This window comes from Topomyia yanbarensis, chromosome 2 (assembly GCF_030247195.1).
Source record: "Topomyia yanbarensis strain Yona2022 chromosome 2, ASM3024719v1, whole genome shotgun sequence".
Taxonomy (NCBI): Eukaryota; Metazoa; Arthropoda; class Insecta; order Diptera; family Culicidae; genus Topomyia; species Topomyia yanbarensis.
The window spans coordinates 262,821,436-262,893,524 of NC_080671.1; the positions used below are offsets into that span (position 1 = coordinate 262,821,436).

Consider the following 72,089-nt stretch of genomic DNA (forward strand, 5'->3'; position numbering starts at 1 on the left):
AGGCATAGCCGTATCGCCCCAGACGTTTTCCGAATCGGGACAATGTTGAGCGACCAGTCCGAGTTTGCTTCTTCAATTATTCCCCGGTCCAGCAGTCTGTCCAGTTCAGTGAACAATCCTTCCTGAATTTTTGGGGAAATCGGGTACGGATACTGTCGTATCGGCTTAGCAGTTTTAAATGCACCGTCGAGAATAATTTGGTGCTCACAAAGCGCTGTGGTATCTAACCGATCTACCCGAGCACATTTGAAGTTAGTTTTTATTCGGTTCAAGATTTTTATTTGCTCCTCAGATAAAACTGGTCCAATCGAATCTGGTATAGTATTTAAGCTTCTTGAAGTGGCACAGATAGAAGCAATTGACGGGTACACTCCAAGGGCATTCCAGAAGTCCATGCCACATATACATTCCTTTGTGAGACTAGGCGCCACTAAGGTGGGAATCACTCTCGTTTTGCCGTGGAATGTATATGGGATGAGAACCTCTCCAAGGATTTCCATTGGCGATCCGTCTGCTGTCTGCAGCTCTACCAGTTCCGACGGAGTTCGAATGGTTACTCGGTGCAACTGACGGTAAATTTTGGAATTTATGAACGACAAATTACTTTCACAATCTAATAAGGCATTAACTCGTATATCAAAAATTTTAATCTGAACATAAGGTCTATCATCTAGCGTATTATGAAAGGTAATTTTGTGAATTTGGGCTGGAGAGGGTGGTTGGTAATCTCCTTCTTCGTTCAATGCTAATTCGTAAAATTGACTGACCTCAGACCACCATAAAGGGGACCACTCCTCCTCCCGCGCTATAGGAAACACCTGCGCCTTTAGGCCTTCCTGATCGAGTTTTTTAAGCAATAGGGGCAGTTTTCGTTCGTGAAGCCTTTGAAGGCGCACACGCTACAAAAAACTCTTCTCGGAATTGGACAGTCCTTGAGATTATGGTTTTCCCCACAGTTGAAACACTCGTCGTTAGAAGGGGGAACGTACTTTGAGACCAGTCTCAACAAACGACTTTGTTGGCTAGGACCCGATTCTGGAGATTGCGTATTCCTTCTATCTGTTTTATTATTATTAGATGCATGCTTGTGGTCTGTTTGTGGGGGGTACTTTTGGCATTCTTCCTTCTGACCCTTCCACGTTTTATTTCCTTTTAATGTTTGGGCATTATTGTCATCCGAACGGTTTTTGTTAAAGAAAGTTCGGACAGAATGACCGGAATTATTACCTGAGTTGATAGCACAGGTCTCGCTTTTACCCAGCCCAAACACCTTTGTAAAAGCTGAAAAGTCGGTGGCGTCTAAATCCTTCCCAATGGCTATCAATTCCTTCAGAGTTCGTACGTTCTTACCAACGAGAGCTTTTTTGCCATCATATCGTAAGTTCATCTTCAACACTTCAACCTTTTCTGCATCAGCCATGCCATGATTCATAGCTGAGAACAGTTTTTCCATCTGCAAATAGTATTGCTGGAAGGACTCGCCTTTCTGTTGCCGGGTTTGATAAATTTTGGTACAAAGAACAGGGTCTAGGTCTGGATGCTTAAAATCGCTTTTAAGCTCTTGTACCAAATGTGCCCATCCGAGAAGGGAACTTTGATTACGCTGAGACGTATACCAACTTAGCGCCGCTCCCTCGAACAAGTGAACCGCCGAATCGAAGAGATCGGACTCATTGACGTGTTCTGAAATTGCTAACTGTTGGACGTGATTGAGGAACTCATTGAGGGCCAGCCCTTGATCATTTCCCGAGTACTTCTTAATTTTCCACTGTGAAACTGGAATCATTTTTCGTTGCGAAATTTCTTGGGAAATCTGCGAAGGGTGTCTGAAATTATCGTATGCACGGGGAGTTGCTTGTTGATGCACATAACCAGGATCAAATGGACTAAATTGTATTTCATCAATTCTACGATTGAACGAATGATTTTGATTATTGGTGCCAGAAAATGGATTTGGGGTGCTGGTTGGGATAAAATGTGAAGTCGCCGTAGTGGTGGGTGCTGGATATGGTATACCCCTACTAATGGCAGTAGTGGTTATGGTTGAAGATCGAGACACCTTCCGGAAATCATAGCTCGGGGGTACTGGGTTATGTTCCACTATACTTACACACGATTCCACAATTTCCCACATTCGTTGGCTAAATTAAGTGCACTAGACAAACAAAATACAAGCGAGAACACGCCAATTGTTTAAAAAACATTTGTAAAAATTAAACCAAACATGAACCGCCATGTTTGAAAAGCGCAAAAAACAACCAAGTCCATTTCAACCGCCAGAAAATTTGTCTAAGTGTTGAAATTGCCTTTAAAATGCATTCGCAAATTGCATTTGTTCCTAGGGGCTATTAGCACAGGCGAGTTGAGTCAAACGTCAAACTGTTTAAATCGCCTGACCATACTCGTCCGCATTTTTTTTGACCGGGATGCTGCGATCTGTCAAAACTATACACGCTCATTCAGAACTACTCAAAATTTGAGTTCGGAGCACTCAATTTCAAAAGTCATAGCAATATGTCAAAAAATGAGCATTAATTTGAGTAGAACTAACTCATCTCTTGAGTAATCATTAAATTTTCAAAATTCTGAGTGAAAAAACTACTTGTTCTCAAAAAAGTGCAGAGTCAGGCGTCGACTTAAACTTAAACAAGAGCTGATCGTTCATAAAACTAGAAGGTAGGTTTCATTGAATTCTCTTGTTTCTAAATCTAACTTCCAGTTGTGTTTTTGCAGTTTCTGCAATTTCTTCAAGATGCCGATCGGCATGAAGTAGATGTAGAGAAAGACCCTCGGATTATATTTACTGTCATCGTAAACGCATGGACAACGGCCTGGAGGATCAGGTAAATGACATTTGAAATAACAATGAATATATTTATAGTTTTATTAAAATGCGGAATGATTATTTTTCGTTTTTGCCTTTTGAGTAAAATGTACTCAAGTTTGACATTTTTATCCCAAACTCAAAACTGAGTAAAAGAGAAAAACTCAATTTTTGACTACGTGCACTTTTAATGAAATTGGCTGGTAACTCAAATTTGAGTTTTATGAATGAGCGTGTAGATACTATATTCATCAGGCAACTGGCGTCCCTATCTCTACATACAGAGTTTGACAATAGGCAACATCGTTTTTCCACCGATCAATGGGGGGTCAGTTTGACAAAGTCAAAATCGCTTGAAATGTCATCAACAAACAGCAGTAGCAGTAAACAATAGAAAACAATGCACACTTTCTCTAATTTGATGCAAACACACTTCCGGTGAAAATTTCAACGTGTCGACATGTTGGTGTTCACCGAGTGCTAGATAATTCGCTTTTTTCACCTTGATTGGGCGAATTACTCGTGCTGTGGTGGACCAATTTTGTGGCGCTGCGAGTTTATCGTCGGTTAGTCACAGAAAGTAAAGTCCATTGGACTATAAACGAAGATTAACTGGCAATATAGCGTTATATGCTGTGCCATTTTGGGCTTTGTTTCACAAACAAGCCAAACAGAAGTGAAGAAGAAGAAGAAGATGCAAACAAAAGTGCTCCTCGTTTGTAATTACACATTTCGTTAATTTTGTTACAAACAGTTTTTTATGTTGATTACGCCAATATGACGTCATGTTATCCCCTTGATATTCATACCCAGACAATTTTTTGTCGTGCGAATCAACCGCATAAAGCTCGAAAATTTTATTTACTCCATAAGAGCGAAAGAGAGTATGATGTGTATCTCTTCCATCTAATGACGTTTTCGTTTTTGAATTGCACTACACCGGTGTAGCGGTGTTTGCACTGAAACCGTTCGTTTTTGCAAATTCCACTACACCGGTGCTACACTTTTTCTACACCGATACCGATGGTGTAGCACCTATAAAAAGTAGAGTGTAGCACTACTGCATTGCTTGGGTTGCCATGGGCTACTGTTTACTTGTATCCCATTGTCAATATTGGACTGTTATTACGAAAATGGAAGACCTGTTGAATTTATTCGAGAGTTCAAGTTCAGATTCTGATGATCTGATTTTGTGTTTTCTGCAGCAGCAGAATCGACAGAAGAAGAAAAAAGTCAACGACTTTTTAACGGAAGTAGTGCAAAGCTATACCGAAGAACAAGTGAGCATACAAATATACTCTACTTACATTCCGCTATCATTTTTTTAATTTGCAGTTTCGGGCTAATTTTCGACTTACCAGAGGCACTGCGCAGTTTACAATAGACCTTTCTCGTCAAAAAATTTTACATGATAGGATGCTTCCTTTTTTATCCCCAATTCGTTACTGCCGATTGCCGCGATGATTTGGTACCCCTAACTATTGAAAAAAACAAAAATAGTGCAAGCTACTCATTTAACTCCATATTCTGAATACCTATCTTGCCTTGTTTCCACGTATTTTTAAACCATTTGGATCAATTTCCTGTGGGAAATACTAAAAGGATGCCAGATCTGCATATATATTAGTAAATCTACAGATTTTGCATTTTCACTGCAGATGTTTTGCAGATTACAAATATTTAGCAAAACAAAGCCTATGCCAGCCAATTTATATACAAGCCTTCAAAATATTTGATCATTTAAAATATATACATACTACATTTCTATGTCAAATTTATTGAAGATTTTTGTAGAAATCTGCAGACTTTTATATTTTCACTGCAGGCTATTGTTTCAATAGACCTGGCATCACTGATGCTGAAATGATTCATTCATATTGAGTTCTACAAGATGACGACACGAATGAACTCATGGTGAATAAAGTTCATGTTTGACAATTCTCGGTGGTTTGTTTACCTTGTCAGTTGCGTGAGTGCGAGTGCAACGGGTGCTCATCTATTACATTCGAACTCACGTAACTTTCATGTAAACAAACCACCGAGAATTGTCAAACGAAGTTCATCCGGCTCATTTTGTGGGGTTACGTCGGTTGGTGTAAAACCTAATACCTGTCAAAAACATAGAGCATTGCATGAAAATGTATAACCTCACTTTTCTGACAGTTCAGTGTGCTTGTTTACCTAAGACTTGTTTACATGGACTTTTAAAATTTACATTACTTGAATACTTTCGATGCTCTTTGAAAGACTATCAACTCAAGAAGGATGAGGATTGGAACAATGGGAACCTGGTGCCACATTATGCAACCAATTCGAATCGACCTTTTCACACAAGCTTGAATACAATAAACCTTTCGTTTCGAGATGATTAATGTCACCCCTGGTTCATACATTGACCAATCGGCGCTGGATGCAAAACCCGGTGGCATATGCTGAATCGTAAGATCAAGCATTGGGGCTATAAAACGATTGCTTTCTGGATGATGGATAAGGATTTGTACACATTTGTTTGTTTGCTCGTGGGTTAAGTCCTAACAAGATGATCCGATTTATTACTCATTTTTAGGTGGTGAAGTTGTAACCCGTCAGGGTAACAATTTAGCACTGGGTGGAAATATACCTATTTGTGCGTACTCTCTCCGTAGAGTGTATTGTTATTGCAACATAACTCACCGCTGCTCATTATGCTCGTTCATGTTTTTGATGTAAATTTCGTTTAAATAATAGTCCATGAACGTTGCTTTAGTCCAGATAGGTGTAGTAATTTTTGTTGTGTATTTGTAAATAAATAGCATAGGGTTTAGTTAGGTTACCGCTCTCCTTTCGCTGCAAAAGTGGTCTGACTATGCTGTGCTACAGCGATGACAGCTATGCGGCGGTGCGTTTTTTTGGTGCTTGTTTGTTGTGGTCGAGTGCGGAAGGCGGCCATCGCAAAAGAGTTAGAAAGTGACGGACCACGGCAACGAAAAGACGTCCAGAAAATTATTGTTTTTATTTCGGGACAGTTTCCCGCCACCGTAACGAACGTTCAGTGCGCGTGTGCGACGGTCGATTTCCGTCGAAAGTGCCGGTCCGTGGTCCGGGTGCTCATTTGTTTAGTGGTGCTGGATCGCCGTCGGGGGAAGCTAATTCCCAAGGAGCTTTCGCTTCCCCGGCTAACCGTTAAGGATCCGACGCACCCGCCCCTCTCGCTGCAGAGGATAAGTCGAACGAGCCTTGCTCTCCTCTGCAGCTAACAGCCAAGGAGAGGGAAGCAGGTAGGACAACGGTTCCAACTGGGAAGAACACTGCGGTGTCTTCTGGGATTCCTTGCGGGGAGCCAGTGAATCCGGTGATTAGTCACCAACGTCGCTAGGGAGGTTCCAACAAAGGAGCCAAGCTCACCTCCCTAGCTAATTGTCAAGGACCGCTGCCGGAGCAGCCAACGTTCAAAGGAGAAAGCGGCCGTTGTTGTCCCGGCCGGTCGGAGGAAACCGCCCGCCTTTCCGCCAGCAGTAGCAGATCACCAGCAGCAGCAGCAGTTGAGAGAGTAGCGGAGAATAAAAGTCGGTAAATTTAATAATTTATTTTGTTTGTTTACTTTTTTTCTTGTGAAACGAAAATCCGAAATTCTGTAGAAGCACCTAGGCCGCCCTGAAACGAAGGGTACACCGGGCAAATAAGAACCCGAGTAGCGGGCAAACCCCTACTTACATTTGGCGCACAGCGCAAAACACACTGAAAAAAATATTTTCCTATTTTGGAAAATATTTTTTTTCTTCCGGAGTGTGGGGTGCTTTTACTAAAATCGAGGATTTTCGTAGAACAGTGGTGAGGTTTCTTCCGCAATATTGTTCCGCGGTCGTCATATTTATTCACATTTTTTGGTATATTTGATTTTTTGTATTTTCCTTTTTGTCCGAATTTGTGGATTGTGTTGTTTGTCTATGGTCTGCCGGACGAGTTGTTTGAAAGTTATCGTCATTCATTTGGTCGTGGTGGATAATTGCTTTGAATTCTCAATTCGATTTGATACATTTTTGGTACAATTTGATTTCCTGAAATTTTAAGGGAATCGTTAGTGGGCGAAAAATCAGAAATTTTACCGTACCAGTACTTACATGCTTTGTGTCTTGGTGATTTCTTCTAATATAGCGCGAGTTATGATGGCGTTGGAGAAATTCAACCAAGCGTGTGTGTTCATGCGCGTCGATCATTTACATTTCGATGAGCTGGATTTTGAGTTGCTATCTCGAAGCATTTTTATCTCTCCTGATTCGGATCTTTCGGGTGTCCAGCGGCAGCGGCGTCTTCGGGGAATTTTGTCGCATGAGCGGTCGTCTCGGAGGGAATTAGTTCGCAATTTCCGGGGTGACGTGGGTGAAGAAAAGGAGATCTGCCTTGGTAAATTACTAACAATCAAGGAAGATCTCCAGTACCGGTGCCCAAACAAGGAGATTTACCGAACACGGTTGCTTCATTTGGGGTCTAGGCTCCAGGTTATCCGAAATTATGCGGCAGGGGAGGTCAACCAAGAAATTTCGGGGTTGCTGGAGGAAGTTCTAGCAGTTTATTCCAGTCATTTCAGTGACGAACAGGCAGCACTTCCTTCCGACAACCAAGAAGGGGTGGATGGAGAGATTTTGGGAGATTTGCTGAGTACAGACGTACCTGCAATTCCACAGGGATCCAATCCTTCCGATAACGATGGATCTCTTTCCAAACAGCTCGTAGGAGACGATCTGTTGCGTGTCTTGTGCGAGATGAGGGACGAGATTCGACAATTGCGACAGCAATCCGACGATAATAGAGCCCTAGCGTCTCAGGGGTCTGATGCTTTTTCAAAAGCTACTGAAACGCTAATGGGTGGGATTGCTTCACTGACAACCATTTCGTCAGTTTTAAGAAAGACGGTTCAAGAAGTTGTCTCACTTCGTGAATCCGTCAGTGAACTTCGGGCACTAGTACATCAGAAGGAAAGTGCTCCTGAGATGGATCTGCAGACCGATCTGGAAGATTTGCGTTTGATGGACGTACCCGATTCAATTGATACACCAGAGATTCCTCGCCCAACACTGGCGCCCAGTCCCGATCAATTTGTGTTGAAGCGAGGATTCTCGGGTCAACAAAATCTATGTCCATCACTTCCTATCGAGAAACCGAAACAGAATACTGGATTCACAGCCCCGTACCAAACTCAGAACCAGCCTTACGTTCCTGAATTGACCGAACAACTGGCGGGACCATCATATCCGAACTTTTCGATATCCACCCATGCGGGAAACGGATCGATGGTGGCCCCCAGGAATTACTCGCGAAACCCGCAACGCGTCGCTGATTGGAAGATTCGGAAGTATGCTGGAACTGATGAAGGAACTGGACTTAATGAGTTTTTGGACACCGTAGCAAATTACGCTGCGTGTGAACAAATGTGCGAAGAAGAACTTTTCAATTCTGCGATGCATCTGTTCACTGGCAATGCTTTGACCTGGTATCAGGCTATGCGTGCGCAAAACCGGTTGTTTAACTGGAACCATCTTGTTTGCGAGCTCAAGGTAAATTTCGTACATCCTGAACTTGATGCTACGCTCAAAATGAAGGCTCTCCAGCGCCGGCAGATGCGTAACGAATCTTTCCAGGAATACTTCCTGGAAATGGAAAAAATATTTCGTGCTATGACGGTTCCAATGGCACCGAGCGAAAAACTCGACGTGCTCAAGCGGAACCTGAAAGCCGATTATAAACAAATGCTGATTCTCAGGCCAGTGAACACGCTTTCAGAATTGATGAGTCTTGGTAAATCGATCGACGCCTCCAAGACGCCGATTTATCAGAAAGTTTTCGGTTCTTCTCGGGAAGTTGCTGCTTATTCTGATAATCCACCACAAAACAAACAAAAACAAAATAATCAAAATCAAAAGGGAGGTGGACAGAATAACGGCAACGCAAAATCCAAAACGTTTTGGAACAAGAATGCCAAACCGGCAGGTCTTGATTCAAGCAAGCCTCCTGACAACCAGAAAAAGAAACAGCAAGGGAATCAGGACGGCAAGAATCTCGAAGGAAACAATCAAAAACCGATCGAACCACCGCAGAAACCTATAATGTGTCTGGAGTATTTGGTGGAAAAGCATCGTCCTCCCGTGCTCGGCGTCTGCTACAATTGTGGAGACAAAGGACATGAATTTGAGGAATGCCGGAAACCGAATCGGGTCTTCTGCATCGTGTGTGGTTTTAAAGGATTTGATGTTTCTCGTTACCCTTACTGCCTAAAAAACGGGATCAGAACCAATTGAAGTCGCAGTTGGCAGTAAAGCAGCGCTCCAAAGAACAACTAACAATCCATCCCCAGATTTACGACAGTTTTCGACCGGCTCATGATGAGGACTATGATAATTCGTTGTCTGTCGAAACCATCGTCCTTGACGACCCGTTCGATAACCGTCCATTTGCAATAGTCGCTGTGTACGGCAAATCCTTCAAAGCCTTGCTCGACAGTGGTAGCAAAATTTGACAAAGGTCCTATGCACTCTTGTAGTAGAGCATCTGACCGTCAACTCCATTCTAGGTATGGACTTTTGGCGCGCCTTTGGGATTTCTCCTGAGATACAAAACTGTGCTCTGTTGAACTCAGGTCAGGAATCAGAAGACGATGAAGAAGATGAAGTACCGCGTGAGTCGATACTCACTTCGGAACAGTTAGCGCGCGTAGAAGAAGTAAAGAAGTGTTTCCAGGCAGTAGAGCCCGGAAAGCTAAGCCCAACCTCATTCACAGAGCACAGGATTGTCATCAAAGATGAATTCCAAGGTGCGGCACCCGTTTGCCGATATCCTTATCACATGAGCCCAAAGAAACTGTCAAAGGTCTGGGAAGAGGTTGACCGATGGCGGTCTATGGGAATTATCGAGGAGTCTGATTCGGATTGGTCGCTTAATATTGTGGCGGTCACGAAACCAGACGACTCAATCCGCCTTTGTCTAGACGCTAGGCCTCTCAATGAGCGTACTGTACGGGATGCATACCCTCTGCCCCACCCTGGGCGAATATTGGGCGGCTTACCCAAGGCGAAGTACCTGTCTACCATAGACTTGAAGGAGGCCTTTCTCCAGGTACTCCAGGTACTATCCTTAGCCAGGGTAGTCGCAAATATACCGCTTTCAGTGTTCCCGGCAGGGGTATGTTCCAATTTACCCGTCTACCATTTGGTCTCGTCAACAGCCCCGCTACTCTGGCGCGACTGATGGACCAGGTTCTAGGACGAGGTAAATGGGAACCTTACGTTTTCGTCTACCTAGATGACATCATCGTGGTAAGCGAAACGTTCGAGCATCACATACAGTTGCTCAAAGCAGTGGCCGATTGTCTAGCAAGAGCCAACCTAACCATCAATTTGGAAAAATCCCGTTTTGGAGTCCCCGAACTAAAGTTTCTTGGTTATTTGTTGAATCGGGACGGACTCAAGGTCAATCCTGACAAAATTCAGCCGATTCTCGACTACGAGAGACCGGTTACCGTGACGAAACTTCGTCGTTTCCTCGGGATGTGCGGTTATTACCGCCGTTTCATTGATCGGTTCAGTGAGGTCACTGCTCCCTTGACCGATCTGCTCAAAACGAAAGCCAAGAGCTTAGTTTGGAACTCCGAGGCAGAACTCGCGTTCCTTAAAATTAAGGAACTTCTAGTCACTCCTCCAGTTTTAGTCCCACCAGACTTCTCCAAAGAATTCATTCTTCAGACAGACGCTAGTGACGTAGCAGTCGCTGCTGTTCTGGTGCAGGAGTATCCCGAGGGTGAGAAAGTAGTTGCTTACTTTTCGCACAAACTGACCACTCCCCAAAGGAACTATCATGCAACTGAAAAGGAAGGTCTGGCGGTGATAATGGCGGTTGAACACTTTCGAGGTTACTTGGAAGGTTATCATTTTCGACTGGTCACTGATTCGTCAGCGATTACATGGATACTGAAGACTAAATGGAAAACCAGTTCACGTTTGAGTCGTTGGAGTTTAGAATTGCAACTCTACGACATGTCTATTGAGCACCGGAAAGGCAAGGACAATGTCGTTCCAGATGCGTTATCCCGGGCCGTAGCAGCCGTTTCCGCTTTGTCCACCTCAAACTGGTACTGTTCCATGAAGTCCAAAGTTATCCAAAATCCTGACGACTATGCCGACTTCAAAGTAGAAAATGATCAACTTTTCAAGTATGTAAACTCGAAAGTTGTTCCGTGCGACTCGCGGTTCAGTTGGAAACTCGTCCCAGCACCCGAGTTCCGTCAAGATTTGATTCAACGTACCCACGAAAATTTGCTTCACGTGGGATACGATAAAACGATCCACGAAGTGCAGTTACGATATTACTGGCCTCGTATGGGATCTGAAGTACGAAAGTTTATTCGAGAATGTGGAACGTGCAAGGAAATCAAAGCTCCTTTCGTCCCAGTCCAGCCCGAAATGGGTAAGTCGCGTGCGACTAATGCACCATGGCGAATGGTTTCTGTGGACTATGTTGGTCCTCTTCCAAAAAGCAAACGTGGCAATCAACACTTGCTTGTCGTCCTCGACGTCTTCAGTAAGTACGTCATGTTAACCCCCGTTCGCAAAATCGCTAGTACGTCACTCTGTACGATACTGCGCGAACAGTGGTTCAATCGCCATGGCAGCTCGGAAAATCTGCTAAGCGACAATGCCTCCACTTTCACCTCGAAGGAGTTCAGTCAATTCATAAAAGAAACCAACGTCAAACATTGGCTGAACTCCCGCTATCATTCGCAGGCTAACCCAGTGGAGCGAACAAATCGCTCGATAAACACCGCAATCCGGGCATATGCTCGAACCGAGCAGCGCAACTGGGATGTCCACATCACCGATGTGGAGCGCATCCTAAATACTACCGTTCATTCCTCCACTGGGTTTAGTCCACATTTCATTATACACGGGTGGGAAATGGCATCTGCCGATGACTTCAGCAGGATTTCCGGTGAGGGTGACCTAGAAACAAGACACCAACAGATGGACAAAATCCGGGAGATTGTGGTCAAAAATTTGGCAAAGGCAAGCGAGGGCATTCGACATCAGTACAACTTGCGTCATCAAAAGTTCTCCAAACCTTTTGAAACGGGACAAATGGTGTACCGTCGAAACATGAAGTTGTCGAATGCACTCGAGTCTTACAATGCTAAACTTGGACCACAATACTTACCGGCAAAAATTATCACCAAAAGGGGTGTATTCTCCTACGACCTGGAGGATTTAGCAGGTAAAAACCTCGGAGTTTGGCCAGCAAGTCTCCTTAAACCAGCATAAAAACTTTTCCGTGCCGTCTGTGGACTGACGGTATGCTTTTATATGGATTACTCACTTGGGAGTTTTCCAAAAGCAGCCGTCAGTTCCCGACGGTAACAACACGGACTTTAGTCCGCCGTAGAGTGTATTGTTATTGCAACATAACTCACCGCTGCTCATTATGCTCGTTCATGTTTTTGATGTAAATTTCGTTTAAATAATAGTCCATGAACGTTGCTTTAGTCCAGATAGGTGTAGTAATTTTTGTTGTGTATTTGTAAATAAATAGCATAGGGTTTAGTTAGGTTACCGCTCTCCTTTCGCTGCAAAAGTGGTCTGACTATGCTGTGCTACAGCGATGACAGCTATGCGGCGGTGCGTTTTTTTGGTGCTTGTTTGTTGTGGTCGAGTGCGGAAGGCGGCCATCGCAAAAGAGTTAGAAAGTGACGGACCACGGCAACGAAAAGACGTCCAGAAAATTATTGTTTTTATTTCGGGACAGTTTCCCGCCACCGTAACGAACGTTCAGTGCGCGTGTGCGACGGTCGATTTCCGTCGAAAGTGCCGGTCCGTGGTCCGGGTGCTCATTTGTTTAGTGGTGCTGGATCGCCGTCGGGGGAAGCTAATTCCCAAGGAGCTTTCGCTTCCCCGGCTAACCGTTAAGGATCCGACGCACCCGCCCCTCTCGCTGCAGAGGATAAGTCGAACGAGCCTTGCTCTCCTCTGCAGCTAACAGCCAAGGAGAGGGAAGCAGGTAGGACAACGGCTCCACCTGGGAAGAACACTGCGGTGTCTTCTGGGATTCCTTGCGGGGAGCAAGTGAATCCGGTGATTAGTCACCAACGTCGCTAGGGAGGTTCCAACAAAGGAGCCAAGCTCACCTCCCTAGCTAATTGTCAAGGACCGCTGCCGGAGCAGCCAACGTTCAAAGGAGAAAGCGGCCGTTGTTGTCCCGGCCGGTCGGAGGAAACCGCCCGCCTTTCCGCCAGCAGTAGCAGATCACCAGCAGCAGCAGCAGTTGAGAGAGTAGCGGAGAATAAAAGTCGGTAAATTTAATAATTTATTTTGTTTGTTTACTTTTTTTCTTGTGAAACGAAAATCCGAAATTCTGTAGAAGCACCTAGACCGCCCTGAAACGAAGGGTACGCCGGGCAAATAAGAACCCGAGTAGCGGGCAAACCCCTACTTACAAAGTTTACCTGAACTTTATAGGTAACGAATTCGGTCGATGATAAGTTGTTGAAATGATCGTTCAATGCCCATACCGAAAAACGTTTCCATTGGTCAGAATGCCTACCAGCGTATGATAGCTGCAAACATGAGGACAACAAGGTTATCGCTTTCGAATGGAACAATTATTTATTATTCGCGTTCAAGTTCCATTACAGCAAAAGTTTCGTCGATTGACGATTATCGCATTGTCGTTGATTTAGCCGGCAAATGCAAAACAGTGCTCGGCACTGACGATAAGGAGTAAGAAGGATTTGATAGGAGTGATAAGAATGCAGAGCATTATACATTCTGGAAGAATATCAGGGAGGAGAAATTATATGTAAATTTATATTATATCCCGAGTTGCCATCATTTTTGCACCGCAATAAAGCTTTCTGCAACTGCTGTTGTGTTCAAATTGGCAGGAAATAACTAGGCAGCGAATGATAAATTGCATAATCAATTTATTTACTTTTTCGGAAGGATAAGTAATTAGTATGTTGTGAATATATATGTGTCGCCGGTGCCGTGTGTTATTGTGGTACCGGACGGAACCGTTGGTCAGCAGACCGTCCTTGTCGTACTGGTCATAGATGCGACGTTTTTTCTCATCTGATAGCACTTGACATGTTTCGGAGATCTGTCTTAACGCTCTCTACTTAGCGCAGGATACGCGAAACCGCTGCTAGCTTTCGAAAGAAAATTCCTAGCTGCTGCTACTCTATCAGTCTCTCTCTCTCTCTCTCTCTCGACTGAGGACTACAATTTCGGTCGACTAAATTGTGCTATGAAAATTGTACTTCCTGGAATTTCACCTAACGAGATCAATTCATTGTGAGGAATTTCGCTGCGTTCCAATATTGCTTGCCTCTGTAGGTGATGATGTGTGTGGATTCACTTCGGCAGCCAGGTCTTATGTTTTGGGTAATTTTGCTATCTTATTCTGCTGAATAAATCATCTGGCTAAAGCCTCTACATTATACTATGGTCACTTTAAAAACGCATTGCTATTTAATCTTGTAGCTCTTGGTAAGTCAGTCCTGGCACTGTTCTCGACTAATTCTGGCACTATACCGCTGACGTCGCACTTATTACGGTGATCTAACTTGGCGAGAGCGGCAGTGGTTTCGTCGGAATTGTTCACTCGACAAGCAGGAAGTGCAAGGGCTCTGCTACTTATGCCTGAGCCCCTCGTTGAAACCTTCGTCGTGTCGGAGTGTTAGCTTCGTCCGATACCGGAGCGTATTGCTGAACCGAAGCAGTCTGCTACTGGCGCTGCTTCCTTCGAATTGGAATCGCTGAAGATTCCCGTTAGCCGAATGTCCAACGTGGCCGAAGGCAAACCGATTGCAGCAACACCACCAACCGTAGCTGAAATTTTGGCCTTTAATCTAAGTCCCTGCCATTGAAATAGCGACAGACGAGTGCGGCGCAGGTTGGACCATCAGTTGACTCGGTGCTGGACAGGGCGAAACAGCTGCAACAGGAGCGGACCTAGTATGGGGTGTAAAGGTCATCAATTGCCATAGATCACCAAAATGCTCTGCGACTAACATTGTGAACAATACAAACCAAACGAAATTGATCGCAACAACGATAAAATAATCTAAATGCTACCCAAACATTTGAAAATGAGAAAAAGGCAAAAGAAATTTTGGTCGAATTCATTATAATTCTATTTAAAAATTGAATACTGTTTTATTTAGTTTGATTGCGCATATTGTTTACATCAGACACACCCCTTAATTCATTGAGTACGTATTTCACTGCCTTTATAATCCTTTTGGAATCAGTTACAATAATCCTTTATAATCATTTTATAATAAGTGTATTGCTAGTTAGGACTTTTATATCAGCCGTGCTCCTTTATAATTTGTTATAAAATCATTATCAAAATTCTTCATAATCCATTGTTTCGTTATGTTTATGTACATGGCCTGATAGATAGTTTTTAACTGGGACGGAACGTGTGGATACGAAAAAACCTAATGTCAATTATAGTCAGGGGGAGCTGTCAATAGCAGCCAAAGGGAAATGCAGTCAGGGGGGACTGTCAAATGTAGCCAGTCCATTTAAAGGATGTGAGGAAGAAAGAGTGGCTATGCAAGACAAGAGATAAAATGAACAGAAAAAGAAAAAGAAAACATCTATCCACTGGTTCTGTCCCAGGATTTTAATAGAGAACATCAAAATTCGATTTGTTTGCATTTGGCAGTAGGCCTTTTTCAAATGTTTGGCTAGAAATTCCTTGCTTCTTCAATGAATCATGTACAAGAAAAGTAAAAATATTAAATTTAACGGAACAATGTATGATGCCGACATCAATTAAAAAATACAGCTGAGCGACCTTGTTGGGAAAGTGTTAACATTTGGCAGCGAACCAAACCAAGTTTCTCATACTATGATCGAATCTTCTTCTTCTTCTTCGCTTCTGTTTGGCTTGTTTGTGAAACAAAGCCCAAAATGGCACAGCATATAAAGCTATATTGCCAGTTAATTTTCGTTTATAGTCCAATGGACTTTACTTTTTGTGACTAACCGACGATAAACTCGCAGCGCCACAAAATTGGTCCACCACAGCACGAGTAATTCGCCCAAACAAGGTGAAAAACGCGAATTATCTAGCACTCGGTGAAAACCAACATGTCGACACGTTGAAATTTTCACCGGAAGTGTATGATCGAATCAACAAAAATTTCAAGATCATGTAAACAATCTCTTTGAACTGTCAAAAAAAGTGAGGTTAAACATTACCATGCAACGTTCTCCACCGCGAGGTTCACTTTAGTTTGTTTACATAAAGGCCTATTTACACCCTCGGTGAAAATGAACGTAAACTCGATGCGAACCAAATTGTTTTTTCCAATATCTCACTTATTAGTGCATAGAAATCGATGAAAATGGAACTAAACGATAGTTGATTAATATACTTAGAGAATCCATGCACAATTATTCGATATAATTGAACCAATGTAATAATATTCATATTCCCCGATCATTTTAAATATTCCACGGTGAAATATGTGTTACGAACGCTGGTCGTTGTCAATAATTGTTATTTTACCTTAAAACTAATTTGCTCTTAACTAAATTCGACACAGATCTTTCAATAGGGCCAAAGTCGCAATGTACTCAAATGGAGAAAAATCAGTTTCAATATACGGCGATGCCTTTCTAAATGTAGTTTTTATTGTAGGTATAAATTACTTTATGACCATGTTTTTCCGGAAGCATCTTTGGTTAAACCTTATGACAATATAAAAAAGAATTTAATTCCTATGTGCTTTTAGTGGGTAGAAACTAAAAAAATGCTTACGCCCAATTTGCATCCCAGTCGTGATTTCGCCCTTCAGCAACCACCATTTACGGAAGGGCTAAATGGTGTACATAATTTTCAGAAGGGCGCGGTAAAAGGGCTAAACTGACTCTGTCTTGCTGGGTAGGGCTGGGTAAATGGGCGAGCTTGACAGTATACTTTTTAATAGGGCTCAGCAAATGGGCGCATAGAAACCCAATGTAAATGATAGGGCGCGTGCATCTTTTCTTCGAATTTCATGAAAATATCGAAATATTCGAATGTTTATGTGCAACAACTATCGAGTAGACATGATCCTAGTAGATATTGCTTATCATTTATATAATAGAACCACCGTTTAAAGAATAATTTTGTGAATAATAACCGTACGCCCGGTTCTGTCAAAATATGTAAGTTTAGCCTTTATATTCCATATGAGAAGAAGGGCCTAAGTCGAAATCTCGAAGAAAATGCATGTATCGCCGTTTTGTTTTCTTTAATTATAAATCGAACTAAAAACCATTTTAACTAATTTTCACCTCAATCTTGTAGTATTTTTGTCGCATAATGTCATAATAGCGAAAACGCAGTTTGTTTACATTTGCGATTTAAGCCCTAATGAAAGATCTATGTCGAATTGTAACCCTAAAACTACACTCAAAATAATCCACACGTTAAAGCTACATGAAACATCACTTAAATTCAAGAAAATGCTATTTAATTTCAGTTTATCTGACAACGGTAACAATCACCGTACAACTAATAAATATGAAATGAAACGCTCGTAACTTTCATTGAATTGCCGCATAACTCTTACGTGAAAATCACATACTCCCTTAAATTCATTTAGACAGAAACGTATTGCGTTCATTCTGTAATGCAGGTAATGCATGAAAGCAAAATGGCGCTTGTTGAAGTACGAAGCTGTTTCGCTTACTTACTTGCCGAACAACCAAAAGGAAAATTATTAAGAAAAAAGTGAATCAAAGGAGCAGATAATACAGCAGAAATCGCTGAAATAGGAAAACAACGTTACTCTGATTTTAAAGGTAAGATTCAATCGGTTTCATTTCGTTAATGATATAGTTAATATTACTTGTCTGTGTATATCGTGTATCAAAGAATCAGAATCACTAAATTCGACTTCGTATCTCCATCCTTAGGTTATAGTTGCCGAGTATTGGTCGTCGGATCTCACCAACGGTGCATCGATTCAAGCCCTTGATGACGGGCTGTACCCGCTGCACAACGCCTACTCTTTCGGGCTCACCGACGGCGTACGTCTGTTGCTGGAAGCCGATGCCAAACCGAACATTAGAGACAATTGGAATTACATTCAAAGGATAGCTAGATATTTGCATTGCAGCTCCGTACTGAGTACAGAAAGTAGGAACTGTTGGAAGTGGATCGGAAGAGCGTGTGTTGGAACTATTGACACCGCTGCATGTAAGTTGTCATGCAAGTGACTAGCGCAAAACCACCCACTTGATCTGGATGCCGGTTACAATCGTATACGGGTCGTGCAGATTTTGCTGCAGCATGAGGACAAGCGGTTCCCTTGCACACTGCCTATGTCTATTGTCTTTTAAATGACCGAACTGTTGATCAAAAATCGTGGCAACGTTAATGCCAATGATCTCTGTGCTTTCACTCCGTTTCACGACGCGGCATCCAAAAGCAGTGTCGGAGTATGCAGTCTGCTGCATGTCGGGGGAGCTGATCCGACGCTACTAAACTGCCATAACAGATTCGGCCCCGACGCGGGAACTGGAGGACAAAATTACACGCGAGTAGTTTAAACTATAAGATATTGCAACATATTGAATGCAAACTTTCAAATTCAGCGACTGAATGGCCCTCATAACCAATAATGTTTACGTTGTACACCTGTACAGTGATGACACCATTATACGCAGTAGCTCACTCGGTGTACCCGACGCGAAAACAAGTTCTCAAAATTTTAATTCGTGAAGGTGCTTAGTTGAACGAGAAAAATAGATTTTTAATACCGCTGCACATTACAACTGATAATTCAGATTACGAGATATGGACGTGCTTCTGCGTCACGGTGCCAAGGTAGATGCGCTCGCTGGATGCTGTAAAACAACGCTACAGAGATGCGCTAGAGGATAACATTCAAGCCTGTCGAATGTTTCTGTCGTACAACATCGATACCAGCATTGTATCCCTGCAGGGTTACACTGTAGCCCAGTTAGCTACGTGTGAATCCGCCGTCAGACCCAGTCGATCTAGAGTGCCAACTCTTGAAAACGGCCAAAGTACACTGTAGCCCAGTTAGCTACGTGTGAATCCGCCGTCAGACCCAGTCGATCTAGAGTGCCAACTCTTGAAAACGGCTAAAGTCGGTGATCTGAGTACGGTTCGACAGATTGTGCTCTCTCATCCGATGACCATCAATTGTCGTGATCTAGATGGGAGACATTCCACTCCTATTCACTTTGCTGCTGGCTATAATCGTGTTCCAGTAGTGGAGTTTCTTTTGGAGCACAGTGCAGCTCACACTTCCGACAAAGGTGGGCTTGTTTCGCTGCACAATGCCTGTTCCTATGGGCACTACGAATTGACCGAACTGCTAGTAAAACATGGAGCAAACGCAAATGTAGCCGATTGATGGAAATTTACTCCGTTACACGAAGCGGCCGCCAATGGAAAATATGAGATTATAAAATTGTTTACACCGAGACAAAATGACTATTGAATTCCATAAGAATCGCTTATGATTTTGCGCCACAAGTATCCCATATGAAAATCATAAGTTTGACTTATGACTCGGAGGAGAAAATGGCCATCGAGTCACTTAGGGTTTTCATAAGTAATGCTAATGAAATTTTTAAGCCGTTCTTGTACCTTTCATAGGAATGTGCTTATGGAAATCATCAAATTAGTTCGAGAAAATATTAATTCAGCATCACGTTTTTTTTTCATTTTATGGCATATCTTTATTATTTAATTGAATTAATTTTACATGAATAAAAAGTGCTTAACCTAAATTTGATGTTTGGATGCGTGTGTGATGTACCTCATTATAGTTCCAAAAAGCTGTAAAATGAATGGAAATGAAATCTTGAAAGTTGGTGTCAATTCCATACTTTTTTTGTGAAAGTCATGTTAAATATGGAACAATGAGAAAGAAAAGAATATTTACTTACATTTCATTGCCACAAAATTGCAAAGAAACCTCAGTTTCAATGCACTTTTAAAAATGCCTGTTTCTCTAATTTCACAGATTTCGTATGGTGAAATTATGACATTTGCACAATAATACGGTTATGAACATCATTACATGCGCCTATTAATTCCATAGGACGAACTTATGAAATTCATAAGCGCTCAATGGAATCAAAATTGTGCACCTTCATAAGTTGCGACTTATGAAATTCTTAAGTAGGTTTGCCTCAGTGTATTAAGGTGAGATATTACGCTGGCTATGTATCTAGCCAAACATGTCAAAAGGTTTTAAATGAAAATGACAGTTTATCTTTTACTTTCTCTTCGGTTAATAACTCGGCTGCTTATATGATTGTTGCTTAATGCTTAGTACAATATGCTAGTCGAAATCAGTCTTTTGATATATACTGAAACAATATTAGAAAGTTTTATAATGACACTGTAATAATCGAAAGAGAACGTAAACAATGAGAGGCTCTCGTTTGCTTTTAGGACCATTCGACATGTTTGTCTAGAATATGATTTTATAAACGAATGAAGCAAAATACGCTGTGTTACTTTCTGAGGCCCAGCTCGACCGAAATGACATACGTTGCGCTCTTTGTCTACTTAGCTGTTCACAGGTTTTCTAAAGAACAACTGATCAGCCAAGTAAACAAAGAACGCAGCAAACCAAATGTTATTCCAGTTGAGCTGCGCCTCGGAACGGAACGCTACGTAACTTCGTATTTTGTTTCTTAATAAAAAAAATTAGTAGTAACTTGTATGATGCATAGCTCCCGGTTATCTAGATGTCTTAGATCTAGATGAACTCGAGTTAAGCATCATACAAGTTTCTATCATGTGTAAGCACTGCAAATTTAAGTTTAATGGAAATTATTATTTTATACAGCATTTAGATTTAGTGCGTGAAGGTAACCAAGATGTAGCGCAGGGATGCCAGATTTGCAGACAAGTCTGCAAATTCGCAGACTTTTAATTTAAGCAGCAGATTTTTTCGATGACGCAGATATTTGCAGATTTTCTAGTTTGGTTGCAGATATTTGCAGATTTTTTAGTTTTGTTGCAGATATTTGCAGATTTTTGAATATAAAGGCTTTTGGTTACACTAGCTTTCCTGACATTTTTTGTTCTTCCCAGACTTTTAAAATTATTATTGCAGACATTTGAAAAAAGTACCTGGCATCTCTGGTAGCGGATCTACTACGTGATACGACAGTGGTTTTAGATGCAGTGAAGAAGAGCAACCTGGCTCGTGTTCAACTGTCGGGATGCTTAAGGCAGAAATTCGACTCCACTCCATTTAGCTGGTTAGTTTCTTGATTTTAGAGATTATTCAATTCGATTTGCTAAATTCATTATTTACAGCTGGTTACAATAATCTAAAAGTGGTCGAGTATCTCCTACAACATTGCGCTGATGTTAACGCACGACAAGGGAGGTTTGATTCTTCATATGGATATTTGGATATAGCTGCTTTGCTTATCAAACACTGCGGTTAATGCTATAGACAAATGGGGCTAGACCCCATTGCACGAAGCGACCCGCAAAGGTCGAACTCAGCTGTACATTACTCGTAAGAATACCATTGCTCACCAATTCATCAAAAACATTCTAAACGTTTGATACTGTTCGCTTACGGTACCGATCTGTTCATGAAAAACCAGGAAGGCAAAACTAGTTTGGATTTGGCAACTGCGGAAAGCGTCAAGTATCTATCGTCTAAAATGTGGTATCAATCGAATCATCCGAGTCCGCTTGCCTTATTAGACTACAGCTGAAACATTTAATTGCACTGGTAGAGCGAGAACGGATTAAAATTGGCCACGAAGATCTGAAACAGGTTGGTGTCTCGGCGTACGGTTTTTGTCATATGATACTGAAAGGAATTGCTACTTTGCGTACGACATAACATGAATCATCAAACAAATAATTGTCTGGGATTAACTCGAAATCCGAGTACTGTTCTGGTTGATCTGCTTACCGATGAGTAAGAGTTTTTTGCCGTCAAAAAAGAAATGCAAACCACTATAAGAGCACCAAGATAACGGTCACGCTGGCGCTATTTTCACCCGATACTACATTGTCAGAGTAGATGAAGAAATTAAGTACTGGTCTACAGTACATAATGCATATGATTGTAGGTGCAAAAAGTACAGAATCTAAAACTATGGGAGCGATACGTCCACCCTCGCAAGGAAATCTCGAAAGAAAACGGTCGCCAAGCGAGCGAATGAATTCTGTTTCATGGGTCATCCTTTATCAATGCCATCGTGCAGAAAGTGCAGAACCAGTATGTTTTCGGAATCGGTGGCGCATAAGGATAATCGTGCTATCAGTGTCATAGGTAACTAGCGTTGCATTAATAATTGGTCCAAGTGAGTTCATTTCCAATAACGCTGCTTATTTATCATCAGAAAATTGCTGCTCTGCCGAGTGGCACTAGGCAAATCGTTCCTGAAGTTCAGTGTAATGAAGATGGCGCATGCGCTACCTGGGGACAACTCCGTCATCGGACGACCCTCGGCTGGTGAGTCGCACTTTCCTGAATACGTTGTATACCGTGGTGAACAGGTTAGTAAAACTGGTAGTACCACAAATTCAGCATTATTTTTCAAAAGGTCTTTTGTGCGAATGAGAGCTTTTGTTATATACTTTCCTTTTATTTATATTATAACGACCGTTTTCTTTTCTTTCCGATTGCTTCCTTAAACCTTGTATAATATGTGAATCGAGATCATAATATTTCGATATGTGCTGGCAAAATTGTATGATGGAACTGTAATAAGCGAAATCTAAGGTAAACAAGGAGAGGCTCTCATTAATACATAGTGTTATTTGAATAATAATTATTTAGCATAAAATGAACATTTTGAAGCGCAAGGGTGGTAATAATCGATTTGGCTTCCCCTGTAAGCGGAAAACATGTTTTTCTTTTAGAAATATGCTATGCTTTAGAAATATGTACTACTGTAACTAAACGAAACTTTGTCATTGCCATATACCATTCATATACCATTCGACTCAGTTCGTCGAGGTCGGCAAATGTTTGTATGTGTGTATGTACGTATATATTTTCTAATCTCACTCATTTTCTCAGTGCTCAGAACCAAATTGCTCAAACTTAGTTTCTAATGAAAGGTGGCTCCCATAAACCGCTATTGAATGTTTTGTTGATCGCACTTCCGGTTCCGGAGTTTTTGTAAGTGCTATCGACTTAAACTTGCCATAGCCCCTATGCCTGAGTATAATGGACAAACGAGTGGATCACAGGTTTGTTTGCGTTTCCGATGGCAAGTACGCGACCACCTCGTCCGGCGAATTCTTGGACCTTAGATCCTTGGACGCGGCTATGTGGCATTATGCTAACTTCGCACACAACCTCACTTTCGGGAGCACAAGAACACTGTGAGCAAAGTTAGAAAACACAACTTATTTTTTAAGTTTATTAATGAATTGTAATTTTCGCTTTCCGTCCCTTTTTCATGAATCTACAACAAACTAGCATATTTCTAAAAGAAAAACATGTTTCCGCTCACAGACGAGGAAAGTATCTAAAGTAAACAATTACCATCGAATTTTTTATAATCAAAAATCAGGATCACTAATGGTCACTTCAGAACCCTCACAGAGTGGTTAAATATATCTTAACTATAGATAATAGAAACATCGTTTACTCATTACTCAGTCAAACAATCAGCAGATGGGTCCAAAGCGAGAGAATGATGTTATATAAAATGTGATTTTTGCCTTTCTCAATAGAAAGTGTTGAGGACAACCCTATCGCAGTGTATTAATTAGTACCCCGTTCAGCGCTAGGCTCTAACTCGGCAGCATAGCTGTCAATGTGTGATGCCTGATAAGCGCATCAATGAAATGTTTTTGTGGTTGTCAGTTTCAGTTTGTTTACGTCCTGTATAAAGTTGTACCGTGCTTTTAATGTGTTCGATAAAATATAGTTTGTTTTAATTGTTATCGTTCGCGTTTTATTCCCATGATATAGAGACGATCCGTAAGCAAGTGTCGGGGACTTACACGGTACAAAAGTGGCGACGAGAATTCGCGAGTGTGGGTAGTTTTTATTCGCCGATAAACAAAACTAACCCAACATTCCGTCACCCGCGCGGAAGAAAAGAAAGTGGAGTGCGATGGCTGATGACGGTAGTGAGTTGAACGGACAAAATGGTGTTGACCCCCCAGGACTGTTAAATCAACGGCAGCAGTTGAATCAGCAGATTAATCCCGCACCAGCGGCCCACCAGCAGCAGCAATTTTTCGCTCCCGTTGTGACTACACACCAGCAACAGCAGCCGTTCATTCCCGTTTCTGCAGCTCAGCAGCAGCTGTTTACAAACATTCCGCCCCACCAATCGCAACCCCAGGTCAGTAATGATATGCTCATGCAAATAATGCAGATGATGCAACAGACGATTGCTCAAAGCCAACAGCAGTTTGCTCAAAGCCAGCTCCAACACCAACAGCTTATGGCTCAGCTGGTACAGCGGCAGCAACAGTCCGACGAGCAGCAACAACAGTTTTTTCGTACTATTGCATCGTCAATAAACGTGCAAGTACCACCGAACCCGGAACAGATCCTTGACTCCTTGGCAAGCAATATCAAGGAATTCCGGTATGAGATCGAAAGTAATGCCACTTTCGCAGTGTGGTACTCTAGATACGACGATCTTTTCGAGAAGGATGCTGCTAGGCTGGATGACGAGGCAAAAGTTCGTCTCCTAATGCGAAAGTTGGGTTTAGCAGAGCATGAGAGGTACGTAAGCTTCATTTTACCAAAGTTTCCCAAGCATTTTAGTTTCGCACAGACAGTTGACAAACTCAAGAGCCTGTTTGGAGCGAAAGAGTCGGTTATCAGTCGTCGATACCGATGTCTGCAAATCGCGAAGAATCCTACTGAGGATCATGTGGCGTTCGCGTGTAGGGTAAACAAGGCTTGCGTAGAATTTGAACTGGGAAAGCTCACGGAAGAACAGTTCAAATGCTTAGTATACGTGTGTGGTCTGAAATCGGAGAATGACGTCGAGATTCGTACCCGTCTCCTTACAAAAATTGAGGACAATAACGACGTTACATTGGAGCAGCTCTCCGAGGAGTGTCAGCGTCTGTACAACCTCAAACACGACAGTGCGATGATTGAGTCTGCAGCACCATACAACCAAGTGCAAGCGATACAGAAGTTTGGTGGGAAGCGATTAGGCGAGCGTGACCGAGAGTCACCACAACTGTCTTCAAGTGCTACCGGAAGGAAGCCAAGTTATCCTTGTTGGCTTTGCGGTGCATTACATTTCGTCCGAGACTGTAGTTACGACAACCATAAGTGCTCCGATTGCAGCCAAGTCGGACATCGTGAAGGGTACTGCGACAGTGCAAAGTTTCGGAAACCTGGAAGCAGACGTAAGAAGCGAGACGTCTCAGCCAAAGTGGTGGTGGTCGATGTATGCAGCGTGGAGCAGCGACGCAGATTTGTATCTGTTGGCCTATCTGGAACGGATATTCGACTGCAACTTGACACTGCATCTGACATCACTGTCATCAGCAGGGAGAGTTGGCAGAAACTCGGTAGCCCTGCGCTTTTGCCAGCAACAGTCAAAGCGAAGACAGCATCTGGTAACATTTTGCCACTCGATGGGGAATTCGAGTGTGACGTTACAATCGGAGAAAGTACACGACGTGATCTGATCCGTGTTACCGAGAAACAACTACATCTACTCGGTTCCGATTTAGTCGAGAGTTTCAACCTTTGGTCCGTGCCCATGGACACCTTCTGCTGTCACGTGTCAGGCTCTCCTGCGGCACCCGCTGCACTGCAATCGATTTTTCCAAACGTGTTCACCGATCAGCTCGGTTTGTGCAGCAAAACTAAAGTGAAGTTGGAGCTGAAAAAAAGTGTTCGACCCGTCTTCTGCCCTAAGCGCCCGGTTGCGTACGCGATGTATGATGCCGTTGACCAGGAACTCGACCGACTGGAAAATTTGAATATCATCACCCCAGTCGAATATTCGGAGTGGGCTGCTCCGATCGTTGTCGTCCGTAAAGCCAATGGTTCCATTCGAATTTGTGGAGACTATTCCACGGGGCTTAACGCTGCGCTCCAACCAAATCAGTATCCACTTCCCCTACCGGACGATATCTTCGCCAAGCTGACTAACTGTAAGGTGTTCAGCCAGATCGATTTGTCCGACGCTTTCTTGCAGGTGGAAGTCGACGAACAGTACCGTAAGTTGCTAACCATCAATACGCATCGTGGCCTCTACTCCTACAACCGCCTCCCGCCAGGTGTGAAGATCGCACCTGGTGCCTTCCAGCAGCTCATCGATACAATGCTAGCCGGTCTGCAGTGCACGTGTGGCTACCTCGATGACGTCATCGTCGGCGGAAAAACTGAAGAAGACCACGATCGCAATTTGCGGGCTGTTCTAAAACGAATTCAGGATTTCGGGTTCACCATTCGAGTCGATAAATGCACCTTCCGCAAGCAGCAAGTGCAGTATGTGGGTCATATTGTCGACAGTCGCGGATTACGTCCAGATCCCGCCAAAATCGAAGTGATAACCAAGCTGCCGCCTCCAACCGATGTATCTGGTGTGCGATCATTTTTGGGGGCTATCAACTACTACGGCAAGTTTGTTCCCAATATGCGCAAGTTACGATATCCGCTGGACAACCTTCTCAAGGACGATGCGAAGTTCCAGTGGACTGATGAGTGCCAGAGAGCGTTCGAGCACTTCAAACAAATACTCTCCTCGGATCTACTTCTCACACATTATGATCCGAAGCGGGAGATCATTGTCTCTGCCGACGCTTCTTCCGTTGGGCTCGGAGCAACGATTAGCCACAAGTTCCCCGACGGCACAATCAAAGTCGTCCAACATGCTTCCAGAGCACTCACAAAAGCTGAACAAGGCTACAGCCAACCGGATCGTGAAGGTTTAGCTATCGTCTTCGCCGTCACGAAGTTTCACAAAATGCTCTTCGGACGGCACTTTCGTTTGAAAACCGACCACCAGCCTTTGCTCCGTATCTTTGGTTCTAAAAAGGGAATACCGGTCTACACAGCCAACCGCCTCCAACGATTTGCGCTCAATCTACTGCTCTACGATTTTGACATCGAGTACGTGCCCACCCACAAGTTCGGCGACGCAGACTTACTCTCGAGGTTGATCAACCAGCACGTCAAACCCGATGAGGACAATATCATCGCCAGCATCAACCTGGAAGAGGACCTCAGGTCGGTAGTATCTCATACAGTTAAAGCTTTGCCTCTCAATTTCAGAGCCGTCGCACAAAGCACCCAAGCAGATCCACTGCTCCGAAAAGTCTACCATCACATTCAGCACGGTTGGCCGCAATCTGAACATTCAGAATCCGACATCCAGCGATTCCATGCCAGACAGGAATCACTCTCCGTGGTAGATGGGTGCATCATGTTTGCCGAACGGCTCGTCATCCCGTCGCTCCATCGCAAGCGATGCCTCGAACAGCTCCATTGTGGCCATCCTGGTATGCAGCGTATGAAGGCCCTCGCTCGAAGCTACGTGTATTGGCCCAGTTTGGATGCTGACATCGTCAACTTCGTCAAGGCATGCCAACACTGTGCGGCCGTAGCCAGGTCACCTCCTCACTCTTCACCGGTGCCGTGGCCTAAGCAGACCGCTCCGTGGCAGCGCGTCCACGTGGATTACGCCGGTCCAATCGAAGGCGAATATTACCTGATCGCCGTCGACTCCTTCTCCAAGTGGCCAGAAATCATTCAAACGTCCCGTATAACCTCGGCGGCAACCATCAGCATTCTCGGTGGGTTGTTTGCTCGGTTGGGTATGCCTGTTACACTAGTCAGCGACAACGGAACCCAATTCACGAGCGCTGAATTCGCAGATTTCTGCGCCTCAAACGGCATCGAACACCTCACAACTGCTCCGTTTCATCCACAATCAAATGGCCAAGCTGAACGATTTGTTGACACGTTCAAAAGGGCTGTTACAAAAATTCGAGAGGGGAGAGGATCGATACAGCAAGCGTTAGACATATTCCTGTTAACGTACCGAAGTACACCCAACCGGGCACTGCCAGACCAAAAGTCGCCGTCCGAGGTCATGTTTGGTCGCAAAATACGCACCTGTCTCGAGCTACTACGTCCCCCAACGGTACGAACTCCAGTGGCACCGTCGGACGATCACACAAAACCGAGGTTCTTCAGCCGGAACGATTCGGTTTACGCTAAGCTTTATGGCCGTAACGGTTGGAAGTGGGCTCCTGGAACAATCATCGAAAAAATAGGAGACGTGATGTATAACGTATGGATCGATGATCGCCGAATGCTGCGTTCCCATATCAACCAACTCCGGAGTCGCCTAGCTGTCGACTCGATACCAAAGCAACCTGCCAATCAAGCCACCTCTCGTCAGTATTCGTTACCGCTCGACATCCTGTTGGGTGCCTGGAATCTACCAAATCAATCTTCTGGCACGCCAGCACCGTCCCTTGTTGCGAGCGGATCTGAATTATCACCTGTCTCCAGTCCCGAGCATACCTTGCTAGGTTCAGTGCCGGCGCTTGCGTCGTCTACACCACAGCAGGAAGTCTCGGCTTTCCCATCAACGTCATCGACATCAACAACATCAACATCAACTGAATTCGAATCCGCCATCGAAGTCGAATCCGTGGTAAATCTACCTAGACGTTCTTCACGAACCCGAAGACCGCCGAACAGGTTTGATCCGTACCACCTTTATTAAGAGGGGAGATGTTGAGGACAACCCTATCGCAGTGTATTAATTAGTACCCCGTTCAGCGCTAGGCTCTAACTCGGCAGCATAGCTGTCAATGTGTGATGCCTGATAAGCGCATCAATGAAATGTTTTTGTGGTTGTCAGTTTCAGTTTGTTTACGTCCTGTATAAAGTTGTACCGTGCTTTTAATGTGTTCGATAAAATATAGTTTGTTTTAATTGTTATCGTTCGCGTTTTATTCCCATGATATAGAGACGATCCGTAAGCAAGTGTCGGGGACTTACACGGTACAAAAGAAAGGATATGCAATTACTCGGAAAGTCGGCTTATTAGCAGAGGCCCGGAGGGCCGAGCCTCATACACCATCCGACTCAGTTCGTCGAGATCGGCAAATGTCTGTATGTGTGTATATATTTTCTAATCTCACTCACTTTTCTCGGAGATGGCTGAACCAAATAGCTCAAATTTAGTTTCAAATGAACGGTATAAGCTCCCATAAGCTGCTATTGAATTTTTTGTCGATCGGACTTCCGGTTCCGGAGTTACGGCTTGATGAGTGCGATCACATAGCAAATTTGCATATAAACTGGTACCACCATGATGCACAAACGATGTAGTACATATTAGAATGGGTGTAACATTAGTTGGATTTGCTGGTCTAGATCACTAATGACCAATAAAAGTAGCTTTGACCACATTGGCCGCCTATGACGATTCTTGATGCCCCCGGGGAGCATGCCAAGTTCCAAGTTAATGTCACGCTTATTTCCCAGCGAATTCTTGACCGATTGACCGATAAATTGATTCTTTCACATATTTCATGATATTTGTTTTGCCAAAAGTTGGCGATGGACACCAATCAGAACCGATTACATTATCGTCAATTCGGTTCTTGCGGATTCTTACTATGACTTTCACCAATCAACTCGCATATTGTTTGTTGATTTTAATCGGCAATTTTATTACTTGTGTGTTCAAGATAGCTTTAATTCGGTTGAGCTTAGCTGTGGTTTCGTTTTAGGTATAACACTTATCTTTAGAAAAAACACTTGTAATCTATCTTTAGAAAAAACACTTGTAATACAGTGAAGACCCGATTTTATCAGCCCCCCGATTTTGCCAGCTTTTTGACCCGATTTTGTCAGCATCATATGAAAATTGATAGTTAGTAGTTTGATGGGCTCTAGCAGACGAACCAAGTTGAATTCGAGTAAATCCTTTATTGAGCATATTTTTCTTATTTTAGAGATCCGAAAGATGGAAAAATAAACATTTTGATTTTTTTTAAATTTTGCTCTGTCAGACCTCTTTAAAGGAAATTCAAACTAAATAATCAAAAAGGGTTATGAGGCTATATCTAGGGACTAAGGAAAAGTACTATAAGAGCTTCTGTTTATTAGAAAGAAAGAAAAATATATGTCCCCGTTTTATCAGCCTAAAATTCATCGAGGGGCTGATAAAAACGGGTCTCCACTGTATTACAAGACGTCTTTCCATAATTAATTCTCGAATTAATAAGTATTCATGCTTTGTCCGATTAGTGTCGACTATCAGAGTGCTTCATCTGCATTTAACTTTGCAAATTCTGTAGCATAAGCATCCAAGTTAACTATATACCATTCAATTCAGTTCGGCTAGACCGCTAAATGTCTATGTGTATGTTTGTCAAAAAATGTCACTCAATTTTCTCAGTGATGGCTGAACCGATCGATCCTACCTCCGGTTCCGGAGTTACGGGTTGAAGGGTGTGGTCTGCAAATTCACTAAAGACCAATCAAAGTAGCTTTGACTATATTGGCCACCTATGACGGTTTTTGAAAACCCCGGGGAACTTGCCAAGTTCCAAAGTTAATGTCACACCTATTTATCAGGAAATTCTTGACTGATTTTTACAAACTTGCCTTCAAATGATAAATACAATAGTCCCATTAACTGCTGTTGAATTTCATCCAGATTTGACTTTTGGTTGCGCAGTTATAGTCATATAGTCATCTTTTCTGATTCTTTTTTTGTTTTGATTATAGATCACCTCTTCGGGTTAGAAAAATCTCTAACCTTATGTGCGGGGTTGGGACTTGAACCCAGGTGAGCTGCGTACAAGGCAATTGATTTACCAACTACGCTATGCCGGCCCCTCTTTTCTGATGCGCTATTCTCGATTGTGTACCAACGTTTTAGGTTTTTTCTGGCAGTTGTACAACAGCCGTAAAGGATAAATTGTCGTTGGGTTTATTATATTTATTACCCATAATAAACATGTCGTTTGCAATTTGGCATTTAACTAATTATGGAAACGTGTCTAATAGGAAGAGTTGAGATGCCAACTTGTCATTATCATTTCACAGTGAATTTCTTCACATTCATTTGGGATATCTTTTATACTTTTTGTACGCTTGCTTTGTACTGCAAACTTTGGAAATGATCATGGAAGTGTTAATATGAATCAATACTCCCGATGGCCAGCTGTTCGGAGTTTAAATTGCTCGTTTCGAATTATCGGAAATTGATCGCGAGAGACTCTCGTACATATTGCTAAGATCATATTGTCTTTAGATGAATACATTTTCACAATTATATTAAACAACCAGTTATTGGCTAAATGAAAAAGGTACAATTACATCGCTAGGTGGATTAAAACAGGTTTTATTTTGTACTGACTGTCGAGGCACACGATTTGTTTTTCATACAGCACAGTGCTCTAAAAGAATTTAAACTTAAATTATATTTTTTTCTATTGATCAATGAGCAATGAGCAGAATTGTAATACTCGAATAACACTAAAATAATGCATTCGGCACAGCTTGATTTTAGTTAGTTTAGTTATTTATTGGTTGTGATTTATTAGAATGTCAAACTAAATTTTATGCGATTTAATTCGAAATTGTTATTGTTTGGTATTTGCGCAATAATCACTGTCTTTTCATTCTTCTAGATATCCCAGACTTCAACTAAGAATAGAGAGCATTTTGATATGCATCATTCATCTACTGAAACGGGATACCGAGACGCAGTTTGAATCAGCTATTGTTGTCAACCGACGCATTCTTGGAAAACTCCAGATTGTCACTGATACCGGAGTTACTGTGTTAAGATCCAATTGATATGTAGAGGATCGGGGACAGTAGTTAGAAGACGAGCGCGGTATTGGTAATGTACCGGGTTACGAATACGCCGGAATTACAATGGTGGGCTTATCATTGCAAGAGAAAATTTAGAGAACCGCGGCAGTGACGGTGAGTTGTGTTTTAGGCAACATGCTAGCGTACAATTTATAGGGCGAAAAAAAGATCAATGGAAACCAATTATTAACAATAACGATGTACGAAAGATTCAAAATACTCGTTTTGCGAGGAGTCTGAAACAGCCAAAAGAATATAGGAATAATTTTGAAAAACATATAGAGATAAACTATCATACATTAACATTTCGAAACAAACATGTTTTACCGTTATATTGACTTTTGTTGGCAATAAATTACTAAAACGTTTTTACCTCTGTATACTATTAATCTGAATTATGTCAGAAATGGTCTTAACAGTGAACCTATTCATGGATAGCATTGTATATGGATTTAAAGATAGCCTTGTTGATATAATATATTGTTCAATAAAATAGTGTAAACACAATGCTATTTATTTAGGGAGAATAAATGTTATAATAAAGTTTTATATGCTAGTTTAATGTCTTTTTTACATTATTTAGGTCTATTAGTTGAACAATTTTCCAATAAGAATTTTACAATTTATAAATTAATTGGAAAATAATGCAGTTATTTTTGCAGTTGAAAATCGAAATATTGTACTTGCACTTTTCATTTATATACTACTTACAGCGTGCGCACTGAGGAGGAACTAGTGAGTATTATTCGCATGAAAACAATGCTCACTAGTGCGCATGGTGAAAATAGGAGATGAATGAAATGCGTATTAAGTATTATATTTCGATTTTCAACTGCAACCAGAATAATAAATAACTCAATAAATTTTCACATATCACAAAAGGTAAATTTTACTACAAAAACACATACTTTTCATATATTCATTGATAAAATTTACACGTACAAAATGTAACTTCTATAAAAATACTTCGTAAAAGTTACCGGAAAAATCACGTAAGTATTATGTGAAACACTAGTGGAATAAGTTCACCGTGTTTTTTAATAAATATTACAGTAACATCATGTAGGTTCTATTAAAATATCTTGTAGATGCTACGTGAAAAGTCACGTAAGTATTACGAAAAAAACTCCTATGAAGTTCATGAGTTCATTTTGCTTTACCTGTGATCCACGTAAGTGTTAACTGAAAAGTGCGATGGATGAAAACCACATATGTTTTCACGTAGCATTAACGTGTGGATTATTTTGAGTGTATAATTTTCAATGAACTGCAAATCTATATATGAATTAAATGTAAACACAATATCCTATCCTAGAATTGAGCATGCTACATTAAATTTAAATCTTGCTATAAAATTATCACTGATTTCGCTTATCGTGATCAAACACAAACACACATGCAACTTTGGTAGCAATTGGCATCCTATTGTTAAACGAAGCACGAATAAAACAGTTAAAATTATTATCTCGAACAGTACGGTCGATTTTCTTTACGCCGTCACAGATCCGTATGCGGCATCATTCCACGTGCTACCGCGACAGACACGATTGTCTTTTTACATAGTTAATTTCTACGGCTCGTCGCATTACGTAACCATCAAATGGTGCCGAAACCCGGGAGTTGAGAATAGCAGTCGTTTTCCCGCAAGGATCATCGAACTTTCTAAGATTTCCACCGGCCTCATCGAGACAATAGCAGCGTCATCTTTAGAAGCGTCACCTGCACACACCAACGGTCCATCTTTTGTTTCTTCGATTTCTGGGAGGACTTTCAGCAGCACCTGCATCGGTCGTTACCGAATTTGGAAAGCTCTTCTGGAAATTCATCTCGGGCAGTGGTTACAATCTGGAACTGCCGAGACTCGTTGGACACGTTGGTAAACGGGTGAGGTTAAGTTGAAGCTAAAAGGCAGGTGGGTACGCTTTATTATAATCTAAACCACGTGGAAGTGAATCACGATAATGATGTCACGTTCAATGACCAAAAAGTCAAAGCACAATAAATTATTGTATGTTCGGCGCACCAACATACTTGGTTCGGCCAAATTAATTCAGGACTTTGATGAAAATTATACGGCGGTACAAGCTAATGAAATTCCCTTCCGTTTACAAAAACTCGATGCGCTTTGGGAGGAGTTCGAAGAAGTAGAAAATGAGATTGATTCCCTTCGAGTAGGTGAGCCGGTCTTTTCCGAGGGACGATCCGAATTTCAAAGTCTATTCTTTCAATTAAAAGGATCGTTATCGAGTAAGATACCCCCTGCACCTCCCAGCCCGTTAGCTTCACCGGCACACATGGCGCCACCTCAGGTGATTGGGGTCCGCCTGCCGGAGATTAAAATCCCCGAATTTAATGGAAACATTGAGGATTGGTCGAACTTCCACGATGTTTTCGACTCAATGATCCATAAGAATCCAACGTTGCCGAATATCCAGAAGCTGCATTACCTTCGCGCTTCACTTAAGGGTGATGCAGCTCGGATAATTCAATCCATTCAAACATCGGGCAACAATTATCCGATTGCATGGAAACTTATTACCGATCGCTTCGATAATACAAATCTGCTTGTGAAACAACATGTGTCGGCACTTTTTAACATTCCTTTTTAACAATTTTGAAAGGCACATCCAAATTTTGGACACTCTTGAAGACGAGAAGAACCACTGGAATTCAGTGATAGTGGAACTTCTGAGCAGTCGTTTGGACCCAAGCTCTCAACGAGAATGGGAGTCCGAATGTTCAGAGGCAGAAAGGCCAAACTACAAAGATCTCGTTGATTTCATTCACAAGCGCGCTAGAATGCTGCAGTCTCTTAAGCTCTCCCACCAAAACACGAATACCGCTGTGGATGTAAAGCAAACGAAAGTTCGCACCTTTTCGCATGTTACCACCTCTGAACACGTCGCCAAATGTGTGGCATGCAATCACGCTCATTTGCTGTTTCAGTGTGATGTTTTTCGTGGATTTTCTCCTCAATAACGATTCGATGTAGTGAAGAGACACGGTATCTGTATCAATTGCCTGAAAGGGCAACACTTCGCTAAAAATTGCACTGGAGGCGTCTGCAAGCATTGCAACCAAAAACACCATACACTTCTTCATCTCGGTCCAGCCCCGTCGCACCCATCAACGTCCGGGTCTGGTCATCGACAAATTCCCACTGGAACTCACAAAACAGGTAGTTCCAGTCACGAGTCGGGCCAAGTCCGATCTGCTCATTCGCAATCTTCCCCCGTTTCGTTACAATCGTTTTCGTTGAACTCGTCGTCGTCCTCGCCGCCGTCGGTTTTCGCGCCTTCCCAGACGTCGGTGTCGGAAAATTTCGTACTATCGCCTCCTCCAACCTGCCAGACAATTGTTCCTTCTGTTCCTGCTTCCGAATTCACTGTATTTCTACCTACCGCACTCATCAAGGTACAAGATGTGCATGGATCATTCCACTTTGCCCGTGCATTATTGGACAGTGGATCGCAACCGAATTGTATTTCGGAATCGCTTTGTCAAAAACTATGCCTAAAGCGCACCAAGATCAACCAACCTGTAAGTGGAGTAGGGCAGTCTATCGTGAATGTTCGCAATAGTGCTGTAGTGAATATTGTTTCTCGTTTCGGAACATTCAGCTTTCAATTAGACTGTCTCGTGCTGCCTAAGCTGACGCACGTCTTGCCAGCCAGGACAGTAGACATCGCCCACTGGAAACTGTCGAAACACCTGCCAATTGCTGATCCACAGTTTCACGTTACCGCCGGTGTTGATATGCTGATAGGGGCTGAGCTATTTATTAAGCTCCTTCAGCCAGAGCAGATTCATCTTGGTAACGGTTGTCCTACTCTTCAGAAGACAGCACTCGGATATGTCGTAGCGGGTAAGTCCAGCTCGCGACAAATGACCCCTGTGGTGTGCAACGTCGCCTCAGTTGATGATCAACTGGATGCTCACCTGCAAAGATTTTGGGAAATTGAGGGATTCGAGCATTGAAAAGCGCTCACTAAGGAGGAACAATTGTGCGAGGACCATTTCCAATCAACACACTCAAGAGCCTCGGATGGTCGCTACATCATTCGATATGCAACTCGTCAAGAAAAGTTGCCACTGTTGGGCGACACCATGTCAACGGCCCAGCGCCGTTTCAATTCGCTCGAGCGTCGCTTTCGCGCAGACCATGTTCTGCACTCGAACTACTCCCACTTCATGAACGACTACGAGCAGCTCGGGCACATGGAGGAGGTGGAATTCCGCGCCGCGAAACCGCAGTTTATCTTGCCCCATCATGCTGTTCACAGTCCGGATAGCACGACAACAAAGATCCGAGTAGTCTTCGATGGATCATCGAAAAGCAGTAACCACATATCGCTCAATGACCTTCTACATACTGGGCCAACCGTTCAGCCAACCCTCCTATCGATTGTGCTGAATTTTCGTCTCCATCGCTACGTCGCGTCCGCCGACATTGAGAAAATGTTTCGGCAAATTCTCATCCATCCGGACGATAGATCTCTACAGAAAATCCTTTGGAGGAAATCAGAGTCGGAACCGTTAAAATTGTACCAGCTACGAACCGTCACGTACGGTACATCTGCTGCTCCATTTCAAGCAACGAGGGTATTGAATCAGATCGCCGAGGATGAAAAGGAACGTTTTCCACTGGCCGCGCCCGTGGTGAGATCAAACTTTTATGTCGATAATTTGCTTTTTGGAGGAAACAACCTAAATTCCGTCGTCGAAACCTGCAATCAAGTCATCGAAATGTTGAAGTGTGGGCGATTCAATCTTCGACAATGGTGTGCAAACGAACCAGGAATTCTCGCGCACATTCCGCCTGAGCTTCGTGAACCTTCAGCAGCGCTGGAACTCGATCGCAGCTCATCCATAAAAACTCTCGGATTACTATGGTTCCCTCAACAGGACCAGTTTGGATTCAAGGTACCGTCACTCCCACCCTTGAAGACGGTAACAAAACGTATTGTGCTATCTGAGACATCCCAACTCTTCGACCCACTGGGACTTGTCGGGCCGGTTGTTGCAAGCGCAAAAATATATATACAGCAGCTTTGGAAGCGCGAACTGGCATGGGACGAGCCACTTCCAGACGAACTAAGGGACTGGTGGTTGGCGTTCCGTTCATCTATCGATAGGTTGAAGGAGTTAAAAATTACTCGATGGGTCCTGGTCTCAGTTGATTCATCATACGCACTGCACTGCTTCTGCGATGCATCAGAAAAGGGCTACGGCTGCTGCGTCTACATAATATCGACCGATGCAAATGGAAGCTCTCACAGTCGTCTGCTCATCGCTAAATCTAGAGTGGCTCCTGTCAGCTCTGTATCAATTCCTCGTTTGGAATTATGCGCCGCAGTCCTTGGAAGCCAGCTTGTCGACACTGTCAGCCAGTTAACGCAATTTTCGGGCAAGACCACTTTCTGGACAGATTCTGCAGTTGTGTTGCACTGGATACTTTCTCCCCCTTCATCCTGGCGAGTATTTGTGTCCAACCGCGTTGCCGAGATCAATCGGCTCACAAAGGGTCATCAATGGCGCCATGTCCCAACAGACCAAAATCCAGCTGATCATATTTCGCGGGGACTTAGCACCGACCAACTCATTCAAAGCGATTTATGGTGGAATGGTCCATCATTTATCATGGACAACATCAACAGCTGGCCTCCAGCGATAGTAGGACTATCCTCTTCGGCTCAAGAATTACACAATATTGAGCGAAAACCACTTATCTCATTATCAACAATCACGCTAGATGACACTTTGATTACCTCTCGGTCTCAACTCGGTCCACTGCTAAAAACTATTGCCTATTGTTACCGATTTATAAACAATTGTCGGGTCACCGATGAGAACCGATTGTTCGGGTTTATTAACCCTGTAGAATATGATCACGCTCCAAAATCAATTGTTCGGCTTGTACAACGAAAATGCTTCCCGGATGAAATCGAATCACTGGAGGCAAAGGTTAGACACGTCGTTTCCAATATATCCTCCAAATCACCTTTGAAGAACTTAAATTTGATGCTGGACAGTTTCGGGTTGCTGCGCCTTAAAGGACGTTTGGAACGGCTCTCTGCACCGATCGATACCAGATTTCCTATGTTGTTACCGGCAAAACACAACCTGACGAATTTAATAGCTCGCTCAATCCACCTGCAAACACTCCATTCGGGCCCTCAGCTACTGTTGGCCACCATACGACAAAGGTTTTGGCCATTTGGCCAGGAAGAGATTTGGCCAGAAGGACGGTTCATCAATGTATCACCTGTTTTCGGTGTCGGCCACGAGAATGCAAACAATTCATGGGTCCACTACCGAGCGTACGCATTACACCGGGCAAGGTGTTTGAAAGCACTGGGCTTGACTACTGCGGTCCGTTTCTCGTGCGACCGCTTGTGGGAAGAGGCGCGTCGGTCAAAGTCTGGGTCGCAGTGTTTACATGTATGGTGGTAAAAGCGGTCCACCTCGACGTCGTCGTCGGTCTCTCGTCGTCGGCATGCGTAAACCTACTCAAGCGGTTCTTGAGTTGCGTCGGTCGTGTACGAACTATTCACTGCGACAACAGCACCGCGTTCGTGGGCGCGAATCGCGTAATACGGGAGATGCGAGTGGAGCTGAAGCAACAGCTCCAATCAGCAGCCGTGCAATCCATTTTGCTGCAACGAGGCGTCCAATTCCAATTCATACCACCCCGAGCAGCACATTTCGGTGGTCTTTGGGAGGCCGCGGTCAAGGCCTTCAAACATCACTTTTATCGCATCATGGGACAAACGATCTACGTTTTCGATGACTTCCGTACCGCTGTTGAACAAATCGAAAGCATATTAAATTCCCGTCCCCTCGTTCCCATTTCCAATCATCCTGAACACCTCAATGCCCTGACTCCTGGCCATTTTCTGGTGGGCGAGTCCCAATTCTCACTGTCGGAGCCGGATCACAGCAACACTCCAACTAATCGATTGAAACACTTCCAGGTCATGCAAAAATCGGTCCAAGATCTTTGGAAGCGGTGGTCAAAGGACTACATTGGGTTGCTTCACAACAGGCCGTCTAGATGGCGATCAACTCCAGACAAAATAGAAACCGGTACTATGGTTCTGCTTAAACGTGACAAAGTTCCTCCTTTGTCGTGGCCGTTAGGACGAGTCGACGAAGTTTTCCCTGGAAAAGATGACATTGTGCGGGTAGTCAATGTCAGGACAGCTGCAGGTATCTTCCAGCGAGCTACAACCGAGCTGTGTATACTACCCATTGAGAAGGATGACGTAGAAGCAAAGAACGAGACTCACGACAATGAATAGTTGAGCTTTGTAGTTCAACGGGCCCCGGCCTGTTACGAACGCTGGTCATTATCAATAATTGTTATTTTACCTTAAAACTAATTTGCTCTTAACTAAATTGTAACCCTAAAACTATAATTTTCAATGAACTGCAAATCTATATATGAATTAAATGTAAACACAATATCCTATCCTAGAATTGAGCATGCTACATTAAATTTAAATCTTGCTATAAAATTATCACTGATTTCGCTTATCATGATCAAACACAAACACACATGCAACTTTGGTAGCAATTGGCATCCTATTGTTAAACGAAGCACGAATAAAACAGTTAAAACTATTATCTCGAACAGTACGGTCGATTTTCTTTACGTCGTCACAGATCCGTATGTGGCATCATTCTACGTGCTACCGCGACAGACACGATTGTCTTTTTACACAGTTAATTTCTACGGCTCGTCGCATTACGTAACCATCAATATGTTCGCAGTGGATATTTCACTTGTTCACCGGGAGTGTAAACGCGACCACGGCGGAATTGATGCGGAGTGTTGAATATAAATGTCATCGCAGTTCACGGTGAACGTTCACCTTCGAATACCAAATTGCATTCTAACAAACTGTAAACTGCCAATTGAGCGTGAAATCGGTGTTCGCTGATGAAACTGTTCACGACGTCCTCCACCGTGAACAATGGATGGTATTCAACACATGTTCACGTTCATTTTCACCGAGAGTCTAAATAGTGCTTAACCAATGAACTTTGTACCGCGACTCACCACTTCATTTGCCGCGTTGCCAGGAAGCCATGCAAAAATATACAAAACAGTGCTGCCCAAACACATATATTGAGTCCCACCATTCTTGCAAAGGTGAAAAAAATACTCAACATTCTTGCATTTTTCAAATTTAAAAAAATCATTATAAAATCACGATAGCTTTAAAAAGTCTCATTTCAGCGGAAATCGAGGGGCGACTCACTCTAGTATTTTCGATTCAGGCCAACGTATTGAGAGACGTATTTGTGCATTTTTCACGAAATGGCATGTATTTTGTGTATTGATGAGTATTGATTATTTTACATTTCTTACAAAAGAAATGTATAGGATTCGCTCAAACTTTGACAACTTTTTCCGAGGCCCGGAGGGCCGAGTCTCATATACCAATCGACTCAGCTCGACAAATTGAGACAATGTCTGTATGTGTGTGTGTGTATGTGTGTATGTATGTATGTACAAAATTTCATGTAATTATCTCAGCAATGGCTGAACCGATCTTAATGAAATTAGTTTCAAATGAAAGGCCTAACGTTGCCATTTGACACTATTATTTTTGATTTTCGATAGGTTGTTTACTTTCTGAGATATGGGCGATTTTGTCGAAACACAGCAGGTTTTTTGCAAATAACTTTCGAACAATACAATATTGTCCGGCAAACTGCACATAAATAGAAAGCTTGTAAAACTACCTTTCTAACAAGCTATAGATTGTCTAAATCCGTGCACGAACAGCGGAGATATTAGACATTTTGTATTTTTAGTCCTCGCTTACCGATTTCCACTAATTAAAAATGAGATTGTTTCATACAGAGTATTGCTTTACTGGTGTTTTAGGGGCAAAACTAAACCGATTTTGAATATCGGGGTATGAAAACACATCTACGTGATTCAAGGAATTCTATGTTGAGAACATTTTGTGAATTACCTTTATAATAAATTAACTATTTCTCAAAAATCAATATATAAGTTCACTTCAAAGATAAAATAATGCGTTGATAAAGAAACAGTGAGTTCTAGTATTTATTCCTTGTATTAGGCATTGCGTTCAATCATGAGGTAAATGTTGGATGGTATATCAATACACAGATCAACAAGTAATTCACCTAGTAGTGAGATAAAAGATTTCTAATATAATTATACTTGTGGCGTCACCGAAGGCAACTGTATGTTTGAAGCCCAAAAATCTAGCGAAAATTTAGCTCTTTTGCAAGATTTAGGTTATACTGGTTATGGAGCAAAAATTACTACTTACATTATTTATGATAAGAATGTAAGAATCAATATATCATAATAATATACCTATAAAAATAATGTCACTGCATTAACCATCATTTGCCATTCCTCACACGCCCCCCCCCCCCCCATCTCTCACTCTCTCTCTCTCTCTCTCTCTTTCTCTCTCTGTCTCTCTTCTATCGCATCTATCTAGCTATTTCTGTATGCATTTCTAAGTTGTGCGATAAGATCTTCTGCCATACTGAAATATTTGTTAATTGTAATTGCGAAGGTTTGAGAAAACAAAACTATTTTTTGTCTGCTGCTACATCAACTCAACTTTAATTCAATTGTATTCAAAGCCTGTATCTACACTATAATTAAGGAAATTCATGGCTATATCAGAAAAATATTTGGCTTAACTGGGTAATATGAAAGTTTGACGATGGAAATTTTCAAAAGAGACATTCCACGTGCGATATTTAAACTATTCGTATCTCTATTGAATTTTGAATGAAATATATTCTCAAAGACTGAAAGCTGAAGCCAGGATTTCGAAGACAAAATACATGAGAGGAAGAGGTTCTAGAGACGACAATGTGAACCTCCCACCCGAGTTCGGATTGACGGTGACGAAGTCGAGATGGTCGACGAATTCATGTATTTGGGCTCACTGGCAACCGACGACAATGATAACAGCAGAGAAATTCAGAGACGGATATTAGCGGGAAATCGTGCCTACTTTGGACTCCAGAGGACGCTCCGGTCGAACAAAATTCGCCGCCGCACGAAGTTGATTATCTTCAAGACGCTGATTAGATCGGTGGTCCTCTACGGCCACGAGACCTGGACTATGCTCGTGGAGGACCAACGCGCCCTTGGAGTTTTCGAACGAAAAGTGTTGCATACCATCTATGGTGGCGTGCAGATGGAAGACGGAACGTTGCGCAGGCGAATGAACCATGAGTTGTATCAGCTGCACATTCGTTGTATTGGTACGAACTTTCATGAAAAATAACGGATCAAAGACCAAAAATATCCACAAATTAGATCCAGAAAAAGAAGTCCCCAAAGTACCCACTCTCGATGGGGGATGCAACTACAATGTGTCTTCTAACTTATCGTCGTCCATATTTGGATATACTGAGTAGTTTGAACCATTTCTTTTTCACAATATTGGTCTGTATAGGACTTATTTATCCATATTTCCTGCACGAGAATTCCGAACGAAACAATACAAACACGGCTTTTATGCAATCGACATAGCCTAGGCATTTCACACTATTTACTTCAATGCAAATAAAAACTTTGAAATATCTACCTGTCTCATTCATGAATCGCATTCTCCCTCTGTCGTTCTCTGTTCAAGGGGCTTGAAAGCACATGTGACCTTGTCTCACTTTACTATATTCAATTGCGCGTTAAAATACTGGACCAGTAAATTCTGTTCTGCACATAAATCTTTTTTCGGGAATATGTGACCAAAAAGTAAACTTTGAATTCGTCAAGTAAAGAAGCATGAAAACAAAAAGAATAAAACCAAAAAAAAAAGATGGAAGCCCTAGAAAGTCCATCGCATATTTATTAGCCTTTTCTCAGAAGATGGGATTTTCAAAAACATTTCAAAACTTTCTGATGCAATGGTTTTCAAATTCGTACAATCCGGTTTATTCATTTTCTTTATTCAAAAATGTATTTGGCTTCAAATATATGACCATTTCATTTTAAATAATTATTTCATTCCGCATCTTTTTATTCGTTTTGTTCATCTGCGTTCATTTTACTTATTTTATTCGTTTCATTCTTTGGATTCACTCTGATCAGTTTATTCTTTTTGTGCATTTTACTCATATCATTCATTGTTTTCATTGTATGTATTTTAATAATTTTTTCCAGTTTATTCATTTTGTTCAGTTTCTTCATTTTAATAATCTGACTACTTTTTCAGTTCTAATCATTTCATCCAAATAATGTATTTGATTCAATTTATTTCTTTATATTAATTTATAACCTTTTACTGTTGTTCAATTTTTCATTTTAATCAATGCATTTAATTCTGCTCATTTTCTTCTTTTTATTCATTTTATCACTTCAGCTCATTTTGTTTATTTGATTCGTTTGTTTTATTTATGCATTTCATTTATTTTTTACTTTATTCATTTTGTTCATCCATTCTTTTTATTCATTTGATCCATTTCATTAATTTGATTCATTGTATTCACTGGATGAATTAAATTAATTTGATTCATTTGATTCATTTGATTCATTTGTTTCATTTGATTCATTTGATTCATTTGATTCATTTGATTCATTTGTTTCATTTGATTCATTTGATTCATTTGATTCATTTGATTAATTTGATTCATTTGATTCATTTGATTCATTTGATTTATCTGATTCATTTTATTCATATCTTTAATTTTATGCATTTCATGTTCAGTCATTCGTTTTATTTCATTCAATTTGTTAGTATGAGTCAATTTATTCTATTCATCTTATAACTATTTCTAAATATAATCTTAATTTTTATGTAATAACCTAATCTAATTTGATTCGTGTATTTGGATCAAAATTATAATGATTTCCATTAATTTTTCTACTCATTTTATGAATTTAAAAACCCATTGTTTCATTTTTTGCTTTACTTTTTTATTTCAGTCGTTTTGTTGATTTCTATAATTTATTCAGTTTATTCGAGATTTTATTCGTGCAAGACTAGAAACTGTTTTCTTCCCACCTCTAATTGGGTGCCTACTTCTTGTGAGTTCTGCAAACTAATCCAATAGTGAAATGTGTAAGAAATGTCTCATCTCACTGCTAGGTGGATTAAATCGGTTTTTTTCATAATAGTTACGTATTAGCGAATTAAAAACGTATTTGTGTATTGTTCACGAAACGCTATGTATTATGCGTATTGGTGAATTAATTCATAATTCTTATGGATTAGTGTACTAAAACGTACAATTGTATGCACGCATAGTATTTTTGTTGAATAATCAATAGACCTTTCTCGTCAAAAAATTTTATATGCAGAACAGCTTCCGTTTTCATCGCTGGATCAATTCTGAATACTGTCACGTTAATTTGGTGTCTCTAACTATTGAAAAAATCAAAAATTCCTCGAGCTGCCCATTTTACTCTGTATTCCCCTGTCCTATTTTACCTCGATTCTCCATACTTTTTCACCATTTGGATGAACTTCGAGTGGGGAATATGAAATAAAGTTACGGCGGGTAGCCTATAACATAGTTCCAGTAGCCTACCGCTAGCCAGCATCTGTTTTAATCTGGCTATTCGCCGTTTCGTTTACTGGGTATGAACTCCAAGAGTTCATTCCAATTTGTCAAAAACATTGTTTTGACGTAGATGAACCCCAAAACAGTGTTGCAGAATATACCGATTTATCGATATTTAAACCGATTTTTAATTTCAATACCAATAATGTTACTAAAAATACCGATTTCTTTTTCCTTACCAAAAAATCACGATTTTCATATAATAAGATATAATAAGATCAATATTATTACGTATGGGCCTTTTTAGAAAATGTCTTCATCTTTCCACATCAAATCATCCGGAAATTGATTCAGCAATCTGCCAGGTTACCAAATACAAATATGTTAATACGGAATGCTCTGAGGATTTTTTGAGGACACATTTTATGACCCAGGTACACTGTCAGAGTGACAGCATACTTTGATGAAATTGTGCTAAAACTGGCTGCACTGATAGATTTGTTTTTGATTGTTTGACACTTCTAAATATTTTAGTTTTCTGCAGAAAAAATCTCAGAAAACTAACGACTGATTTTTGTCGACGTCGGGCACCAGTTACAGTTACAGTTTGAAATTATATCTCACCTCGGATGAACGCGCCCGTTATGTGTTACCCCGCAACAGCTGACTTAACTGATTGTTCAAATCCTCGAATTTATCCTGCTCGCTGTCGTTCATGTTTTTATTACTTTCCCCTAGTTCTACACAATAATTAGCCATTGGATCGGTTCGTGATTTTAGGGAATAGTAAACGTTATGAAAAAATCCATTGCATAATATAATTATAGTGTATAGTTCATGAATCCGAAGTGGTTCAAAAGGATGTCGCTGTACAGATTCAGAGCTGCCGCTTCCAGCTCAGCAAAAGTGAAAGCCACTTGACGGTTAAATTCGTAGTGTGTCCGCTGATAGCGCTCGGGGACAGAAAAATCTCATAGGTCAGAGTCGCTTCCGACTTCGTTACCGTCAACATTAAACACAACAGCAAGATACTTGGAAAGGACTCTCGTTCGGTAAGTTTTTACCATAAGCTTCCCCCTGCAACATTCTTTTTCATGTCTAGATGTCCTTGTTGATTTACAGAACAAACATAATGGAAGCGTATTCTACACGCACATATTCACTCGGGCCAACCGTGTGACTCATTTGGAAAAAGGACTCATTGTCGGTTTCATGGCAGCGAAGTGAGCAGACAAAAAAGGCATCGTTTTTTTTCACATGATCGTTCTGAGCAAAATTCAGCGATTTGCCAGGCATAAACCACCGATGGGACAGTACCCGTTCGGATTCAGGACGTTTTCCTATACATTGTACCCGGTCGAAGCGATGGCAAGCGATGCAGATAACTGGGTCAAAAAGGCGGAGGTTCTGGGAATTTCTGCACTCGTAAGTGTTCTTTTTGTCATAACCACCTAAACTATTTTTGGAGCCATCATTGTTCCATGGGATTTAAATTTTCTTTTTCAATAAAAATAGGTTAGCGATCTGAGTATGACCAAGGACAAGGAATCAGAACCGGCGACTGACAGTCCAGAGAAAGAGAATGCGGAAAAACCTTCTAGTCCATAGCTCCTGAAGAAAAACGAGCTGAAGCGAATATGGAGAAACAGCTTCCTCCACGGAAAATGCAGAGGCATGCAAGTAAGTCGAAATATTTAGTGTCAGCTTTAAAATTACCCGATTAATCTTTTAGCGCGGCGGATGCAAGTTTGCTAATTGAAATTATTCGCAAAGATCTAGTAGAATTAAAACTGGAGGTGCTGCGAAACGATCCTTTTTCGACGCTATACTCGGTTAAAACTATCGACGCTTTGCACCTGATGCCGGAACTGCCCACCCCGAGAGCAGATGAGCGCTGGGGAATGTTTTCAGCCACCTGGAGGAAGAAATTCAGCGCGGAAGAAATGTTACCAGACTTCGCCGATCTGGTATCTGGACTTTTTTGATGATCTCATACAGATTGGGTGTGCAGATGGGCGTTTAAAGTTCTGGGAGGGAACGACTGGTAGCTTTTAGGTAAATTGTTTGGAGTCATTTGTTTTTTATTACAACTATTGACGGACGTTTCATTGCAGGATATATATGAAGCTGAAAACAACCACAACAATGGGGTAACTAACATAAACCTCGCCGGTGACAAAGTGATAGTCGCACGGTTGAGTGAACGAATCGATTTTCTGAGACTGGAAACGTACACGTAAGGTTTTCAGATCGATTGGGGATTTACGTCTGCATATGGGCGAAGTAAGTTCTATGTTTCAAGCAATTTTTTAAGCTCACCTAGGGCGCAGACAGATTTTACTTGTTCTTTTAAAATACTGTATATTCTAAGTCATTTAATTTTCACTCTGTAATGAGTATGTCATCAAGTGCCTTAATTCTTTTTCTTTTTAGCCCGCGTACGCAGCGGTTCGGCAGGAAGCATTAGTTTATTTCAGCAAACCGCCGGCTCAAATCCGTCCACAGCGTTGCCAGCTCAACATCACGCATCCGAGGAGGAGCTTCGATGTATCCTGGAGTTTCACCAGCAGGGTCACCGGTGACATGTTTGGAAGTGGCGGGCGGTACAGTCATTACTGGCAGCCAGGGCCACACTGTTAACGTGTTCCGGCTTGATAGCCACCTATTGCAGTTCACCCTAAACGGCCATTGCGGTCCTATCACATGTATTTTCATAGACCAGTGGCAGGCCGCGATGGGCGCATCTGGTTGCCAAGATGGTGTGCTATGTGTGTGGGACTTGATACGGGGTATGTCAGCCAAATTTACGGTATGGCCTAAATCTACATAATTAAATTGATTGGTTATTTATAGGTGCCTGTATGTACAAAATTGAAGCCCATGACGACATGACGTCGCACTTGCCTGTTCCCCGAGTTACGCAATATCGCTCGGACTGAACGAACGAATACGGTTTTGGGATAGATTTCAGGGTCAGCCGCTCAACACCATGACCGTCAGTCATGCATATTCATCGCTTGTGATGCTGACGCTTCTGAACGAAGCCATTGCTAGCACGAGTTTTTGATTTGGAAGGATAGTTGCTGAGGACCATTCTCACAATAGTATAAAAGTTCTAACCTCAAAAACAGACAAAAAATAAAATGTATTTCTTTCAGAGTTTATAATATCCATTACATGATCAAATGCGCTGATGGGTTAGGCGTTGGATTCGGCTATATTCCATCGTCATTGAAGCTAGATCATAGAATCATGTTAATTTGACAGACTGCAAGTGTTATTAGTAGCACAAACAGCTAGCAGCCCAGCTAGTATTGTTCTTTCTGCTTGCAACCAACCTGGTTATATTGATGTCAATGCTAAATTCGCTGTTGCAGCTGTATAGTCGCTATACTGTTCCATGTGTTATGGGATTCGCTATTAACATGGGACAGTTATGCTTAGAGCACCATATTCTAAAAGCGACCAATTTTGGCCAATCACTGGAGACAAAATCACGCGTAACAATTAATAATAAATTAAATTGTTGCTGATTAATTTTTGTTGTACATGAATAAAACACCGATTGCCTCGTTACCTATGCTGCCGTGATCCGCATAACAGTCCCATTTGGGTTTCCTATGCAGATGGGACAGTTATGCGTATCACGGCAGTATGGCTAAATAACCATTAGAAAGGTAATGAGCTTATGTTATCGCATTTTATAATCATTTATACTACGTAACAATTAATAATAAGTTACATTATTGCTGAGTATTTTTTGTTGTACATGAATAAAACATACCGATTTCCTCGTTACCTATGGCTAAATAACCATTAAAAAGGTTATGAGTTTATTGTTGTCGCATTTATAATTATTTATACTACTTTCAAGTGATCGATTTTAAAGATACGACTCGCACTTTAAGCACCCCTTCACCGCGCCATCAAAATAAAAATAAGTCATACTCCTAATTAACTAATATTTATTAAAATATTTACTAAATAAAAACATAGACCTGATAGTTCGTTTGCAAAAAACACCGAAGCACAGTGAGTTGGTGTTAATGCTCTATCTGTGATCCTATAGTGCTGCAGGATTTGGCCAACATTTATACTATTTTTATTCAATCAACTTTAAGGAAAATGTATCACGTGAACGCTATATATATGGACTTCTATACTTGGTAATTGTTCCGAATCACACTCGACCTGGCCTTGGGTACAAGATATTTGCTTGATCTCCCACGAGCATGGTCCTGCCGGAGTGTTTCGCTCGCCCGATACCGGGGCAGCCTGTCCTAGCGAGGCTGCCTCTTGTGAATCGGAACCGCTGAACATTCCGATGAGGGCATGTCCAACGGTATTACCGACGAAGCCGATCGCTACACTACCAGCAGTAGCTGCGATTTGAGGAATTAATCCAAAGGCCTGGTTGGGAGCTACCATTGGTGCAGCGACAGCCGAGTGTGACGCAGACTGGACCATCGGCTAACTCGATTCCGGCGAGGTGGAGCGGCTGCAACTGGTGCGGACCTATATTGCGATGTATATAATTTCAAGGATTACTAGAGATTACCAATTACCAGAGATCATCAAAATGTTTTGTGGCTAATGTTCTAATTCAGCAAAAAAACAAAACAAGTTAAATTGATCGCAACAAATAAAATCGCTTTCTTCAACGAATCGTGGACAAGAAAAATCTAAATGCCAAATTTAATGGAACATTGCCTAATGACGTCAAATAAAAATGAAAGCCTAACGAGCTTGTTAATACAAGATATTCGCATTTAAAAGTAAACCAAATCAAGTTTCTCATACTGTGGTCGAATAAAAAAAATTCTAAGCCTATGTAAACAAGCTCTGCGAAATGTCAAAAAAGTGAGGTTAAACATTTTCATCCAATGCATCCAATGTTCTACAGCGAGAGGTTCATTTTAGTTTGTTTACATTGCTAATGAATTTTGTACTGCGATTCACCACTTCATTTACCGCGTTGCCAAGAACTTAAGTGAAAATATTCAAAACAGTGCTGCCCAAACGCACATTTTAAGTCCCACCATTCTTGCAGAGGTGAAAAAAATATTCAACATTCTTGCATATTTCAAATTTTAAAAAATCATTAAAAAATCATGATAGCTCCTAAAAATCTCATTTTTACGGAAATGTTCTTATAATTGTGTAATCTTTCGATTAAAAATAAGAAAAACAGGTGTTAGGTCTGACGAGAAAGGTCTATTGAAACCGATGTTACTGAATTTTGACGTTTAAATGTTATTGTAGAATGCAAGTAGAATAATTTCATAAACGCAAATAATAAAATTAGTACAAATGGAATTACTAGTGATTTTTCAAGATTAAAGAACAATTAAGCATTATGAAAATTTTATTATTTAGAGAATTAGTGACTTCTTCAGTTTGCTTCTACTGGTGAGAAGCAGGAAGCGGGGAGATTTACCAGATATGCTGCTATTGTTGAACCAAGGCTGATGAACATGTAATTGAAGTAACCTTTATCTTTAGTTTGGTGAAAACTAATTAGGCTTGCTGAATTCTAATTAGGTTTACCCAATGGTATTTTTTGAGCAACGCAGTATTATATTTAATCACTGCAGTATTATCTAAATTTATTTCAAAAATTGAGATGCTTCTCAGTAAAAATGAGATGCTCCTCAGTAAAATCAGCCGAAATTCCTTGGTTGTACTAGACTCGGTTGTATCACTAGAGCCTGAATTTTGGCAGAATCCAGCCGGAATTCCAACTGAACTTAAAGTTATGGCTGAACTCATACCTCCAAGCGACGTAATTCGGATTCTTGTGTTTTGTATTATTTTTTTGACGTAGGACTTACGTCTTTCTTTACTATACTGGGTGTCATTTCAAAATTTTCAAAACGGATGCGTTACGTACACTTTGAACTCTAATAACTTTTCTCCTACTCAAGGAATTACTAATTTTGTTTCATAAATCGAAAGGAAAACGTTCAACGCTTGCTATTGATAACTTGTTTGCTATGTAAAACTTGTTTAAAAAGTTCAAAAACTACTTTTAATGCGAATCAACATTAATGCTAAAACCTATAAATATGGGTGTCACAGTTTTTCTTAAAGCCAGACGTGTGTAAGCCACAGAGCAGAACACACGTACGTGTGCTGCTCAACGAGAAGCTGCATTTTGACCACCAACCAAATCATAGCTACTGCCTTATCGCTGCCAACCAAGAACAGTCGTCGCCCTGCGTGAAATTCATTGCTCTCAGAAGTGGACAGAGTTACTAATTCGCAAGCTGCTCTTCCAGTGCCTGGTCCGTGAGATTGCACAGAATTTCAAAACCTACTCTTCCGGAGCTCAGCCGTAATGGCCCTTTAAGAAGCCAGTGAGGCCTGCCTGGTTAGTTTGTTGGAAAATACCAATCTGTGCGCTATCCATGCCAAGCGAATAATCATCATGCCGAGCGGGAAACGGCGAAATAATATTCACAACAAACGGTCCTTATTAGGACCACAAAATCGTTCTCAGAAGAATTACAATTGAAATTTCCATTTCGTGCTTTGGAAAATAACTTCCCTCTTATCGGGTTAGTTATTTTCTATAATAATATCCGAAAAATGTGCGATAAAACCAATAAACTGACCAATTGGACGGAAGCAATAAAATACCTACAACAATTTGAGTCAGAAAAGTGATATTAACGGAAAAATGCTTCGATCGTTTCTAAGTGTTTGGCAGCTGAAGTTGCCGATTTGTTTTTCAACGTCAATTATTTGCGCTGTGCTGTACGGAACAGATTTTTGCGCGATTTGTTGGGAAATAATTAAAACAATTGTGTAGTAGATTCCGTAGATTTTACCGTAAATTTTGATAGAAATGATTTTGTAAAAGCATTAATTAGCCGTGCTTGGAATGGTGGTTTTTGCAAATCTTTCTAGAACATTAGTGAATGTGGAATGATGAAAATATTTTCATTTGTCGCACAAAGGGATGGACTACCATCTGCACTAAGAAGTTTATAAAAGAGATCGCATTCCGATATACAATGCTCATTCGATGTGAGCTGCGAAAGGGGAATGTTCGTGTATGTACGCAGCAGATGCGAATTCGGGCAAGGTTCGAATCGTTAGCAAGGATTCTCGTCTGGTATCACCAAACATAGTTATCTACAAACCGTTCTTTTTAGGATGAAAACATAATGGAGAAAGAATTGAATTAGAAAGTCTGGTATCACCAAAAATAGTTATCTGCAAACCGTTCTTATTAGGATGAAAATATAATGGAGAAAGAATTTATTTAGAAAGCTCCTTTTAATAACTTGGATTGAGTTACTGAGGATACATTATCAATGACACATATAAACCAATGTTTATCGAATTAATCTACAATGCAAATCTTTCTAGAACATTAGTGAATGTGGCAACCCTGCTACTAAGCGAATGCCACGCCAAAACGAATGATGAAAATATTTTCATTTGTCGCACAAAGGGATGGACTACCATCTGCACTAAGAAGTTTATAAAAGAGATCGCATTCCGATATGCAATGCTCATTCGATGTGAGCTGCGAAAGGGGAATGTTCGTGTATGTACGCAGCAGAAGCGAATTCGGGCAAGGTTCGAATCGTTAGCAAGGATTCTCGTCTGGTATCACCAAACATAGTTATCTACAAACCGTTCTTTTTAGGATGAAAACATAATGGAGAAAGAATTGAATTAGAAAGTTCCATTTAATAAGTTTGCGCCTGTCAATTCTTGTGTACATTTACCAGTGATTCATATAAGCAAATGTTTATCAAATTAATCTACAAACCCGAAAGTTTTTGCAAGTCCTAGAAAATCAGTGAATGTGGCAATCTCATTCGACATGAAATTTCCAGTAAACATTCATTCAAAAAGTGCATTGGCTCAAATTATCCATGAATGTCATATGATATGCCCAAGTTTAGTCCTACGTCAACACCGCGGTTACGTCCCGGACATTACCCACTCCTAGTTTTGACATTAAAAATGTCTTACTCCACTATCTGGGGCTAGGTGTCATTCTAAAATCTAAACTATCTCCCATGTAACGAAACTATGTAAGGTTTGCACGCTTATAACTCCGATATTACTAGATGGATTTTAATCATTCACACACCAACCGATTCAGAAACACCTAACTTAAATATTGGTAATAATTTAATATCTCCCCAATAAAAGTAGACTTTTGGAAATTGGTAAAATTAAAAAGTTCACGAAAAACGGGAAAATTACCATTCGTGAGGCAGATTTCTCAGACACAGCCGTCAAAAGAGGGCAGCTTAGTGACTCAATGAAAGACGAAAAGTCATAAATAGAAGCGACGCATGTCCGTTTAAATCTCACCATTCATTACATTCTTCGTCTATCTTTCGCGCAGTTCGGACGTGTTTAAACTCGTTACAAGTTTGTTTGTTTAGTTCGTTGCATTGCGTCATTCGCAATCGGATTATCAGTCCCGTGCGATGGGGGGCAAATCTCGCTCCAGATCCAAGGAGGATACAGATCGTGCCAAAAGGCCGAAGCAAAACAACGAGGACGCTGCTAAGCGGCTGCTCAGCAAAAATAAGTACGCCAGCTTGCCGGTCGACGATGCTGGGAATAAAATAGAAAGGAAGGAGAAAATGCCGCCTTTCTACCTAAAGGGATTTCCACCTACATTGAGGACGGATTTGAACACGCTCATCAGTCATGGGCTCAAAGCGACTATCCGTCTCTGCACTGACGGGTATAAAATCACCGTTCCCACGCTGAACCATTACAAGGCAGTTGAAAATTACCTACAGCAAGTGAAAGCACAATATTTTACGCACGATATTGCAACCAGCAAACCGCTAAAAGTCGTCATACGTGGTCTTCCGGACATGCTGGAGGATGAATTGAAGGTGGCCTTGACAGAGGCTAAACTAAAACCAGTGGCCATACACAAAATGAAGCGGCATAATAAAGAAGCTAAGTACCGTGATCAGCTGTATCTGGTCCATCTCGAACGAGGTTCCATCGCTTTGGGTGAGCTGAAACAAATCAAGTACCTCTTCCATATAGTGGTTGAATGGGAACGATATAAACCAGCTCATCGCGAAGTGACACAGTGCTCCAATTGTCTCAATTTTGGACACGGTGCGAAAAACTGCCACCTAGAAAGCCGTTGTGCAAAATGTGGCGAAAAGCATGCATCGGACAGCTGCATTGAGGTGGACTCAAAAGCGCCACCATCCTGTGTTAATTGTAAGGAAGCTCACTCGTCAACAAGTCGATCGTGTCCAAAACGTGCGGAATTTATAGAATTCCGCAAAAAAGTCAACCAACCTAGACAACACCAGAAGAAGAGTCAACCTCTTTTTGATCTGAACTCGATTCCAGCTTTTCCACCACTACCGTTGCCCGGTCAGCAGAAAAATGGAAACACAGCGCTTACTGTTCCGAACGCTCCCCCACCCGGCTTCTGGGGGCACCAAACCAGTTTCGTACAACCAGGAATTCCACCAAATACTGGACCAGCCTTAGATGGACTAACGCAGGTTATCAACCAACTGTCAACTTTAGTGACTGATATGCAGAAAATGATGATGCAAATGATGCATTTCTTCATGAAGTTTAACATTCAATCTCAACATCCTTAACTGGAACGCCAACTCCGTGGCGAAGAAAAAGCTGGAACTCATCGATTTCCTGCTAAATCATTCAATCGACATTGCATGCATAACGGAAACACATCTGAAGCCGGACGTGAATTTCAGTTTACCTCATCATTCCATCATCAGACTGGACCGGATTAGTGAGCAGAAGGGTGGTGGCGTAGCCATTGCTGTTAAAAAAGAAGTGAAGTTCAGAATGCTGCCGAACTTTCGCTTATCCATCATCGAAGCTGTTGGGATTGAACTAGCGTCGCCTGACGGTCCCATTACACTCATCGCCGTCTACTGTCCAGTGCAGTCCAAAAAGTCGGATAACAGTGCTGTACGTCTCAAGAACGACATTCATGCGCTGACTCGTCGCAAGGGCAACTTCGTCATCGCCGGTGATCTCAACGCTCGCCACTCAATGTGGGGCAACACTAGGTGCAACACCAACGGTACTGTGCTAGCAGAGGACCTTCAGACGGGATACTATGTGGTGGTCCAACCAGACTCACCAACCTTCTTCTCACCAGCTGGTGTCGGATCTACTCTCGACATTACTCTGACCAACGTGGCGGATCACTGCACTGCGACCCGTACATTAACCGAATTGTCTTCAGACCACTTGCCTGTGGTATTCGAGTTGAGCCACGAGAACAATCAACGTCAGCAGCATCGACGGCGAAACTACCATCGAGCGGACTGGGCCCAGCTCCAGCAGTTTATCGAGGACCGAACGGCAGAAAATCCTGTCCTGACGACCACGGATGAAATCGACGGCGTGTTGCAGGCGCTCTCGAATGACATCGACGAGGCGGAACAGCGGTACATCCCATCTACTCCGGTGACAAGTAAGTTCACTAATATTGACGATTCGACCAAAAGAATAATCTCGCTTAGGAACTGTGTGCGGCGGCAGTTCCAAAGAACGCAAAATTTAGCTAGGAAAGTGTTGTACAAAAAATTAAACAAAATCATAGCCACCCGGGTGGAAAAAGTTAAGAATAGGCAATTTGAGAGAACCTTAAAAAACCTACCCAAACATTCTAAACCCTTCTGGCAACTAACAAAAGTGCTAAAGAATAAACCAAAGCCCATCCCACCACTCAGAGTTGGTAACGAAGTGCTTCTAACGGCGGTAGAGAAGTCAAATACAATTTCGCACCATTTTATGGCAACGCATAATTTGGGACGAGATATCGTTAGCCCGATGGAAGCATCTGTATTTGACAGTATCTTTCAGCTTGCATCTGCGCCGTGCGAGCTGCCCGACGAGCAAAAGATAACGCCAGAGGAACTGACGAAAACAGTTAAAAGCACGAAAAATATGAAGGCACCAGGTTTTGATGGTGTCTTCAACGTTGTCCTGAAAAACTTGGGACCGAAAGTATATTCGCTTCTAGCTCAAATTTTTAATCGCTGTCTCGAGCTTGGATATTATCCGACTGCCTGGAAACGATCCAAAGTGGTACCCATTCTGAAGCCGGGGAAGGATCCGACATACCCGTCTAGCTACCGTCCGATTAGCCTACTTTCATCGATCAGTAAACTGTTTGAAAAAGCAATACACTCCCGACTTCTTGCGCACACCGAGTCAAACGATATTCTCCCAGCTGAACAATTTGGGTTCCGGAGAGGTCACTCGACGGTAGATCAACTAAAGAGGGTCTCTAATTTGATTAACCAGGCCAAGGCGATTTCGAAAACGACGGTCATGGCGCTTCTCGATGTCGAGAAGGCGTTTGACAACGTCTGGCACGATGGTCTAGTCCACAAACTGCTCCAATTCCAGTTCCCCGTCTATCTGGTAAAGATAATTTCGCACTACTTGGACGGCAGAACTTCACAAGTCTGCATAAACAACGTACTTTCCGAACCGTATTCGATACCTGCAGGAGTCCCACAGGGTAGTGTTCTGGGACCCATCTTGTACAACCTGTACACATCGGACATACCGCCTCTGCCTGGCGGAGGAACGCTGTCACTATTTGCTGACGACACGGCTATTACCTACAACGGCCGAGTGATGCGCACTCTTGAATCGAAGCTACAAGCCGGACTTGACGCTTTTACCCAATATCTCAGCGATTGGAAAATTTGTGTGAACGAAGGAAAAACACAGATCATCGTTTTCCCACACCGCAATACGGATCGTTTGAAACCGACAAGAAGAATAACCCTTCGAAACGCAGAAATTGAGTGGTCGGAAGTGACTCGCTATCTGGGTTTGTTGTTCGACAAAAAGCTTCTTTTCCGTCACCATGTAGAGGACCGCATCACAAAGGGCACGATGATGCTAAAACGCTTGTATCCGATTATCAACCGTCGATCGAAAGCGTCCACTGCAAACAAACTGGCTGTCTATAGGCAGATCGTTGCACCAATGCTGGAGTATGGGTCACCAGTCTGGATAGGATGTGCAAGAAGTCACCGTAAAAAACTACAAATCCTGCAGAATAAATTCCTCAAGATGATTTTAAATCTGCCACAGCGCACACCAACGGCCGAGGTCCATCGGCTACCGAATTTCGCTCTAGTAGAGGATAGACTGAACATGCTGGCTGTTAGACACCAAACTAAGTCTCTAGCGTCAGAATTTATGCAAATAAGGAATATTTACCCATGATGTACATAGTAGATTTAGATAGGTTAGGATAATTAATAATATATATAACTAAAAGTTGAAAAACTGCATATGTAAAAAGGCTTCTGCCAAAAATCAAAACCAGCTTGAAGCTGTAAAAATCTTGAACCAAAGCTTGAAAAACATTATTGTTGTACCACTTACCATGTATACCTATTGTAAAAGAGAAGAAAATAAAAATGAATTGAATTGAAAAAAATATGCAATGCTCATTCGATGTGAGCTGCGAAAGGGGAATGTTCGTGTATGTACTAGGGACGTTTCGATAATAAAATACATCGATACTTAGAATCGATACTGGTATCGAATGCAAGTACTGATACTTTCGATATAATCGTAGTCGCAGTATCGATACTTGAAAGTATCGCCATTCGATTCCGCACTTTTACCACAGACTAACAGACATAACACTATGAGGGAATTCCCATAAAAACATCGATCCGGCAATTTTCCCAGAACACTAGCTCCACCTTTTATGCACAGTCCCAAACACTCATTTGCTGATGGGTTACCCCTCAGGTTTGGGAACAATTTTTCACTAGTGGTCTATCCCCCATCTGCTTGTTCATAGGTCAGTGGCGCCATAATTTCAAATGTGGGCACAGTCCCAACTACAAATATATTTAAAATGACCGTTAAAGCGGGCGAAGCATTGTTTTCGAGTGTTATGTCTGTTAGTCTGTGCTTTTACAGTAGCTTAATTCCCTGAATTAGGTAATCTGCAAACCGTTGTTTAGAAATTTAGTAGTGGGTTTTGTCAGTTAACGTTTTGCTCTGCTCCTGGGAACAGAAAAACCCATTCGACAAATATATTTTATTGATCTGATTCGTTTGATGTTGGATCCAGTCGACGATTATGTCAGACGTCGAATGTCAGAAAAGATAAACAATAAATAATTTGGCTGATCAGAAAGTCTCATGGACTGTCAAATAATGGGCAATGTTCGGAATCGATGTTTTAATCAAATGCGATTGGTGCTCCAGTTATTGTAGCAACTCAAATGTAACAACCGACTCCGCGATTGTTTAGCCTGAATAGGTTATCACATTCCACTCGGAAATAATTCCAAAATCGTTCATAATTCCGAATCGAATACTTCCAACTACTGGTTCATTCGATTCTTTTCGATATCGTGAAGATTGTATCGATATCAGTAAAGTATCGTGATTAAAGTATCGATACCAAAAAATCGAGCATCGGAAACAGAAGTATCGATTCCGTACTAGTATCGAAAGTATCGCAACGTCCCTAGTATGTACGCAGCAGAAGCGAATTCGGGCAAGGTTCGAATCGTTAGCAAGGATTCTCGTCTGGTATCACCAAACATAGTTATCTACAAACCGTTCTTTTTAGGATGAAAACATAATGGAGAAAGAATTGAATTAGAAAGTTCCATTTAATAAGTTTGCGCCTGTCAATTCTTGTGTACATTTACCAGTGATTCATATAAGCAAATGTTTATCAAATTAATCTACAAACCCGAAAGTTTTTGCAAGTCCTAGAAAATCAGTGAATGTGGCAATCTCATTCGACATGAAATTTCCAGTAAACATTCATTCAAAAAGTGCATTGGCTCAAATTATCCATGAATGTCATATGATATGCCCAAGTTTAGTCCTACGTCAACACCGCGGTTACGTCCCGGACATTACCCACTCCTAGTTTTATTATTTTGATTATAGAGGTTTTAACCTTAGGGTCATTCGCCTCTTTTATGGCTAGAGCAATCTCTTGTGGAAAAATCTCTAACCCTATGTGCGGGGTTGGGAATGGAACCCAGGTGAGCTGCGTACAATCTTGTGTTTTGCATTCTCAATCCATCGAGCGTTGGTTTCGATTCTATTCCCCCAACGAGTGTTGATTTATAATGCAACCTATATATCTAAACAAAATGATCCATCGCAATGCAAACTTCGAACTTGCAAGATTTTAGAGATTCACTATTTAGGGTAAACATTAAACCATTGTTTATGTCGATAAAACGACCGAATTCTTGATTTTCCTACTGATGCTGGTAGGAAGTTTCGGATTTACCTATGTTCACGTCCCCTGGGAGTATTTTCAAATCTACGGGATGTTTGTTTTCTTTAAAGATTACGTTAAGATTACGGGTTTCAACGTTAAAAAAAACACTTTTTGGCGAATTTTTGTAGAGCTTTATGTGAATCGAATTAATCAAAAATTTTGTACATTATAGTATAGCATTTCAATAACATGCTGTAATTTTTCTATACAAAAATATCGACAAACGACTCGGTGACGAAGCTTTTTGTAGAACGTCTCTGGAAAAACCTGATTTGCGGTGTAACCTGCCATTCCAAAACTACTCAACCGATTTCTTTCAAACTTTGCATACATATTCTATGTAAGAAACACCTAACCCCTACGTTGAGTTTGTGAGATAAATTTTCAGTTAAGGGGATTCTTTACTCATTTTAAATAAAAAATACTATTCTTCACGAAAAATTCCACCTTTTATGAGTAAATGAAAAAATATTCCAAAAACTCAACGTAGGGGTTAGGTATTTTAAACATATAATGCGTATACAAAGTTTGAAAGAAATCGGTTAAGTAGTTTTTGAATGGCAGGTAACACCGCAAATCAGGTTTTTTCCAGAGACGTTCTACAAAAACCTTCGTCACCGAGTCGTTTTGAAAAAATAACAGCGTGTTATTGAAATGATACACTATAATGTACAAAAGTTTTGATAAATGTGCTTCACGCTAAGTTCTAAAAAAATCGCAAAAAAGTGTTTTTTTTTCACGCTGAAACATTTACCCCCCTACCTCCCCCTCCCCTTAAAAAAAGCTTTCATATACAATGAAAGAGTGTTCGTGATTTTCGGATACGAACTATAAACCATCACAATATTCTGGAAGTCCTTCAATGAAATAGATATACTTTTCTTAACTTTTAGGTTTTCAGCGAACAAAGATTCGTACAGAGAGGTTGGAAATCTTTTCAACATGACAGAGTCCACTTTTTTGAAATACTTCGATAATTTATTGAATTTTTTCCACGACATTTCAAGCAAATTTATAAAATTCCCCGAAAACGAAACGGAAAAAGAAAACATCGCGAACGATTTTGAAAAAGTATGTGAGCGACAATTTCTACGTTATCTATTATTTGATGTACAATTAATTTTTATTCTACAGCTATCAAAATTCAAGAATGTAATCGGGTGCATAGACGGCACCTATATTCCAATTCGAAAACCCAAACACAAGATTCGATCAACGTACTCAAACAGGCACGATATGTTATCCTTAACATTGCAGGGTATCTGATAAGAGGTCTGCAGATCGCCAAGTTCTTTCTTTTCTTTGGTAAAAAATTATACGTAGCTTATATAGATGCATTTTTGACATTAAAAATGTCTTACTCCACTATCTGGGGCTAGGTGTCATTCTAAAATCTAAACTATCTCCCATGTAACGAAACTATGTAAGGTTTGCACGCTTATAACTCCGATATTACTAGATGGATTTTAATCATTCATACACCAACAGATTCAGAAACACCTAACTTAAATATTGGTAATAATTTAATATCTCCCCAATAAAAGTAGACTTTTGGATATTGGTAAAATTAAAAAGTTCACGAAAAACGGGAAAATTACCATTCGTGAGGCAGATTTCTCAGACACAGCCGTCAAGAGAGGGCAGCTTAGTTGCTCAATGAAACACGAAACACGTTGTTGCTCTTATCCCATACGAACAATATCGTCTCCGGGCGATGCAATAAGCGAAATAATATTGAAATAAACGGTCCTTATTAGGACCACAAAATTGTTCTCAGAATTACAAATGAAATTTCCATTTCGTGCTCTCATAAATAACTTCCCTCTTATCGGGTTAGTTATCTTCTATAATAATATCCGAAAATGTGCGATAAAACAAACTGACCAATTGGATGGAAGCAAGAAAATAACAACAAAAATTTGAATCAGAAAAGTGACCTTGACGGAAAAATGCTTCGATCGTTTCTACGTGTTTGGCAACCGAAACTACCGATTTGTTTTCCAACGTTAATTATTTGTGCTGTTCTGTACGGAACAAACAGATTTTTGCGCGATTTGTTGGGAAATAATTACATCAATTGTGTAGTAGATTCCGTAGAGGATACGATTACCGTAAGTTTTGATAGAAATGATTTTGAAAACGCATTAATCAGCCGTGCTTCGATTGGTGGTTTACTTGTTAGCACCGCCTTTTTGACGATTAACCACATCTGAGATACGTAAAACAAAGTGTCTGAGGGAAAATGTTTTCAGTTTGCATTTGATCATCGTTGAAATCAGTTCGGTTATGGCCGGCGCCCGCTTCGTTAGTTCCTGGAAGGAACGCTCCCAGTTAGCAGCAGCAAACAAAGGCGTTTTCAGTTTGCATTTGATCATCGTTGAAATCAGTTCGGTTATGGCCGGCGCCCGCTTCGTTAGTTCCTGGAAGGAACGCTCCCAGTTAGCAGCAGCAAACAAAGGCGCTCTCAAAATTGCCTCCATCACTAGACGTGTACAGAAATCGCATTGTTGTTGGCAAGGAAACGGCGAAATTATATTAAAATAAACGGTCCTTATTAGGACCACAAAATTGTTCTCAGAATTGCAAATGAAATTTCCATTTCGTGCTTTGATAAATAACTTCCCTCTTATCGGGTTAGTTATCTTCTACAAAAATTAAAGGGTTGTGTACAGGACACGACCACGGTGACATTAAAAATATAGCTTTTTTATCTATCACACATATCGACACACGTTCTTGTTCACTCGCCTGTTTTCATATGTTACAATTTGCTATATACCCTCCCCATTAAAACATAATTTATTGAAGGTCTTTTAACGGTAATCTATTAATTAATCAAGTATCTCACTAGGTGATTGGCATTATTTGGCTGATCCATCTAGTAAAAATAGGCTGGTCTGTCCAGAAAATATATTCAAAAGAAAAGTTCCATATTGAGAGCTGTGATGAGGAAACCCACGCCCGCCAACGGAAATATACAGATTCTCCATGAAATATTAAATATGAAATTTCACTTTCCATTTAAATTTTCAATAATGTACTAATGAACTTAAGTAAACAATCTTAAGGTTAAGTATTTCTTGATCGATTAGAGGTGGAAAAATGAAGTTATTTGATAAATTACATTATTATGCAACGTTCGCACTACCAGTTAAAACGGGTTTTTATGCTATCTTGGTGACATTTTTCTTGTTGCTAATTATTAAAACGTGTTATAACTCTGTAGTGTAAACATTGTATTATTAAACCAATTCTGCAGCGTTTTATGTAGGTGTTTTATGTGGTAATAGGACTGACATAATTATATCTTCAGTACAGCGGTTTGTTTCATAATTTAAAACAGATTTATTTTAAAATTTAAATTAGTATACCCAACCGTATTTGTTGTATACCTTAAAACGCTATTAGAACTGTGTTTTAAATACATAGGGTAGGACAGATATTCTGACTGGTTAAACTGGGAAAACAATTTTAAGTCCAGTAACGCTTAAGACATGGCTTGAATTTGAATCGAAAAAGAACACCCGCTTCAACTGCTGCTGGGACGGTAAGTTCTGTTTTAAAATTTTCCGTTGTGTGCAGTACGAAACAAAAGTGTCTGAAATTAGAAAACAAAAAGTTCTGCTGGGAATGTGATTGTTTCCGATGCAATTACACTCAGATTTTTCACGCAGGGGATACAGGCCGTGTAAATGAAAATCGCGTAAATTTAAAAAAACGCGTTAATGAAAACCGCGTAAATTTCAAAATCCGCGTAAAAAACCTGAGTGTACTCTCCTATATAAAATACTACGCTGCTGAACAGTGCAATAACTATAGAAGCACGTTGTCAGATGCCTTACTGATAAAAAACATATAACCGAAATATGAAACATGAAAACCAATTGGCTCTTTACCCTACGCAGCTACAAAGCGCCGTAAACATGGATTAACAAGTTACAACGCACACGCATGCATAAAATATATTTTTTTCAAACGCAACACTCTTAAGCAGCACACACCGTATTGAATTAAATCCATACCACCCCACCCACCCACTTTGCAAATCATTCTGACACCGTGCTGGTACCCGAAAAATCCGCACACGACCACCGCTGCCGAAAATGCATAGCGTCTACCGCTTATTGTAGTGCCCAGACGCTGCAGCCATGAGCTTACCCGTTCGACATAAGAACAAAAACTGATTCAAACGGGTACGCGTCACCTCTATTTATAAACTAACCTATATGGTTTAGTCACTTAGGTGCGAGTGTGTGCAAATGCCAACGTTACCGAAAATCGATAGCGCTTATTGCATCGCCCGGAGACGACGTTGCTCGTGTGGGATAAGAGCAACAACTGATTTAAACGGACATGCGTTGCTTCTATTTATGACTTTTCGTGTTTCATTGAGCAACTAAGCTGCCCTCCTTTGACGGCTGTGTCTGAGAAATCTGCCTCACTAATGGTATTTTTCCCGTTTTTTGTGAACTTTTTCATTTTACCAATTTCCAAAAGTCTACTTTTATTGGGGAGATATTAAATTATTACCAATATTTAAGTTAGGTGTTTCTGAATCGGTTGGTGTATGAATGATTAAAATCCATCTAGTAATATCGGAGTTATAAGCGTGCAAACCTTACATAGTTTCGTTACATGGGAGATAGTTTAGATTTTAGAATGACACCTAGCCCCAGATAGTGGAGTAAGACATTTTTAATGTCAATAATATCCGAAAATGTGCGATAAAACAAACTGACCAATTGGATGGAAGCAAGAAAATACCTACAAAAATTTGAATCAGAAAAGTGACCTTGACGGAAAAATGCTTCGATCGTTTCTACGTGTTTGGCAACCGAAACTACCGATTTGTTTTCCAACGTTAATTATTTTTTTAATTTTTTGTGTCTATTAAAATTTTACTGCACTGTAAACATAATTAAACCAAAAGCAGAAACTTACAAATGAAATTTTATAATTAGATAAATGACGCGGGGTTGGGGGGGTAAGGGTTTCAACATTAAAAAAACACTTTTTGGCGAATTTTTGTAGAGCTTTATGTGAATCGAATTAATCAAAATTTTTGTACATTATAGTATAGCATTTCAATAACATGCTGTAATTTTTCTATACAAAAATATCGACAAACGACTCGGTGACGAAGCTTTTTGTAGAACGTCTCTGGAAAAACCTGATTTGCGGTGTAACCTGCCATTCCAAAACTACTCAACCGATTTCTTTCAAACTTTGCATACATATTCTATGTAAGAAACACCTAACCCCTACGTTGAGTTTTTGAGATAAATTTTCAGTTAAGGGGATTCTTTACTCATTTTAAATAAAAAATACTATTCTTCACGAAAAATTCCACCTTTTATGAGTAAATGAAAAAATATTCCAAAAACTCAACGTAGGGGTTAGGTATTTTAAACATATAATGCGTATACAAAGTTTGAAAGAAATCGGTTAAGTAGTTTTTGAATGGCAGGTAACACCGCAAATCAGGTTTTTTCCAGAGACGTTCTACAAAAACCTTCGTCACCGAGTCGTTTTGAAAAAATAACAGCGTGTTATTGAAATGATACACTATAATGTACAAAAGTTTTGATAAATGTGCTTCACGCTAAGTTCTAAAAAAATCGCAAAAAAGTGTTTTTTTTTTCACGCTGAAACATTTACCCCCCTACCTCCCCCTCCCCTTAAAAAAAAAGCTTTCATATACAATGAAAGAGTGTTCGTGATTTTCGGATACGAACTATAAACCATCACAATATTCTGGAAGTCCTTCAATGAAATAGATATACTTTTCTTAACTTTTAGGTTTTCAGCGAACAAAGATTCGTACAGAGAGGTTGGAAATCTTTTCAACATGACAGAGTCCACTTTTTTGAAATACTTCGATAATTTATTAAATTTTTTCCACGACATTTCAAGCAAATTTATAAAATTCCCCGAAAACGAAACGGAAAAAGAAAACATCGCGAACGATTTTGAAAAAGTATGTGAGCGACAATTTCTACGTTATCTATTATTTGATGTACAATTAATTTTTATTCTACAGCTATCAAAATTCAAGAATGTAATCGGGTGCATAGACGGCACCTATATTCCAATTCGAAAACCCAAACACAAGATTCGATCAACGTACTCAAACAGGCACGATATGTTATCCTTAACATTGCAGGGTATCTGTGGTCCCGATAAGAGGTTTTTAGATGTTTTTGTTGGCCCTCCCAGTAAAATACATGATGCAAGAATATTCTCAATGTCAAGCATTAACCAGAAGATCCCTGAAATTTGCCGACAATGATTTCACCTGTTAGGGGATTCCGCATACTCGATTAGGGAATAGACTTTTCTCGTCAAAAAATTTTATATGATAGGATGCTTCCTTTTTATTTCCTAATTCGTTACTGCCGATTGCCGCGATGATTTGGTACCTCTAACTATTGAAAAAATCAAAAATAGTGCAAGCTGCTCATTTAACCCCATATTCTGAATACCTATATTGCCTTGTTTCCCCGTATTTTTACACCATTTGGATCAATTTCCTGTGGGAAATACTAAAAGGATGCCAGATCTGCATATATATTAGTAAATCTGCAGATTTTGCATTTTCACTGCAGATGTTTTGCAGATTACAAATATTTAGCAGAGCAAAGCCTATGCCAGCCAATTTATACACAAGCCTTCAACATTTTTAATCATTTAAAGTATATACATACTACATTTCTATGTCAAATTTATTGAAGATGTTTGTAGCAATCTGCAGACTTTTATATTTTCACTGCAGGCTATTGTTTAAATAGACCTGACATCACTGATGCTGAAATGATTCATTCATATACCTGTCAAAAACATAGAGCATTGCATGAAAATGTATAACCTCACTTTTCTGACAGTTCAGTGTGCTTGTTTACCTAAGACTTGTTTACATGGACTTTTAAAATTTACATTACTTGAATACTTTCGATGCTCTTTGAAAGACTATCAACTCAAGAGGGATTTGAAAGACTATCAACTCAAGAGGGATGAGGATTGGAACAATGGGAACCTGGTGCCACATTATACAACCAATTCGAATGGACCTTTTCACACAAGCTTGAATACAATAAACCTTTCGTTTCGAGATGAGTAATGTCACCCCTGGTTCATACATTGACCAATCGGCGCTGGATGCAAAACTCGGTGGCATATGCTGAATCGTAAGATCAAGCATTGGGCTATAAAACGATTGATTTCTGGATGATGGATAAGGATTTGTACACATTTGTTTGTTTGCTCGTGGGTTAAGTCCTAACAAGATGATCCGATTTATTACTCATTTTTAGGTGGTGAAGTTTACCTGAACTTTATAGGTAACGAATTCGGTCGATGATAAGTTGTTGAAATGATCGTTCAATACCCATACCGAAAAACGTTTCCATTGGTCAGAATGCCTACCAGCGTATGATAGCTGCAAACATGAGGACAACAAGGTTATCGCTTTCGAATGGAACAATTATTTATTATTCGTGTTCAAGTTCCATTACAGCAAAAGTTTCGTCGATTGTCGTTGATTTAGCCGGCAAATGCAAAACAGTGCTCGGCACTGACAATAAGGAGTAAGAAGGATTTGATAGGAGTGATAAGAATGCAGAGCATTATACATTGCATTATACATTGGTGCCACATTATGCAACCAATTCGAATGGACCTTTTCACACAAGCTTGAATACAATAAACCTTTCGTTTCGAGATGAGTAATGTCACCCCTGGGGTGGCATTACGCGTCTCGATTCGATCAAAATTCTATCGACTCGACCTTGTTTCGCATTATGTATTTCGAACCGAGCTCGAAAGTAAATTTTCGTTCGAGTTCGCTCGAAGAAGTACTAGATTATCGAGAAGTGTTGGCATTATGGAACCAAAACAATCGAACTCGAAAGCGACTCGAGTCGAACGTATTTGCTCGATAGTTTTATTGCTGGCGACTGTCGTTCGAGATTATGATTTGTGTTTTTATTTCATGTCATTCTTTAAATTGGTTAACAATTAGAATTCTTAGAGGATATAAAATTACCAAAAGGTGTAAAAAGCTCTCACGTACTTTGAGCAACGTTATGTTATATCTATTTTCACCATCAGGAACATACTTTTTTGGAAAAAGTAATACTAAACATGAATAATAAATTATCATACACTAAGTAATAATAAAACAGTGTTAAAACAAAGCAAAGTGAAGACACCTTGAGTTGTATAATCGCTATTTGATTGATGTATAGAATCACAATTATTCTTGATTTCAAATTGGTGATTTAAATATATTCTATTTGATGCATTTGTTCCCGACTATACCTCAATTGTTTTCAATATAACTATATAGCCTTGAATTCAATGCCATAATGTACGTTTTATACACCAACAAAATTAGGTGTTATATCATCATTTGTATTAAATGCATGAAAATACAGAATATTATCTTATATAGCAAAGAACTTTGAATCAAATTGAATCACTAACAAATTTGAACGCATCAACCGATTAAAAATTATGCTATCTACAATTTCTGGGAACACTTCATTTTGATTGTGTTCTCTCTATCTGAAGTTCTTTAACTAACAAGTACAGTAAGATTCCGTTTTTGTCATGCTCCATTTTTGGCAACAAAAAAGTTCCGTTTTTGGCAACAAATGGGTTCCGTTTTTGGCAACATTATTTTTGTTCATAGTAAATCTTTAGAAAAATGCTCAATAATCATTTTGGTGTAATAATGGATATCACTTTTGACTTTATTTCCAAACATAGGAGTCATATTTACTATATTTTGTGGGGGCGGGCATAGCGAATAAAGTTAAATTTGTAGATTTTTTTCTATCATTTCATTCCATTTCACATATTCTTATATAATTAATGTTCTTGTAACATTCATGATGTCACAAATTCAAAATAAAACCTTTTAAAGTAAGGTTCCATTTTTGGCACGGTTCCAGTTTTGGCATCTGAATAAAAAATATTGTTGCCATAAACGGAATCCCACTGTACACAGAAAACCCCGCAAACACGAAAACGAATTTTTGTTCTGACTATTTCAACTAAAAATGGTTATTTTAAGGAACTAGTTTTTAAATTTTTGAGTCATCATTTGCTGAAATTTTGCTTTGCTTTTGGAAGCTATCAGTTTCTTGAAAAAACCCTGAAAACCAAAATTTTAATGAAAAGCTAGCCATTTTTATTTAAAATTGCAGTTTACTCGCTATGATTATTTTCCAGGAGATTTGATAAAAGCGGTTTCGAAGTTGTGTTGTTTTAAACAATTTTTTAGATATTAAATATGTTATTTAATTTAAGAATAATTGTGAATAACTCATTCTGCAGACAATACATTCCATCATGCGACTGACGTCCAAATAAGAGACACTACCAGCCAACTGACAACTTAAACAGTGAAATATCTTAAAATTTTGTGGAAAGAAGTTCAAGAATTCAGCTATATCAAACTAAAATAATGCCCAAGCATTGAAAAGAGGTGGTGAGGGTGAGTGACCTGAACAAATTATGAACATGTTTGGGTCAATTTATTTACCACTATAACTATTTTTATTCTGTGAATTTGACACTCATCGGAAACTAAAAAAAAAACAAATCAAAACAAACTGCAATTTTGTTTACACAGAAATTTTTTTTAGGTGGAATTAAAATTATCATACGATGAACAAAATCATTGCTCGTTTTCTGCAACGAAGCATTTTCGTGTATTGTAAATAGTTCGTTTCGTCTAATTCACGAACTGAAAAATTGGCATCTTGATGAACGAAAAGTTGAGTAGTTTCACATATTTAATGTGCGGGTTATTCCACGTCAAAGTTACAACCACAATTTTAATTCCTACCAAAAAATTTCTTGCATTCTTAGCACTAAATAATTTACATCTATTTTTTTGTTTTGGCTGAATATGATAGATGTTTTCAAGTTATGAGTATTTGAATCTTATGAATTGGACCATTTTTCAACCACTGATAACTCGAAAACCCTTAATTGTACGGAAAAATTTATTAATACAGTAAGATTCCGTTTTTGGCATGCTCCCATTTTGACACACTCCGATTTTGGCAACAAATGGGTTCCGTTTTGGAAACATTCTTGTTGTACATAATAAGTCTTTGAAAAATGATATTTATGTAGATAGTAGTAGTAGTAGTATAGTAGATATTTTTTTCCTATCAATTGACATCACAGTTGACTTTATTTCCAAACACGAGAGTCATATTAACCCTCAAAGGCGCAAATAATTTCTTTTTTCAAATATTGTTAAAATTGTCTAATAGTTTCAATACATTACTGTGATAATTTTGAGATGTTTTTCGCAATGTTGTTTTAAAACAGCGTTATGCATTTAAGGGTTAACTATATTTTACACTATACGTGTCGTATTTAATTATTGTAATAAGTATAGAAATGTCTTATTTATGTAAAATATAACTGGCAACAGCGTAACTAGTGTCTGATGGAATCAATTTTTATAGTAAGACCCAGAGTCTATGCACTTTAAGAGACAAGTACAGAGGAATGCGCTACACTGCATAATAGGACTAGTTCCGAAGAAAATTTTCACTGGAACCTTAGTAACACTGCGAGCCTCTTTCTCTTTCGATTATTACGACGTCACTACACTATATATGGCACTATATTTTCAGTACATGTTGAAAGCCCGTATTTAGGAATATAAAACTGATAGCTCCCAAATAGTTTGTTTTAGCTTTATGATGTCTTTGGGAAATTTGTTAGTTCTTTTGGCTATTTTTTGAAATGAATGTAATTAGGGTGGTCCTTGTGGTTAGGGTGTTCAAAGTATCGACTGTTTAGATGTGTGAAGTTTACCTGAGCAATGCCCTACAATATAATAACACAAATAAATAGAAGCAAGTTTGCTGAATAAACAATGCGATCTATAATGGTTAATTTCCTGATTTTTTTTAAAGATTTAGGGTAGGGTGGTTCTTGAAAAATTGTTCATTAATTTTTAGAAAGTAGGATAACAGCTCCAGTAGCGAAATCAACGCTATCATGCAGTGAATTGTTTGAGTTTTGACGTCCAGTGTACCGAAGAAAAGAGATTAGAATTAAATTATATGTTACACCTCCGTAACGAGGGACATTGTACTAGAGAAGTGCGCGAAGATTGTAAGAATTCAACTGGACGACGTACAGTGTCGTACAAAACCTCAAAATTTTATTTTGGATTTTTCATAATATTTTCCTCTGTTTGTGAACAGGTTGAATAGAGTCTTCTCAAAATATTAAGTCTTGAAGACAGGACAAAAGATAGATTTTTTAGAGACCTTCAAAGGTAAAATAGATGATCAATTCTGGAAAAAAATGTGTTCAAACCTATGTTATACAAATGAATATATAGTTTTAGATAAGATTTCGATTAGGGTCGAACTGATTTCATTAGTAAGGTTATTCGGTGGACTTATATTTGCCAATCAATTTAGTCGATACAAGGCTTTCTTCTCAGTCAATCTTTCTGAAGAACAAATAATAAATCGTGCATTAAATTAAAATTATTTATTCAGAGCAACAGTACTTTTTTAGAAACGGTTCGGAAAGATCGCTTGTAGTTCATGATTCTTGAAAATTAGTGTACTTTTCGAAAATAAATGTCTTGTTTTGCCCCTTTCTGCCCCGAGGTATGAATAAAGATGATCAGATTTTTCATGATATGTTTGAAGGAGATGCATGGTAATGTTTGATTACCCAGGGCTCGCAATATAATTTATAAATGCCTCTTAGCATTATCAACAATTGAAAAAAATGTGTATTCTGCTAAAGATACACCAAATCTATTTAAAAAAAATGAATTTTCAGATATGGTGCACTTTATATTCGTAAACGTTGAATTTTCAAACCACCCTAGGTGCCAAAATTTCGAGGTAAAACATAGAAAAATTAACACCAAATATGAATTCAGCGACGTAAAACTACCCCAATGTGAAGTTTCCATCAAATTCAAACCCCTTTTAAGGTTTTGTTCGACTTTTGTATGGAAGGTGATCACTGTGCGACAACTGAATTTGATAAAAACATGAATAAAATTGAATTTTCTTACATTTTTCTTTCATTTAAATCTATTTCACACATGATTAAAAATCCTTGAAACATTTTTGAAGTCGTAAGTTGAAAATCTAAAACTCAAAAATAATGTTCCATTTTTGGCACGGTTCCGATTTTGGCAACTGAAAAAAATAAAATTGTTGCCAAAATCGGAATCCTACTGTAATAAAAAAGTACGTTTTCGAATGAGCTCACCAATAAAAATCTGATATAGTTTTTTTTGATATTTATGCTATGAATTCTGCAAATGTTAGAAACATATTGGAAAAACATGCTTGGACTAATAGGGGAACGCGGGGCAAGTCAGACCTTAAGCGCAATAATTTTTCTAGAATTCCACAAAGTTCCTAAAATTGTATATTCTGTGCATAATCCTTGTTCAGGTGGTTCTTAAGAAAATATAATTTTTTCAGCGTTTCAAAAAATTGAATTCATTAAAAATTATTGGTTGCCAAAAAATGGAGAAAAATGTCATTTTAAAAACGCTGCGGGTAAGACCGACACCCCAAAGGAGCAAGAGCGACCCCCTTTTGAACTTTCTTTTTGTCCAATTTTTTCCATTAAAAATGTATTGTGAAAGTGTGATAACGTGCAATTATGTGTATATGAGTATGTGTGATGCAAACGCATACTTTCTGTAGTTTCATCGCGTAGCAAGAGGAAGAGCATTCGAATGCGTGGTGTTATGAATAAATAATGTTTAACGCATGGTTTATATTATGGTATAGGTTTTCTCAAGTAATTCTTTCGAGCTTTATTGCCACTTGTATAGCCATTCTAACGAGGAAGAGCTGTTCTGCAAGCAGATTATATACGCTGTTACTAGGACTCATTCACTTAGAAGTGACGCACGCTTCGTAGTAAGCTATCCGGTTCGTGTTGTGATTTTTCGGAACATTGTTGATCAACAATCCGACGGTCAATGAAATTTTTTCATCAATATAATTTCAAAATCTCATATTAGATTATACTTTTCGTTTCTTTTTGTAATATTATTATGAATCACGTTCAATAATTTTTAATTTTTTTGGTCGGCTTGAGACAATACTGATAAATAAATGCAAAAAACATAGTTTCCGTGTATTTCAATTATTAACATGACGTAATTATAGTATAATTGAACACAACAAATACACCCAGTCGTTTGTATCGAATCAAAAACGAACCCAATTATCTAAACACCGTGTCTGTCTTACCCCACCCAAAAACTGTCGGTCTTGCCCCAACAGCGCCCATTTTTGTTAAATGCTCAATTAACAGTATTGAAATACTCAAACTTATCTTCAATACATACAAATAACGATATGGATAGTAGAATAGAATGTGTGACAAAAAAACTGTTCATTTTCCAAGCTTTTGTGTTATTAAAACCTTAAAATGTATCAACTAAAAATAACATCCAAAAGCGCATCAACTTTGCTTTCGCTTGTTTTGTTTATTCTGTTGACGTTTATGAACCCATATGGCATCGATATGTATCGAAATGCCAAAAATAATCGTACTAATAATAACCTGTCATTATTGTATGATTTAAAATTTGATATCTGGGAAAAGTCGTGGGGTGTCGGGCT

The 72,089-nt window shown here is 40.3% G+C and overlaps 2 protein-coding genes, 3 long non-coding RNA genes and 2 pseudogenes across 5 annotated transcripts; 6 read left to right on the top strand and 1 right to left on the bottom strand.

Annotated features, from left to right (window-relative positions):
* Positions 1 to 3,957: 3,957 nt before the first annotated feature.
* LOC131680305 (poly [ADP-ribose] polymerase tankyrase-like) lies at positions 3,958 to 19,496 on the top strand (annotated as a pseudogene).
* Positions 19,002 to 32,211, top strand: LOC131680306 (poly [ADP-ribose] polymerase tankyrase-like; annotated as a pseudogene).
* On the top strand, positions 22,364 to 30,744 carry LOC131683109 (uncharacterized). The gene is made up of 3 exons (XR_009304368.1): positions 22,364 to 22,583; positions 30,555 to 30,615; positions 30,709 to 30,744. It is a non-coding gene; the product is annotated as an uncharacterized LOC131683109 (long non-coding RNA).
* LOC131683106 (uncharacterized protein K02A2.6-like) lies at positions 24,438 to 30,495 on the top strand. Its single transcript, XM_058964925.1, has one exon. It carries the CDS (start codon positions 24,523 to 24,525, stop codon positions 28,534 to 28,536), a length of 4,014 nt encoding a protein of 1,337 aa, XP_058820908.1. The 5' UTR covers positions 24,438 to 24,522; the 3' UTR covers positions 28,537 to 30,495.
* A 13,278-nt stretch (positions 32,212 to 45,489) lies between the features above and the next one.
* LOC131683112 (uncharacterized) lies at positions 45,490 to 46,068 on the top strand. Its single transcript, XR_009304371.1, has 3 exons — positions 45,490 to 45,587; positions 45,678 to 45,842; positions 45,895 to 46,068. It is a non-coding gene; the product is annotated as an uncharacterized LOC131683112 (long non-coding RNA).
* Positions 46,069 to 46,906: 838 nt separating this feature from the next.
* LOC131683114 (uncharacterized) lies at positions 46,907 to 47,433 on the top strand. Its single transcript, XR_009304373.1, has 3 exons — positions 46,907 to 46,951; positions 47,016 to 47,266; positions 47,321 to 47,433. It is a non-coding gene; the product is annotated as an uncharacterized LOC131683114 (long non-coding RNA).
* Positions 47,434 to 48,278: 845 nt separating this feature from the next.
* On the bottom strand, positions 48,279 to 48,629 carry LOC131680307 (hemiasterlin resistant protein 1-like). Its single transcript, XM_058961028.1, has one exon. The coding sequence runs from the start codon at positions 48,627 to 48,629 to the stop codon at positions 48,279 to 48,281; it is 351 nt and encodes a 116-aa protein (XP_058817011.1).
* Between the last annotated feature and the right edge of the window lie 23,460 nt (positions 48,630 to 72,089).

Excerpts from the sequence above, each read along its gene's own strand:
- LOC131683106 (XM_058964925.1), top strand. The coding sequence starts at position 24,523 with ATGCGAAAGTTGGGTTTAGCAGAGCATGAGAGGTACGTAAGCTTCATT.
- LOC131680307 (XM_058961028.1), bottom strand. The coding sequence starts at position 48,629 with ATGGTCCAGTCTGCGTCACACTCGGCTGTCGCTGCACCAATGGTAGCT.